Source organism: Centroberyx affinis, unplaced genomic scaffold (assembly GCF_046629955.1).
Source record: "Centroberyx affinis isolate AG114_WGS23_722 - 3 ecotype Tasmania unplaced genomic scaffold, CSIRO-AGI_Caff_v1 ptg002289l_1, whole genome shotgun sequence".
In the NCBI taxonomy this organism is placed as follows: Eukaryota; Metazoa; Chordata; class Actinopteri; order Beryciformes; family Berycidae; genus Centroberyx; species Centroberyx affinis.
This window is the reverse complement of record NW_027280565.1, coordinates 49,432-120,449: the sequence shown is the minus strand read 5'-3', so window position 1 is coordinate 120,449 and position 71,018 is coordinate 49,432. Positions and strand designations below refer to the sequence as shown.

The following is a 71,018-nucleotide window of genomic DNA, read 5'->3' as shown; positions in this document are numbered from 1 at the left end:
TATACTACACTACACTGGTACTATAGTATAGTAAAGTGTATTGTACAGTACAGTATAGTACAGAAGAGAAGGGAAGAAAAGGGTAGAGTATAGAGTTACATAGAGAAGAGTACAGCATAGTATAGTATTAGTAGTATTAGTAGTTGAGAAGAGTACAGTAGAGTATAGTATGGTACAGTATTGGCCAGTATAAAGTTGAGTATAATATGGTAATATTATACACTAAGTATAGTAAAATAAAGTATAGTATAGTATAGTATAGGGCGATATCATTGAAATCAATATCATGATAATCATAAGGATTTTTCTCGATATCAATATATATCACGATATGGTTCATGTATGCAAAATCACGTTAAATAATCAAATTAATGTTCATCTCATTGAGCCGAATGGTGATGTTAGGTGTGATGTCAAACAAAACAGAAATATTCAAATAATATTCCTACCACACCTCAGTTTTTAAGTAAAATTTGCTTGTCATCATCAATTCAGACAGCAGAAATGTGTCACGATATTAAAATATCTTCATATCATCATGATATGATTCCACTGAAAGACAATAAAAGATAATATTGAATTATCGCCCAGCCCTACTGTACACTACACTGTACTATACTATACTACACTAGTACTATAGTATAGTAAAGCGTAGTGTATTGTACAGTACAGTATAGTATAGAAGAGAAGGGAAGAAAAGGGTAGAGTATAGAGTTATATAGAGAAGAGTACAGCATAGTATAGTATTAGTAGTATTAGTAGTTGAGAAGAGTACAGTAGAGTATAGTATGGTACAGTATTGGCCAGTATAAAGTTGAGTATAATATGGTAATATTATACGCTATACTATATGGTATAGTAAAGTATAATAAAGTATAGTAAAGTACAGTATAGTATAGTACAGTATTGTATAGTAAAATACAGTATAGTACAGTATAGAAGGTTATCATAAATAATATTATAGCATTGCAGTATGCAATGCAGAACTTAACAGATACAATGCATTCATTATTCATGAATTCATAATTAATTCATAATTCATTAATTATACAGTCATTCATCCAGTCATTCATTCTCTAAATGACACAACAAACAATCCATTCATTACATAAATGAGACGACATTTCATCCCTTCATTACACTGCAGCATTTAAAGTGCTAAGCAGAGCAGTGACATGCTGACCAGTGTGAGCCAGGCGGTCAACCTGCTGGAGGCTGGTGGGTGAGGTGTGGTGGGGATGGGCTGGACTGACTCTCCTATCCAGGGACACCATCAGTCAGGCTTTCAGTGGAGAGTTTTAGTGTCCCATGATGGTCCAAATGCTTTTCCACCCTGATAACGAGAACATTTCTGGGGGAAACCCAGTGAAAACTTGTCATTTTTCAATGCTTTGGCATGAAAAATCAACCAGCTGTTGGCAGCCTCAACTCAAAAATATGAGCACTGGCCTGTTTACTGTCCTGTTGTGTTTGTGTGGGACAGCGAAGGGAACGGGACGCATTAACACCCCGTTAACTCCTGAGCTAAAACAGATCCATGGAGAACAGGAGGGTGAGAGAAATCATTCACACTCAGCAGCACTGGAGAGACGCAACACACCGAGCGAGCCGGAGAAACCCTCAGGACTGAGTCTCTCTTTCCTCCCTGCCTTCCACTTCTTCCCCTTGCTCTTCTGGGGTCACAGCAATATTTGTTCCGTCTAGTGTCTGGGTGCTGTGACCTCTGACCTTTCAACTCCTTACTGTCGGCTGCTTGCAACATTGAATGTTTTTCCATATCGACACACAGTATATATCGCCATATGGCTCACGTAGGCAAAATCATATTAAATAATCAAGTTAGAGTTTTAAATAAAATGTGCTTGTTATCATCAGTTCAGACAGCAGAATTGTGTCATGATTTCCCCAAAATCAGCACATCATCACTATATGATTCCACTGAAAGACCAAAAACCCTAATATTGAATTATCCCACAGCCGTATATGAGAGAGAGCGCACCTTAAATGACTAAAATGTAAAATGCAAGTCGGCCTGAGAACTGTTAAATCTGACTTTGCTTTCCCTTTACATTCATGGCATTAAGCCCAAACAGTAGATGCAACAGATATCAGCAGTGGAGGAAGAAGTACTGAGATGTTTTACTGCAGTAAAAGTATCAATACAACAATGTAAAGATACTCCATTACAAGTAAAAGTCCTGCATTCAAAATCTTACTTAAGTAAAAGTACATAAGTATTGGCAGCAAAATGTACTTAGAGTATCAAAGTAAACATACTCATTATGCAAACTGTCCCCATTTAGAGAGTTATATTTTTCATAAATTATTGCAATATTAATACTGATTTACTGACATACATGTACATGTAAGCAGCATTTTAAAGTTGTCAACGTGAAGCTAATCTTAACAATTTAGCTATACTTTTGGGTAGTCTAATCTATAACAATGCTATTTTATAGCTATTTTATAAAGATGATCAAATGTTTTAAATATAAAATATTGATCTGAAAAGTAACTAGTAACTGTAGCTGTGAAATAAATGTAGTGGAGTAAAAAGTACAATATTTCCCTCTAAAATGTAGTGGAGTATAAGTACAAAGTAGCATAAAATGGAAATACTCAAGTAAAGTATAAGTACCTCAAAATTGTACTTAAGTACAGTACTTGAGTAAATGTACTTAGTTACTTTCCTCCACTGGATATCGGTGTCTTCCTGAAGTGACAGTGTGCAGGGGGAGAAGGAGCCCAGGAGGGAAGAGAAACAAGGATTTTACGATATTCAACAAGACAGGAACACGACCCTGTGGAAGTGAGGAGGACAGCAGGGAGAGGGGGATGTGATTTAGTGGAGAGAGGAAGATAAGGAAGCCACCGCAGCTTCCCAACCCGCCGCTGCCCGTGTGATGAATGAGAGGCGAGCCGCGGCGCAGGCCCCGGCGCTTCATTAGACGCCACTTTGTCAACTTCCCAGCTCCGTCCTGCCGGAAACCAGGCGGGGCAGGAGCCAGCCGCAGCCTCGGGATAAAAATAGCCCCGGGCCATAAAAAGAGCAATAAATCAGCCTGAATACCAGAGGGAGGGAGGGAGGCTTCAGAGGGACGAGGCCTTCGAGAATCCCCCCGGTAAATTCTCCAAGCGGCTCAGCTGGGGGCCGGCCGGACAGGACTGATCTGGGAACAGCGCTTTCTGCAAAGTTCAGGGTTTCCAGAGACAGAGAGCACCGATATGAAAATCTCACGGTACGATTATCTTGGCCAAAATTATCTCGATATACGATATTATCTTGATAATTATTAAAAAAAGATGAATACTTTATAAACGTTTTATAAAAGTTTCAACTAACATTAGGCTAGTAAACCACCCAGAAAGTTTAGATGCGGCACAATAGTTTGATACAGAGCCATTGTTTTGCTTTGATTCGATTGGCTCACGGTCAGAAGTGTACGGTGGCCACCAGGGACAAAGTTTGAGTGTATATAACCAAGGCTTTCAAAATGTTACCGCCCATTGATTAATCCACCAAAGACATATTTTACTGGCATTTAACGCTCTGGACTTCACAGTTCAGATAAGGTTCATCTGTGTGGGAGCTGAAAGTTTGAAACAGAGTCTGATCAGTTTCACCCCGATACAATTGATCCATGGATCCTGGTGCAGAACTCTACGTGTGACGGCGGCGTTCAGAAAGCCACACGCCTCCTGGCCGGTGTTTTTCCACTCGCCCAGGGACACACCGTCCTGAAAATAGACAAGAGCTTATTTCTGAGCGGTTGCAGGTTGGACCCCTGTTTTGTTTGGGAGGGGATATCCTGTCCCCGAGCCCCCCTCCTGACTACAGCCAGGCCCGCAAGGAACTTTCCATTTCCTCCTCTGATCAGCCTCCATTGTCCACTGCAGGAGGAGAAGGGCAGCGAGGCCGAGGACCAAAACAACCCAAACCCTCTGGACTGCTCTCTGGTCTGTTAGTCTGTTAGCTAATCTCTGGTGCGGTAACAAGTTCCCAGTCCAGGTGGTGTATGGTACCGTCGGTCGTGGACTGTTTCTGTATAACGTATTTAAAGTGGATACAGACAACTTTTCATCTTTCCCCCCGTTGTCCCCCCCTAGTGTTTCCAAGTGGTTTTGTTGTTGTTTGCGCCGCTGTCTCAAAGACAACCGGATCTCTTTCTGTTAGAGTTTAGCTCTGTGCACCAGAACAAACCATCTGTCTGCTTATCAACTCCTTGATCATAACACAATATAGTAACTTTCACCACTGCTCATTTTAGAAAGGCCACTGCAAGAAAACCTGTTCTTTGATTAGATTATCAAACGGACAGTGGATCATTTGTTTGTTTCTGGCTGCAAGTGTTAGATGTTTGTTTCTTTTGTTCCAGAAACAAACATAGATGTTTGTTTCTGGCTGGTCCTGGCTTCCTTGTAGCTCCTGGTTCATTTTCTGGCTGCTAGCGGTAGCGTTAGCAACATGGCTAATGCTACTGCTACCGATAGCTACCGGGGAAAACCTATCCTATTCCTCTTTTGGTTGCGCAATGGATGACTCACTTCCTTTGTGCAGTAAATGGAGCCTTCATTCTCCCGGGAGATCGTACCCGGTGGCAGACAGAATTGCATAGTGAAAGCGAGGCTTATAGGAACCAATCTAAACGCAGATGGTGTCATTATTCTATAGACATTACACTGTGCAATCAGCATTTACTTCATAATGATAAGTTAAAGCAAAAAAGTTGTCTATAGGGTCTTTAAAATGGTTTGCATGTGCACTGAAAACACCAGGAGGATGTGTTACTGTTTCCCCAGGTTTGACTGACCGGACTTCAGCAAAACACAGAGAAATAATTTAGCCGACATCGTAAACCACCGCCTCCCAAATGATAAGTCACATAAAACTTGACAGCAAAACATTAGTTACACAAAAACAGCCGAGCGTCAGACACGAGCCGCAGGTCGGCGGACAGAGTCGCGTCCCGCCGCGATGACACCGGAGTGCGTACGGGCAAAATGACCCAACTGAGACCAAACCGACCGCCTGACAGTCGACACAATGCAGACAGAACCGCCGTCCAGGACCGGCTGAACGAAGAGAAAGAAGAACTACCGGCCGATTCCAGTGTTTCTTTTTTTTTTTACTTTCTGGAAGATGTGGGGAGTTGAATTTGAGGAGTTCTCACATGTCTAGCCACACAGAAAGCGTGAACCAAGCCTTACATTACCCACAATCCAATCTTCCAGCCAGGCGACACCCATCCTGGAGGAATCGCAGGTGTGAATCGGTCTGACGCCGCCAAACTCCCACAATCCCCGTCCAATATGGATGTTGAAAACCTCAGAGGGTAGCGGTGCGTCTATCCCCCCGCCCCCCCTCCCCCCACCCCAGCCCCCCCTCCCCCCACCCCAGCCCCCCCTCCACCCCCCCCGTCCGTTTAACCGTCATCCAACCGAACCGTCTGAAGGCGTTTCGTCTCGCTGCCAGATAGCCGCGGGGAGTTTCGCCGCTTGCCAAGAGCTTCCCGCCGCAGAACAGACGGAGGGAGGGCTTCCCGCCGTGACCTCTGACCCCCTCCGGCGTGGGGGAATTTTCTGCCACTTAGTTCTGCCCCCGGTCTGCTCGCACAGCGGAGCGGCGATGTGCGGAGGTCTGGAAAACACGCCGCCGCTCGTTCCACCGGCCCGAGTGAATCGGTCCACACCGGCGGCTCGCTGAGAGGAAACGCTTCAACTGAACTCTGAACGCTGAAGGTGTATTTGTGGAGTATTTGCACAGTGTCGTCCCATATTTCCCTTCACACTGCAGGGCCATGCGACGTCCTGCTGTGCAATAAGACGGAAAATAACCTACATTCTGCTAATATTCCTGTAAACCACCCATCACCCATTTGTTAAATTCCCTGATATTCCACGACTGATGTCAGACAGAACGGCTAAATTATCACCAGTCGAGCCCCAGAGCCTCTTTCCAGATATTTCCAAAGACAAGACAGTAACAGGGTAACTAGGAGCCTGGTGAATGGCAGCTGTAAAATACCACATCGTAGATCTAAATTTGGACAATCAGCTTTCTCCATAAAGGGCTGTCAACTCTGGAACACATTACCAACTGAAATCAAATTAATTCCAGATATAAAATCTTTTACAACAAAGGTGAAGTGCTGGCTAAAGGCAAACCAGAGCTGTACTCATTTTTAGCTAATTGTACTCTAAATAACTATTGGTGTATGTGTATTGATGTATTGCGGTATGTGTATTTTATTGCATTTACATATCTGTAGTGTATTGTGGTTTTATGATACTGAAAGCTGGATATTTTAATTACACTGTACATGTAAAAGCCCAACTAGGGACAAGAGTTGAAAATTAGCAACAGCTATAAACTCTCTGTGCAGCTCATCAGGTTCATGCTCTGTATTGGAACTATGTTAAATTGCATCGTCCCTATCAAATACAATTCAAATAAAAAAAAAAACTAAAAAAAAAAACTGTCAACTCGTTCTACTCCATCTTTAGTCTGACATTGCCTCCACTCTAACCGATTTCCGTGGGGGAGGGGGATTCGATTTTCCCTAACCGATCACTAGAGACCGACGTATCCGCCTGAATCTAACGTTTAAGTGGACGCTGATGCGTAGCCATGACGACACCAGAGACGGTTCAGAAAGTATAGAGCATCTCTGACGACACGGAGCCAAGTGAAAACAAAGTATGACGACTTGGATTCAGAACAGCCTGGATAGCAGCGTCCATCTTGTCTATAGCGTCTCCATTGTTGTTGTTACTCCTCCTTGGTTCCGGCGCTCAGCTTGACAACGGCGTTAGTCCCGCCCGTGGCTCTGATTGGCTAATCGTTAGTCCCCCCCCCCGGCGCTCATTGGACCGATCATTTTTCAACCGAGAGAAACCGCTGTTTCATGTCACGATGCCAGACCAGAATCAGTCAACTGGGTGGAGTGGGCGGAGTCAAAGGTCTGGACCCAGGCAAGGTCCGACGCTTCAGAACAGAATCTCACCAAACAGCATTTTTATCGATAGAAGAGAGCACAGCGGAGGGATACCATTTAGGAGAGATAGTTCCTGTTTGGGAGACCGGATCTACTTTTTTTTTTTTTTTGGATAATATAATTTTAATTTTAATAATTTTAGTGTAAAGCAAGAATAAAAATGCAAAATGTGGACGGACCCAGGAGGCTTTGTTGTCTTAAAGCAGGATGTTGTTGGATCTGTTCACCAACGTGTTCAGTGTCAGTTTTCAGGCTGCTGCTCTCATGTTAAAACTAAGTGGAAGTGGAATGTTGCTTTAAAGGTATAATATGTAACATTTCCGCATTAAAATATCCAAAAAACGACTAGATCTATGTTACATATTTTTTTGAGTTGTGTACTTACATTATCCCAAATGTTTCCAGCAATGTTCAAACCCAGAGAAATCCGTAATTTTATTCATTCATTGTATTCATTTTTATTCTTTATCTTTGTGAATTATATGTTCCTGTTGTTTTTATACTGAGAAGACCCAGCAGACGAGCATTTCATTGCACTGTGTTTCTGCTTGAACTCGATATTAAATAATAATAATAATAATATAATAATAATAATAATAATTACGTTCCACAAATCATCATTAATGATCACAATATCCAACAAAACAGCACAGATTTCCATTTTAGCCGTAACTGTGCCATCCTGCCTACAGCCTTCAGCCTTTATTCAAAATGATGAGTATGAAAAGTGACAGCCGGTTCCTCAGATGAGACCGTCTGAGTCACAGTCGACTCCGCTGTAAATTATACAGATCAAACACAAACATGTGACCGCTCGCCACTCCGTTTAAATATCAAAGCGCCTAAACCTGAACCTGACACTGGTGCTGGAGCTACGCCACGTGGCAGCAGTGTAACGTTTAATCATGTCATTTAATTACCGATTAGAAATAAGGGATTTAATGAAGATTTGTTTCTTTTTTCCATTACAGTGGCGCGTTAGGAAGGAAGGTTATTCTTCACAGGAGCAAATATCAGAAAATGTGCAGCTGTATGTATATCAGAACAACAAAACATTATTTTTCCATATTTTTCCAGTCTTTTTTGTGCAATTTTCAACGTATCAGGACCTGGATATTACCATATTCTTTGTCCATACTGCTCCAGGCTTCCCAGACCTGAGTAGTGTATATAATGTGTGTTACAGTGTGTGTACATGAATAAACAAACTTGAAACTAGGAACTCTGCTCTTATATAAATTCCCTGATATCCCAGTAATTCCCTGACCTGAGAGACAGTGCTAGAGCTATATCACTTGGCAGCAGTGTAACATTTAATTACGTCATTTAATTATTGATTAAAAATAGAGGATTTAATGAAGATTTGTTCTATTTTTCATTAGCGCTGCGCTTCATTTTTTAATTGGCGGGGAATATCAGGTCCATATTTCAGGATTTATCAGTCAACAAGATGAAATTTTAAAGCATATGTTCTCATGTGTGCGTGTGTCTCTAAGCCGACTTAATTTCCTGGATGATGACCGCTCGCCTCGCGCTCGGCTCGGGAGGAGGGGAGGAGGGGGGGGGTAAATCCTCTGTTTAGCCTTCCTCTGCAGTCAGCTTTAATAGGCTTATACAATACCCTCTCTCTGCTTAATGCACTTTGTCAACGCTTTCAGTGGAACCAAGCAAGACCCACAATCCTTATTAAAAACGGCGGTGAGGCTCGATCGGAAAGTTGGGATGCAGGATGCAGAGAAGCCTTCAGCTCAGGGTCAGAACGCGTCCGGCTGAAATGGACAAATCTTGGGAATTGTTGGTTTCTACTTTAACCGGATCAACTGAGTGAGTGACGGACCCGCAGCACAGAAGAGACTGATGACTTCTCTTCCAAACTGGTTGATGAAGCAGATTCACATGAAACTGACTGACTGACAGGAGGGGAAACTAACTTCCACTCAAAAAATTTACTGCAAATGTCAAAAAAAATCAGCCAGACACAGTTCGACTATCAGAGGAGAGTCGACAGTGGTGGAAGAAGTACTGAGATGTTTTACTGCAGTAAAAGTAGCAATACAACAATGTAAAGATACTCCATTACAAGTAAAAGTCCTGCATTCAAAATCTTACTTAAGTAAAAGTACATAAGTATTGGCAGCAAAATGTACTTAGAGTATCAAAGTAAACGTACTCATTATGCAAACTGTCCCCATTTAGAGAGTTATATTTTTCATAAATTATTGGAATATTAATACTGATTTATTGACATACATGTAAGCAGCATTTTAAAGTTGTCATCGTGAAGCTAATCTTAACAATTTAGCTATACTTTTGGGTAGTCTAATCTATAACAATGCTATTTTATAGTTATTTTATAAAGATGATCAAATGTTTTAAATATAAAATATTGATCTGAAAACTAACTAGTAACTATAGCTGTGAAATAAATGTAATGGAGTAAAAAGTACAATATTTCCATCTAAAATGTAGTGGAGTACAAAGTAGCATGAAATGGAAATACTCAAGTAAAGTACAAGTACCTCAAAATTGTACTTAAGTACAGTACTTGAGTAAATGTACTTAGTTACTTTTCACCACTGAGAGTCGACCACCAGATGTTACAGATGGAAACAAAGGCAACGAACCGGAAGAGGAAGCGGAGACGCTTTCCCACAAGGCAACACAACCGGTCATGTGATATTTTAGACCAATCACAAGTGGGGCTTCGTTTTTTTTTTCCACAAACGTGTCTGTACGAGCTAGGGCCGGGCAAAAATTTCTGTTTATTGTCTTTTAATAGAATCATATTTTGATGCAACAATGATATTGAGTTATTGTGATACACAATCCTGTTATCTAAATGAATAATAAACAAATACCAATTAAAATCTCCTACAAATTGAGATCTGAAAAAAAATCTGGGAATATTAGCCTATTTGAAAATGACAGATTTTTTATGACACTTTATATTACCATAGAGTTTAATGCTGTGAACATCAATTTGATTATTTAACATGTGATTTTGCATGTTAGCAGATATTATTATCTATCAATACTGAATAATTTCTTAGCTTTCTGAGCTTCAAAATAAAAGCCCCTTCTTTCTCTCCTCAGCTTTCTGATCTTTCCCTGTACTTCTCCATCATCCGTCTCAGCTCACAGGAACATTTGTTCCATCTCCTGTCAGGGTGCTGTGACCTCTGACCTTTCACCTCCTATTGGTTGCTTGTAAAGTTGCTGATCTAGGAACTGAAGCTGTGGTCTGACCTCAGTCTCTCTGGGTAAGAGTGTGAGCTAAATGCCTAAACATGTTAAGTGTGAATGTAACTAAGCTACCTGGAGACAAACACAAGATTACCATAATACATTTTTATCTGGCGAAGCTGTGTGGAAACAAGCGGCCGTTGTTTGAGCCGGTACATCCTTCCCTCCTTCCCTCCTTCCCTCCTTCCTTCCTTCCTCCCTTGTTTGAGGCATTTCAGCGCTGGATGGCAGCGAGCGTTTCGGTGCCAGACCCAGAATCCTGCTGGGTGAGGTCACCGGCAGAAACCAGCCGCTGACATCACACTCTGCCAGCTAACAGAGGGAGAGAGCAAACATCCTGACACCGCCCGGCTTCACAGATACCGACGCCGCGTTCAGGTCCGACGGGGAGAAAACGCCGGCGTGGAAGTGTACACGTGTCCTGAGGCCGCCAAGACACCAGGACTGGAGTTTTCTGGAGGCTTTGGTGGCTCCTGATCAGCTATTTCACACTTAGTGATACATTTGAGTTTGTTTATTACGGAAAACCAAACGTTGCAAAGTCAACCACAAAACTACAAACATCCAGCCAGTAGTTGTGTCCGGCAGTGGCAGTTTAAAGCTGTGATCACAAAATAGGGGATGAAAATAATTCATTTGGATCATTTTTTTGAAATGAAAACATCATTCCCTGCACTAAACTCCAGATATTTCCTTGCTGGTGACATCAGACTATAGGAAGCCAGAGAAATCCAGCTTCCATGTGGCATTTCCCACCTGAAAGCTGACATGAGCCGTATTTTTTTCAAGTTGGAAGTTCATATTTTCCATCTTTCCCCTGCGCTGTGAACGCAGCAGGAGAGCGAGTGGCCGGCCGCTGCTTCCCCACACTGCATCCGCCACCCCCCCCACACACACACACACACACTCCCCCCCCCCCCCCCCGCTCAGCGGACCGTCCCGCCACTTTAAAAGCGTTAAAAGCTGCAGCTTGACCCAGGACGACCCGAGAGACGCCATTAGAGAGACTTTCACTCTGAACAGTCTGAACTGTGATCGACCAGCAGGCCGCAACACTGAGCTGCTGCAGGTTCTGCTATGGAGGAAGAACCAGAGCTGCAGCGATTAGTCGATTAATCAATTAGTTGTCAACTATTAAATTAATCGCCAACTAGTTTGATAATCGATTAATCGGTTTGAGTCATTTTTTAAGAAAAATAAGTCAAAATTCTCTGATTCCAGCTTCTTAAATGTGAATATTTTCTGGTTTCTTTCCTCCTCTATGACAGTAAACTGAATATCTTTGGGTTGTGGACAAAACAAGACATTTGAGGACGTCATCTTGGGCTTTGGGAAACACTGATCCACATTTTTCACCATTTTCTGACATTTTATAGACCAAACAACTAATCGATTAATCGAAGATAATCGACAGATTAATCGACAATGAAAATATTCGTTAGTTGCAGCCCTAGGAAAAACCAGAGAGCAGAGCTATCTGGGTGCGAACACTTCATCATCATCATCTTCATCATTATCATCCACAGCATCATGACTAACTGTGTGTTCAGACTGTGAGCAACAGTCAGCGTCAGTCCATCCACTTCCTCCAGAGCGGAGCGACCAGGAAACTCAACAAGCTCGTTGCCGCGGCTGAACTTTTCACCGTGATCATCAGCTATCAACGGCCAATCAGATTCCTTGTCTCCTTATCAATGCCATTTGGTTTCATGAACAATACTTGAAAATGGAGAAATTGATTCCAGCCGTTCAAAACTTCCCAGTTCTCTACACACAGAAAAATAAAGGTGCAAAGAACCATTTCTGATTCCACAAAGAACCTTTCAAGAACCTTTTAATATCCCAAAGAACCTGGAATATGGTTCTTTGGGATAATAAAAAAGTTCTTAAATCTTAGTTATTGGATGGTGGGTGATGGCAAAATAAATGTTTTTTCCTTAACCTTAAAGAAATGGTTTTTCTATGGCATCACTCTGAAGAACCATTTTCGGTTCTAGTTGGCACCTTTATTTTTCTGTGTGTACAACTTTTATTTGAAAGACGACAGGAAGGAAGAAACGTCTCAGAAACAGAAGATGGATGGGAAGATCTGAAGTCATTTTGTTCTGTCTGTTTTACATTAACACTACCTAATTAGCTCTTATCAACAAAACAATGTAAAGTTATGAAAGGCGATACCAGAGCAAAAAACACATGAATTGTCTGTTCAAAACTTAGTAGCTGCAGACCGGAGCCTCTGGCCCCGCCCACAATCCACCAGACTAGAGCGACTCATCCACCAGGTCTTCCTTCATGTGAGGAAAACATGCGAATGAGATTAGAAAATACAAAAATAAAAGGCACTAACTGCATAAGAGCAAGAGAGAGAGATACTGAGAAAAAGCACTTCATCTTCATCTGACAAAAAGCATTCTTGCTTCAGAAGTGGATGATGTATATTCAGTAGCACCTTTGGGTTAATTTTTGTTAAACTTAAATCTAAATCTTGAAAAACACAAAAAAATGTTACTGCTGTTTATCTGTCTAGGGCAGCACTGATCTCTCTGAAGAAACAAATCAGATTAATCGTCATCATCTTTTCTCCTGACCTCCCCTCTCCACAGGGGGGTCAGAGGTCAGAGGTCAGATACTGAACTGTAACCCTGGAGCTGGAAGGGATTCAGCGTCTTGCTCAAAGACACTTCAGCAAGGTGGAGACAGTCTCTCTAACTGCTAGGCCACATTTAAATGAATCAGTGTATTATTATATGACTGGATTGGGCAGCTAGTTAAAGCAGTGGTTCTCAAAGGTGGGTCTGGGGGTCCTTGGGGGTCCTTGGGGGGGTTTGGGGGGGTCCACACTCGCCAGCAAAGTGAGGAACAGTTTAATTTATCTGTAATTCAGAAGAAATGATCCCATTTGGAGAATGTAAGAGTGACAGGTCATCACAGGTTTCACTGTTATCTCCCCACATACAGACAATAAACTAAAATCTTCCTATATGGGAGTAAACCTCATAAAATGGGGGGTCTGTGGACTAATGCAGTGGTTCTCAACCTGGGAGTTGTGAGACAATTTTGAGAGGTCCGAAATGATTTACGGGCTGGAAAAAACATAATTCTACTATACAAGTTCATTATTACGTCTAATTTTGCTTTTCTCTTGTGAAATACTGAATAGTTTTAAGCATCTAGACCTCCTCTGGTAATAAATCAAATGAAACGACCTCGAAAGGGAAAATCATTCTTAGGTTGAAGTGTTGTTGGGTCATGAGCTGGCAGCACTTTGTGTGAAGGGGTCACAGGCCAAAAAGCTTGAGATCTACTGGACTACTGTGTGTCTGTTTGGGGGCGCAGGACATGCAAACTATTAGAAAACCCCCAAATTAAAGAGACCGTCTTTCCACCAGAGGACCGGGGTTCAAACTTGCGACTCTGCTGAAGTGTCTTTGAGCAAAAAACACTGAATCCCTTCCAACGTTAGGGATGCTTTTCTGTAGCTGACACGCTGACCTCTTGTCCTCCTCGGGTCAGAGGTCAGGGGTCGGCTATAAAAAGAGAGAATTTCCCAGCTTGTAACCATAAAGAATCACATTATTTAGTGCTATTAGTGGTTTACAAGTTCATGTGAACAGTGAGTGTTCACCCAGCAGCTCAGCTCAGGTTCCAGTGGACGCCATGACCTCGGCCTTGGCCACGGCTGTTACCTGGCTCTCCAGACACGGATTCCCACTTTGAATCACTCTACAGCATTAACAACCCCCTCTCTGTTTCAATTCACAAGTTTTGGACTCAGTTATTGCCCGCTTTCCCCCGGTCTTCTTACCGTAAACCCGGAGCCATCCCTGCTGCTGGGACAGCGTGTCCACCAGGATCCGGTCCAGCAGCGGATCCAAGCAGCTCAGTCCCCCGTGAAGAGACTCCACGTCGCCTGCCACCGAGTCCGTCTCCATAACCTTAAAAAAAAACAACCAAAAAAAAAACAAAACCTTGTGCTCTTTAAAAGAAGCTCTCCTCAAAGTCGAGCTTGACCCGGGATAAGCGAGTTTAACTGTTTAAACGACGGTAAAAACGCGTTAAAAGTGGGTTTGCTGTCCGTCATGGGGAGTTTTGTCGCTCCTAGCTAGCCGTTAGCTGAGGCGGCAGCCAGCGGTCCGGCAGCCCGGCCGGCTCGCTCTCATTGTTCGGCTTTTCCAGGTTAGCTTAGCGGGGTTTAAACTTCCAACAACCGGCGTCCAGAAGAAGCGGCGAGCCTTTCTTCCGACCCGGGGAAATGTCCGCTGGAATGCCGCTGTTAAATCCTCTGTGAGCCGCTGGAACAGTCCGGACTCATGTCGGTCGGTGTGTGTCGCTCCTCTGGCTGCCCTACACTGGCTGTGCAGTCCACTTTCCCATGCCCGTGCCCGTGCCCGTGCCCGTAAACGCGAGCGAGCACCACCCCGGCAGCACTCAGGGCGCGCTCCTGTTTGACTAGAGAGCAGGGTGCGCGCATCAGTGGCGAGAGGAAGGGGGGTTAATAATGTAAATACTTTATTTCTTACTTTCTTCTTCATACTACTACAACCTTTAAAAACATTATTGCCTATCCTTCCATGTATTGATAACTTTTGGCTGTCAAATAAATTGCTTAAGATCCATATATTCAAATCTGATCAAACTTGTCTACCTTTTCAAGCTGAAGCAACCACACAAATTTTCTTCAGAAAATGTAACCTTTTCTAGTTAATTGTTTATTATACTGAAAATAGTAAATAGTTTTTAACGTAGGGTACAGTAAAAAAGTAGTAAAAAAAAAAAAAAAAAAAGGAAAAATAGTGCAAAAAGAGAAATTGTATTTAGAAATAATAGTAAAAAAAAAAAAAGTGAAAAAGTAAAAATAAATAAATAAAAATAAATGAATGAATAAAATAAATGTGTTCTTTTTTTTTAGCACTTCTCAAACGAGAGTTAAAGTGCTTAACAGGCAATAGAAAATAAATTAATAAAGGCAAAATAAGATTAACAAGAAGACAAGTGAATTAAAACCCAAATGAAGGACTGAAGCAGACAGACAGACAACAGCGGGAGGAAAACATATGAAAACAGAACAGAGTCTGATGTGAGTGAAGCTGCTCGGTCACTTCTGTCTGAAGCTTCACTTTGTTTCATTGAATCAGTTTATTTGAGGATTTGATGTTTCAGCTGAAACAAACAGTCTGAGGAGAGACTCTGACCGAGTTGAAGATTCATTTTGTTCTGATCACTCGGACTTGAGTATTGATGACTCAGACTTGGACTTGAATAATGATGACTCATGACTCGACTCGGACTCATGACTTGACTCAGACTTTAATTTTGCTGACTCGGACTTGGGCGCAGACTTGGATTATTAATGACTCAACTCGGACTTGAATATTAAGGACTTGGATGATTCTTCTATCTCTTTTTTCTTCCGTTCTGTTGTGTTTTCTGTGGCTAGACAGACAGATAGATAGATAGATAGATAGATAGATAGATAGATAGATAGATAGATAGATAGAATATAGTGTTAAATAAAAAGGAGGGTGAACTCTGATCACCAGGGAAGGTTTCTGTCAGGCTGGAATAGACAAGACCGACAGACCACTGTGTCATGTTTCCTCTGTGTGTGTAATCCGTATTTTACAAAGTATAAACTTTAATCCAAATGTAAAGCAACAGGTGAAAGAACAGGAGAGAACCGAGTCTCAAATCCACGTTCATCTTGTCAGTTTATAGGAGTTTCATCTGAGTCTCTTTGACGCCGTCTAGTGGAGAAAAGGCGTCAGAAGCGGCGTCAAGCTAGCCAGAATCTTACCGGAAGTGAGGATATTTTGCCTTCAAAATGAAAGCATAAAAAAAATCACGTCCCGTCTGCCTACATGGCTATTGATATGTGCTGTGAAAGGAACATTTTAGACAACAGCAATTACATTTAAATTTATTCCAAACCCCTACTTGAAGCCATTGTTTGTTTTCATCTCTGTGCTTTGTTTTTCTAAAAAAAAAAAGAAAAAATATTTCGTTCATCGATAGGGCTTTTATTTTGAAAGTTGCCACCGAAAAAGTCATATGTTATTCTAGCTAACTTCACACGGCTCTAGCGAGTAATTAAAGAAACCAGGAGATGGCAGTGATACAATAAACGACGATGTAAAAGGCCAGTAAAACAATAACACACACACACTTGAGTAGGTAACCTGAACACACACATTAAATTATATAATGGAATAAATGTTGTGTGTAAGAGCAGAGAAGATGTGTTTGTTTTGACCGTGTTGGAAGGCGCAGGGGCGGAGTTAGTTAGTGATGTGGCGACCTGTATGTCCTGATGTTCTCTTCCCTGAACCAACCTGACTCTGAATCTCATACAGATGTCTGACTCTTTTCATTATCCTCCCAATATCCTTGCCAGATTTTATTCATGTGAGATTTTATTAACCCTTTAGCCTCAGCTGCTCCAGGACCCACCTCTTCTTTCCCTCTACACTTGTGGTTCTCAAACATTTTCACGTCAAGGACCCCTAAACTGACACAAATTAGACCACAGACCCCCATCTGATAAGATCTTTGCCTTTGGATGTTTTATTACAGAAAGTGTATGAAACCCATGACCAAAATAGTCATACATTCTGTCATTGTGTTACTTATGGATGGAATTAAAGTGAAAATAAATTATTCCCCTTTTTGCTGGGGACCCCCTGGAACCCCCTCGAGGACCCCTGGGGGTCCCCAGACCCCACTTTGAGAACCACTGCTCTACACCACCATGATTTTCCAAACTGATATACTGTATCTGTATCACTTTTTTGTGAACAATTTTTTATTGATGAAAGAATACAAAACATGATTCAGCATACAACAGTACAGCACAGTGAAGAAAAGGACTGTGGAGAATAATAAAATGATATCACTAAATAACAGAGAGAAAAGAAAAAAGTATAATATTATAATACTATAGTATAACCATACACATAAATAGAAAAAATAATATCTGGAAGATATCTATTGAAATATCTTGTCCGCATGTTGACCTGCAGGCAGTGGTGGAAAGTAACTAAGTGCATTTACTCAAGTACTGTACTTAAGTACAATTTAGAGGTACTCCACTACATTTCAGAGGGAAATATTGTACTTTCTACTCCACTACATTTATTTGACATCTTTAGTTACTAGTTACTTTGCAGATTTAGATTATTAATACAAATTATAAATCAACTAATAAATTATGATATATTTTTATAGGTTAAGATACCCAGCAGTATATAAAGTAATTAAATTAGCTCCACTAAATTAGCTCCACCTTTATCAACTGCAACATTAAAGTGATGAACACATTAATGCATCAATAATTATAGTCCAATAACATGATATATGATTCTGAAATGGGCCATTCTGCATAATGACTACTTTTACTTTTGCTACTTTAAGTATATTTTGATGCTAATACTTTTGTACTTTGACTTAAGTAAGATTTTGAGTGCAGGACTTTTACTTGTAACAGAGTATTTTTACACTGTGGTATTACTGCTTTTATTTAAATCAAAGATCTGAATACTTCTTCCTCCACTGCCTATAGGACAAGGCAGAGAGAATGCCTGAATGTCTCTGGAAGTGCTATGCTTTTATTTTGAAAAACAAAAACAACAACCCGGAAGTTCATCTGCTGCCTGCAGACAGGTGACTTGACACCTTCCGGTGTGAGTTGAGTGATGAGCAGCAGTCAGATCTCTGGACTCGGATCTGTTTTGATATTTACCGCCTCGGTTCGCCCGGTTCAAAATGTCTAAACTGCAGCTGCTGAAGTCGCTCGTTAACGAGAGATTAACGGCGGCGGCGGAGGAGATCTTCGGCCTGGTGGAGAGAGCGATGGTGGAGTATGAAGAGGAGGTGATCCGCCAGTACCGACAGGCAGAGACCGACCTGCAGCCGGAGTTAAAGTTACAGTGTAAGCAATACAATCAATACTGTGTTTCTTTATATGAATAACACACTCTGTTCTTCTGTTCTTCTGTTCTCTGTCTGTTTTTCTCTTCATACCTTGGTGAGGTAATCAGTGCGTGTATGCGTGCACGTGGGCTATATATGGTTACGGGATGATTTTGACTGTTCTTATAGGTGAATGTGTGTTTCCGTGTGTCCCATATTAGGTGAGGGGTTTGTCTCTGAGCCAAGAAATCTGACCTGCGGGTTTGGCTTCATGCCGAGATTTATGTTGTTGTTTACTGCAGTGTGTAAAAGCTCTGAGCTTCACTGTGAGCCGTTTGAAACACTGAACTGAACCAGGTCTGAATAAAGGACTTCACAGAAGACTCCTGAACCTTGTGCTCATTTCCCATAAAGGTGAAACGGTATTTTCCCCTGCAGCAGACTGACGGTAAACAGCAGCTTCATGTGTGTGTGTGTGAGGGAGAGAATGTCCAGTTGTGTTAAAGCTGCTGTTAGCTGGCAGCTGAGTGTGTTTCTGCTGACATAGTCAACTTCTGCTAGCTAGCCAGCTACACTGCCCCCCCCCTCCCCAGCTGAGTCAGCAGGAGTTACTTCCTGGTTGCCATTCTTGCTAAACCAGCCTTTCTTCCTCCCTGCAGATCAGCAGCGACTCGCCGGCCCGGTTTCCCCGCAGCGGTCTGACGGCGAAGACCTGGAGCCTCCCGCCATTAAGGAGGAGCAGGAGGAGGTGTGGGCCGGCCAGGAGGCGCGGGACGCTCCGGCGCCGCCCGAGAGGGACGCCGAGGTCATCGAGTTCATCTACAGCCCGGTCTGCAAGAGCGAGAGGCCGCCGAGCGCCGACGCCCCGAAGGCGGAGCCGAGGGACGAAGACGCCCCGCCCCGCACCTCCTCCGAGCCGGACGCCCCACCCCGCACCTCCTCCGAGCCGGACGCCCCGCCGCCGCTCTGCCTCCCCGCCGACTTCCCCTCCGCCGCCGCCGACCCCGAGGACGGCGAGGGAAACGGCGCTCCTTGTTTCTGCAAAGTCTGCGGCATGACCTTCAGCTACCGCGGCTCGCTGATGAACCACGCCGAGATCCACGCCGAGGACGCCCACCGCCTCTGCGCCATGTGCGGCAAGCTGTTCCCCACCCGGGACTGTCTGCTGGAGCACCTGAGGAGCCACGTCAAGATCCACGTCTGCGAGTTCTGCGGCAAGAACTTCCGGCGGCAGGTGGACCTGTCGGTGCACCTGCGCTGCCACACGGGCGAGAAGCCGTTCGGCTGCGGGGTTTGCGGGAAAGGCTTCAGCCGGAAAGGCAACATGGAGATCCACATGAGGACGCACACGGGCGAGAAGCCGTACCGCTGCGGCGTCTGCGGGAAATGCTTCAACATCGCCTCGTCCATGATCCGCCACTCCAGGACGCACTCCGGGGAGAAGCCGTTCAGCTGCCAGTTCTGCTTCAAAGGCTTCACCAACAGCTCGGACATGAAGATCCACATGAGGACGCACACCGGAGAGAAGCCCTACACCTGCCTGGTCTGCGGGAAGGGCTTCCCGCTCAGCACGCCGCTCAAATACCACATGAAGACTCACACGGAGGAGCGGCCGTACTGCTGCGCCGAGTGCGGCAAGTGCTTCAGTGACGCCTACTCGCTCCGGAGGCACGCCAAGAGCCACGGAGAGGAGAAGTCCTCCTAACGTCTGGACCGGAGCGGAGACGGAGCGGAGCGGAGCGGCCGAGTCGGGACGTTACGCCGCCCAACCTTCTCAGCCGGGACGCTTCGATGTTGACTGTCCGTGGAGAAAGAAAACAGTAAAGTCTTCAATCTGAACTCAGAGGGAAATGAGCCGGGACCTCAGACCACTGGATGTTTCTGCTACAAAGACAAAGTTACTCTTCTGTGTCAAAATGTCGCCGTTGCTACGCTGTTCGGCCGAGCGTTTCCACTTCTGCACACTGTGATTCTGGTCATAGAAACACTAGATGTCAGTGTGGAGCTTTGTTCACACAGAAGAAACCACAGAAGAAGTCGTAGTGAAACTCATGTTGTGGATGTTGCAGTTCATCTGGTGTCTTTATAACCGGGAGATGATCTGTGGTCCAGATGAACCTCTGAACCTCCTCAGCTCGTCTCTCTTCTTCTGCTCCATGTTGTCTTCACTGTCTGCTAGGGCAATATTTGTTAAAGGTGAAATGTGTCAAAATAGCATTTTAAAGTAAATATTGTGGTGCTGCAGAGATGTCCTGGCCTACACATCATATTCTACAGACTTAAGAAAACATCTTTGTTTGGTACAGATCCCCACAAAGATCACACCGTAATCATTTTAATACGTTTTTCAATGAAAATGAGAATAATGATGTAAAAATGATCATTCCCTTTAATATCGCTAATCATATCGCAATTGCAATATCAGTCAAAATAATCGCAATGAGATATTTTTTCAAAATCGTTCAGCCCTGCCATCGGCCCACAGCGGCCCATACAGGAGGTGGAGACACCGAGCGGCCAATCACAGCTTACATTCTTGGAGAGGAGCAGGAAGCTGTGGAGACACTTTGACACAGAAGTATAAATTGGTCTTTCTTCCTTCATTGGCTCTGAATCTTTCACTTTGCCTGTGAGCAGAGTTCAGAGCTGCTGCCTCTGGTTCAGAGGTTTTCTCCCTCCTGAGTCCAGACTCCGGCTCCTCGTTGGGCTTCAGGCTCAAACAGGCGGCAGCAAACTGACTTCACCACACTTAAGTTTTGTCCAGCAGCTCTGGGATCAGATGATGAACCCGCTCTGTTCTCCAGCAGAACGTCAAGAACCTTCATCCTCCTCTTCCTCTTCTTCAACAGCAAGCAGAACCAGCGCTAACTGTCTCTGCTGCGGTTTTATCTTCACCTTCATTACCGTCTCTGTTCCTTTAGAGTTTGAGCTTCTGTCTGATCACAGCTTCAGTCTCACAGCCGCTCGCTGTTCAGAGGTGCGACCGGACTCTGACATCATTCTTCTCCTGCTGCATTGTGGGATGCAGCCGCCTCGGCCGCAGCTCCGGTGCTACGAAACCTTTTGACCCTACGAAACCGAGTTTGACCCCGGAACCTCAGAAACCTGACGAGGAAGAGTTTCATTCCTAAATACGACCTTCACCTTTTTGGAAGGTCGCACCGATTCTGACAAACTGACGACTGGAGTGAAAGTGAAACTAAACGGAACATTGTTGAGTTTATTAGCGAGCTGAAGCCCTTTACTGACAGAACAGGAACATTAGAGCCACAGTCTGCTGTGTGTCATCAGGTTTCCATCACAACCAATCAGATGAACAGGAGCAAGTTACTGTCTGCTGGAAACATAAACCCACTCAGTTGTTTTAAAGGTTCCTACAGGTCTGGGAAGTCTGTAAATATATGGAAAAAATATTTTGGTCATTTCCTGGTCTTGATAAGTTTGGAAATTGCACAAAAAATTTGGAAAAGTCATCTCTCATATTCTGATATTTTCTGCTGTGAAGTGTAATCTTCATCCTTAGAGAGATATGGCCGTAGGAGTCAGTAGGGGGAATATCAGTGTAAATCATACTGAACACCAAAATCTTCAAATCAAATCGAGAAATTGAAGTTTGGAAAAAAGTTTAGAGGATGCAGCCATGTGTGAGTTTGTGTGTATCGAACAGTGAAGATCATGTGACAGTTTGCAGAGCGTTGAATGTTTTCATTAAACCAAACTGCTGTCTGAGGAAAGTCTGCAGCTCCTCTGTCTGCTTATGATATGAAGTTCAATTATAAACTCTGTGGTTTCAGATTTGTCACATGGAAATGACAAACACACTGCTGAATCTGCAGTAAGGCAAAATATGGACAAAATTGATATCACAATAACCATGAGAAATTACTTTGATATTGGTTTTATACATGTTTTTCGATCGTTCATTAGAATTAAAGTTGTAATAAAGTGGAAAAAAATATGTCTGTCATAATATACACCTATTTAACAATAAATGCCCCCAAAAAATCAACAAAGCTTTTATTTTCTTGTATTCTTATATCAAAATCCCATTCCTTTTCCTTCCTGAAAACCAGTTCTTTAATGATGACATCACGCTGCACCAGCACTACAACCAATAAAACATCACAGATTTTTGAACAGTCCCGCCCCTCCGCCCCTCCCATCCAATCAAACTGCCTTTCTCTCCCTAACTGATCTCTCATTGGTTTACACTTTTGAATGATTCCTCCCTGCGTTACGCCCCGCCCCAACATCCTGTTTCAACAGGAAATACATCACATTAAGGATTAACATTAACTAATGAGAGTTGATAGAAACATGCACGAAAATAGAAATTTTGTATCATTTTTGGCATTTATTGTTGAATAGGTTTGGGTTATGATGGGGAGTCAGATAACAAGGTGACTTTAATTCAGCATGTGTGCTGTCATTGGAACTAGTAAAGATATTTATTTAACACGTTAAAAGTGCAATAAAATAATTTTCCTCCTCAAAGCATTGAGATTAATCATGATAATTATCACATATGTAACAGAATAATCAGGATTTATCATTTCAGCCTCAGTCGTGCAGCCCTAATTAGAATAAATGAATCTTTCATCCTCTGATTTCCTTCCTGACAGTGGAGGACGGACGGATTCAGTCTCCAACATGGCGGACAAAGACTTTTTTCTTTCCTTCAGTAAAGTCGCTCACAGGGTTCAGTTTCTTGTCTGTTGGTGTTTTCAGCTGAAACTCGTGTTAATCTTCCCAGTGATCTTCCATTGCTTGGCATTTGAAACCCTCATGTGTTTGGGTGGTGTGCGTTTTCACTTTAAGGTTACAGGCTGCAGATGGAAAATGAGCTTTCACTTCCCATTTTAAATGAAAAATAATTAAATTTTTACAGACTAACGTGTCCATTCCCGTGTTTTAGCTCCAGGTGGTGGGTAGTGAGTGTTTTTAATGTCAGGGTTAAGGAGAGAGTCTGGTTCTAACTTTATTTTTATTATTATTATTCAGTGGGTTTTATTTTCCATCTTATGTTATGCATTCCTCATTTTTATCTTATTTTTACTACTATTATCAAGTGGGTTTTATTCTCCATCTTATTTTACATTAATTATGACATTCTATCCCTGTTTTTATGCTCATTATATGTCTTTTTTCATGTGAAGATGCGTTCTATGTATTCTATTCTCATCTTTATCTTATTTTCACTATTATTATCAGGTTTTATGTGAAGCACTTGGGGCATGTAATTTCTTTGTTGTAAAGCACTTTGAGCTGCATTTCTTGTATGAAAGGTGCTATACAAATAAAGTTTATTATCATTATTATTATTGATTGTGTTGTAATGCGACCTGCTGCTCCACAATAAACATTTGATCTGTAGCCTCAGTGTTTGTCTCTCTGCTCTGAATGAGCTGAAGCTGTTGGCCTGCAGCCTTTATTTCTCTCTTTTGCTTTTTTGTGATTCTTGTAATTTTTACTATTATATTCTCTTTGTTTTACTATTGTATTCTGATTTTTATTCTGAGAAGCACCTTATAAACTCTGTTTAAGAAAGACGCGACATAAGTAGTTTATAATGATGATGATTATTTATTTTGACAAATGACGTGCCCCGGAGTAAGTGTTTCACCCATGGCGACTGCTTTGCTTTTATTTTTGAAGTATTAACCGGAAGTCCTATTCGTTATTCTGGTTCGCATCCTTCCGGTCTATTACAGTTAGCTTGTAACGCTGCAGCAGTGTTAGAGAGAGGCGGAACATTAAGTCAGGTAGGCTGTGAATAATAAAGTTGTCGGTAATTTAATTCATGAACTAAACTAAGCGTCTGGCAGTAATGCGTCATTCTATTCACTGTAGAGCCAGTAATGTAAAATTAGCCAGGGAAGCTAACGTTACGTTAGCTTGCTAATGCCAGCAGCGAGAGAGGCTCACTCATACTTTTATGAATGGGAAATAGAAGCGGGGAGCACGCGCAACTCAAAAAGCACTAAATGACTCTCATATCTGTCTCAATACTGTGACAGAGCTGTGAGTGCGTGCGGCTCGTCGGCCTGCTAACATCACCGGCTTGTCTGCTAATAACATTACTGGCTAACAGCTAACGTTAGCTATCACGTCTGTTTATGTCGGAGTCCTTAACGTTACTTTCCTCATGTTCGTTCCTTGCTAGCCACATTCCTTTATACAACACAGAATCTGACAGAGGGAAAACTAGGGAACGTTAATGAATTGGTTAGTTAGTTAGTTAATTAATTAGTTAGCTTGCTAGGCACGCAGCCGGTGTCAAGTGCTAGCACGAGGAACGGTAAGGTAAATACTTCCATTATCGGACACGTCCCAGTCTGCTACGTTCCTTCTTTCCTAGTCAGTCCACAGTATTCAAACAGGTTTAGCAAATACATATGCCATCTTTTGTAATGATACACAAATATATTGGAGTATAAATTCAGTTTGATCCGCCAAAGCTAGCGGTTAGTTATTGTAGGTCAGGTCCCCAGAGCCTTGTGTCAGTGTAGCCCCAAAGGGACGCTAGATGGCTATTCCATTACTGTGCCATCTAGCGTCCCTTTGGGCTAGTATCAGTGTTGTGTCTGATAACGGACCTGTTTATGTTTAGCAGTCTGTAAGCTAACTGACAGGAGTTTCTACTGACTGTTAAACAGACTAAAGGGTCTACAGAGGAGACCCCCCCCCCTCCACTCCACCATGGCGGACATCAAGAACTTCCTGTACGCCTGGTGTGGAAAGAAGAAGCTGACTCCCAACTACGACATCCGAGCTGCAGGCAACAAGAACAGGCAGAAGTTTCTGTGCGAGGTGAGTTGTGTCTGTTTTAAGGTAAAAGCCTCGTCTTGTATTCTGTTGTATGTTCCCTTTAACCTGTTAACAATAGTCTGTCATGAAATGTGAGCTTGTATTAGTTCTTTTTGCATCCTCACTTGCAGTCTTAAAATTATTACTTCACCCCTTTTATTTGCTTTCTGCACTGTTTCATTATGGAAAAGTTTCTTCTCTAAACTGCTTCTCCTCTTCACTCTGTTTCTGAATCCTCTGCAGGTCCGGGTCGAAGGCTTCAACTACACTGGAATGGGAAACTCGACCAACAAGAAGGACGCTCAGTCCAACGCTGCGAGGGACTTTGTTAACTACCTGGTCCGAGTCGGAGAGATGAACGCGGCGGAGGTGCCCGCCCTCGGGGTCAGAGAGCCTTTTTCTGTCTTTCTATACATGAACGGATAGATGAACGAATGAAACCATCAGTCTGTGCTCTAGCTGTCAACAAAGACTAAATACTCCAGTTTATCCAGGGAGGTTTGCACCAGTTCTGCCAGGACGCCCTTTGCTTTTACCTCGACTTCTCTGCTACTAGATCCACATGAAACTCTGAGGTTTTCATGTCAGGCCTCAAGAAACTAAACAGTAGAACATTTGAAAGGGTTTGCAGACTTTTGATATCCGCTGTATAGAAACTTCAGGCCAATTCTGCGGCCCAGATGTACCCAGCTGCTCCAGGGATTTGACCTGGCTCCGTAGTCAGTAAATGATCATGTAGGTTGGCAGGCAGTTCATAAACACAGGATGAGTCTGACCTGAGTGTTTCCTGGTTGCAGGCGAGCGTCCCGGACAGCAGCCAGCCTGACGGAGGAGGAGGAGGAGGAGGAGGAGGAGGAGGAGGAGGAGGAGGATGTGACGGAGGTTTCGGGAACCTTCCTGCCAGCGGCCCTCTGCCTCCTCACCTGGTAGTGAAAACAGAGCAAGGTGACATCACATTCATCATTACAGTAATCATACAATTTAACTGTATAACACTTTAAAGGAAGGTGACAGCAGGTGGGTTAACAGACATAAACAGGCTTAACCACAATATTTGTTCCATAACAGACTGGATTGTGTATCAGTTTTTCAAGGAACGGCATGGGGGGGAAACCAGGCGTAGCCAGGTCCCTGAAATGTACTCAGTTTCCCAGCATGCCTTGCGTGACACTGAGCACTAGAAATCCCCCTAGACCAGTGGTACGAACGAATTGCTGCATGAGAAGTGTGTTGCTTTCCTTTAATAATCAAATGAAAGCAGACATCATACTTATAGGAATATCACCTGAAATCAGTAAAGAATATCACTAAAACCTCTAACAGCCTCTAATGATCTGTGTGTGTCTGTGTTGGTGTCAGACAGCGGCTCCGGACCGGTTCCAGGTGTGACGGGTTTGGGATACTCAGGAGGAGGAAACGCTGCGTGGGGAGGAGGAGGAGGAGGAGGAGGAAGAGGAGGAGGAGGAGGCGGTGGGGGTGGTGAGTGGGACCGAGGAGCCAACCTGAAGGAGTACTACGCCAAGAGAGACGAACAGGAAGCCCAGGCGGTACGACACTTCCCGTTTGTCTTCAGATATTTAAACCCAGACCCACGCTGTGATCCAGAGTCTGGTCTGTGAGCACATCGACAGCCATGTGACACCAAATCAAACATATTTTAGAGGCTAAAGATGAAATTTAGCTTCCAGATTTGGCCGCTGCTCTGTTAGCTGATCGGTAGCGATACTAGTCCATGATTGGCTGCTGATTGGAGAAGTCTACAACTAGCTTTTCCACGGCAGCAGACCAGGAAGCGAGGCGACTGGTCGACATCGGCAAATATTTTTCTCCTCATAGAAAATGAATTGTGGTGATTTAGTTTCTCTAGTTGCTTCTGGTGTGAATCACAGCCACAAATTACTGCCAGCAGTAATTAACCATCAGTAGATTGTTTTTCATTAATGTATTTTTACTTAAACATAATAATAACATAATGTCAACATGAGGACATTTTAATACCCCAAATTTGCACCATTTTTATTTATGTCCTTTTTCCTTAGCTGTGCCTCCCAGTTTCCCCACAGCGATCAATATAACCTCATTATCTGATCTAAAGCCTGGGAGAAAACTGTCTGAAGCCCGAGTTTGTTGAGGAAGATCGAGTTTTTTTTTTAGACAGAAACTATATGATAAATGAATTGATGAGCTGCCGGACACGGAAATAAATCAAATCCATATCAAACCATGTTAATAATCAGCTGTTTGACTGTAAGAGGTCATGCACTATTTGCTTTTGTTTTTATTTAACTGTCGTCTTTCGCTGCCTCACCAAAGATCTTTTCCTAATCTGGATTTTTTTTTCGTCCCTTCAGACTCTGGAGTCGGAGGAGGTGGACCTGAACGCCGGTCTCCACGGCAACTGGACCCTGGAGAACGCCAAGGCCCGTCTGAACCAGTTCTTCCAGAAGGAGAAAACCAGCGCTGAGTATAAATACAGCCAAGTGGGACCGGACCACAACAGGTCTGGATCCTGCAGCCTCAGCACCTTCACTTTTCATGCTGAAGGCCTTAGGGAGTCATGAAGCCGGTTCCTCTTAGCTCTGTTGGCTCTTCTAGTGCAAAACAGTGGAGAACTGAACTGTCAACATCAAGTGCAGGTCTTGCTGATTTTTTAAATTCTAAGACCAACTTTACAAAGTGTTTCACAGTCGAGAAAGGGGTTCTATATAGTACCAGAAGATGGTTCTTTAGCCTTGTACCACAGCAGAACCCTTTATGGTGCTGTGAAGAACCTTTTAACAATGTATGAAATGTCCCAAATGAACAGGAACCAGATTAGCCAGTGTATATTTGAACAAATCTTTGGGTTTTTGTTTAGCTAAAAGAACAGCTGAGGAACCCTCTTTTTACAGCATGTTGTATCTAGTTAAATGTAATCAGAAGACTTGGATGCAGGTTTGGTTCCACACTGACTTGCACTAGAACTAAAAGAGTCTTATCTGCAGGTCGGGGCGGGTTGGTAGTTGAACTCCTGCGTGGGTTGGTGTGCTCCTGTGTGTTTTTCTGCTGGACTGCTGTGAACCCAGAGACTCCAGGGTGTGTCCGCCACACCGCAGAGATCTCACACCACTTCTGCTTCATCATTCTGGGAGCTGCGCTTCACATCTCCCACACATGATGTCCGACCCAACACCTGAAATCAGCTGAGGGACAGAGAGCAGGGAGAGGAGCCACCCAGACACCAGCCAAACCCTGGCTTTAAAAAAACATCCTGGGAAATATAATGGTAAATATTGGCTGTGATAAGCCAATATCCTCGTAAATAGTTACCAGGATATTTACCATTATATTTACCAGGATTTATTTATTTTTTCCATTGTTGGCTTACAAGCTTCAGCCAATATTTACCAGGATATTTACCAGGATTTATTTTTTTCCATTGATATACATTGTGCTGTGTTTTTAACACATGGCAAACAGTAGATTCCCAACATTATCATGATTTTAAAAAGTAAAAACAGCATTTCTCAATATAAATATAATGGTAAATATCCTGGTTAATATTGGATATGGCTTACTATCCCCAGCCAGAAGGATTTATTGTAGACAGCCTGCTGTAAATGCCAGTTTTTGGCTGGTGAAACGGTCGGTGGGTGAAGTTAGTTTCCCGCTCTGATAGGGAACGCTGAGGCGACGCCAGAACTCACAACCCGACCACTGGAAGACATGGGACAGCGTTTAGGTGAACTAAAGCTGTCCCATGGGTGCTCGGACAGCTCTGTGGGGTTTTGGTTGTGATTTCTGGTGTCGCTGTTCCACCGCAGGCCAGAGGCAGGCAGCGGACCGGGACACTAAACGCTCCATTGGTGTTTTTTCCCCAAGTCTGGCAGAAAAACACACAGGCTTCCCACTGAGAGCACGGCAGGTGAGTCCATCACATCCTCGGTCTGTCACATCCGGCTGTTTAAAAGGTCCTGCTGTGTAACGCTGTCATGTTGCTGTTTCTGTCCTCAGGAGCTTCATAGCGGAGATGCAGCTGTTTGTGAGACAGCTGGGCAGAAGTAAGACTCTGAGAAATCTTTTTAAACGCATGTGTATTATTATTATTATTTTAAATATCCGGTAATATTTCGTGGCTTTGTTTTCATATTTTTGCTGTCGGGTGAAAACCTTGTATCTCCAAAAGAAAAACAGCCTTGATCTTAGCTTAACCACTGTGCATTTCTGAGTTTATTCAGTGGGTTTTGGAAGGGGGGAGGAAGTGGTAAATTTTTCTTAATCCATAGCACCATGTAATCCTGTGAGTTAAAACATGAAAATAAACAAAATTGGAGTTACAAGGTTTTCACTGGACAACAGCGATATCTCCTCTGGCTCAGAATAAGAATAAAATAAGATTCATTTGCAAATAAATATAGTTTACCGAGTTCAAATGCCACAAACTTGCCTGATTAGGACATTAGTCATTCCTTAATGAGGGGAGCCAATCAGGACTAAGTCCAGTTGTGATGCGTTTCCTGGAGTGTAGAAATGTCTTTGTACGATTTGACTGAGCAGTGGAGAGCAATTTGGTTTCTTTAGTGATGTTAGAGTAACTTGCAGGACTGCTGTTAATGGAATAAAATCATACTACATTTAGAATCTCTGCTGTTGCTGGAAAAACTAGATGTCAAAAGTGCAGTAAAATAATTTTGTTCCTAAAATCATCAAAGCAAAAATCAGGATTATCGTTTTAGCCCTGATTGTTCAGCCTTAACTTAAAGACAAAATGAAATTTGTGAAAGCAGCTGACGTTCCCCTTTAAACTTCATATTTTTTTAGTTGTTTATCTGAATTTTAATAAGTGAGGTCAGCAGTAGAATCAGCTTCAGTTCCTACAAGCAGCCAGTAGTGAGGAGGTCAGGGGTCAGAGGTCACAGCGGCTGTCGTCCTGCAGGGATCACGGCCCGTGAGCACGGCTCCAACAAGAAGCTGGCGGCCCAGTCGTGCGCTCTGTCTCTGGTGCGGCAGCTGTACCACCTGGGCGTCATCGAGGCGTACACCGGCATCACCAAGAAGAAGGAGGGCGAGACGGTACGCTCAGTTTAGACGCACTGTTCCCCCCTCGCACCTTCAAGGATCACTTCATCCATTTTGTTCCTATATATAATGAGTCTCTTCCATCCCTGTAAGGGCAAGGCAAGTTTATTTATATAGCACATTTCAGCAACAAGGCAATTCAAAGTGCTTTACATAAAACATTAAAAGCATCGAGACAAAATAAAAAGGATAAAATTCAAATAAAAGACCAAGAAAAATAAAGTTCATTAAAGAGCTAAGAGAATAAAACCCCCAAAAAGTAGGCTAAAATAGAATAAGACAGGTGTAAAATACAAGAATAAAGGTTACAGTGCAGTGTGAGAGATGAATAGTTATTTGATGTCATAAAAGGCAGCGGCAAACAGAAAAGTCTTCAGCCTGGATTTAAAAGAACTGAGAGTCGCAGCAGACCTGCAGTTTTCTGGGAGTTTGTTCCAGATCTGTGGAGCGTAGAAACTGAACGCTGCTTCTCCATGTAGTACTTGGACCCACAGACAATACTGGCTCCAGAGTCAGCTCTCCTCTTGCTGCCAACAATGAGTCCAAATACGTGTATTTATATATAAATCCGGTCGGTTGGTCGCCATATCGTTTTCACAGATATTTTGACAAACCCTGTGTGGACTCATTGTTAGCAGCAAGAGGCCCAGCAACAGAGTCAATATTGATTCTGGGTCCAAGTACTACAGGTATGGAAGAGACTCATTATATAAAAGAACAAAATCACCAAACTTATCCTTTAACAGCATCTTCTTTGGTTCAGGACGTTTGGAAGCCTCTTCTGTCCTTCAGGACCTTCACTGATCCATGAAGAGTTTTACTGAGCTTCACTCTGCTTCACATTCTCACAGTTCCACACATTCACACTGGGAGCTTCCCAGTACAACCACAGTCTGTACTGGTGAACACTGAGCAGCTTCACTGCAGCAGCTGGAGGCTCAGTAAATTCTTTGAGATCTCATTTTGTGAGAGATTTTAATTAGTACTTTCTTTTTACTATTAACTTAGACAACGGGATTGTGTATCACAATAAAGCTAGAATTATTTCACCATGATACGAGCAACTTCCAGTGATGTTAGGACAGGAAAGGCTTCTAAACCCAGTGGAGTGAAGATGGTTTTCAGCTTCATTATAAGTGACCCAGCTGGATGAGGTTGTGTCTCACTGTGCTGCTGTGTGGTTTCTGTCCAGCTGGAGCCGTTTGAAGTCGGTGTTTCTCCGGAGCTTCAGCAGCAGCTGAGCAGTCTGGTCCAGGAGCTCAGAGTCCAAATCCCTCCAGCAGTAAGTCCGTCCACTCAGACAGGAGACATGAAAACTAGACCAAGTCACTTTCTACAGCACTGCAACACCTGGAAGACTGGAGGAGTTTGGGAAATGGGTTTCATTATTGGACAAAGCAAAAATATTCGTTGTAGTGTTGAGTAATGTTGAGCTGTAGAGTGATCTGGAATTTTCAAATTTTCCCTAATTTGAGAGATTTTAATTTTAATTGTATTTACTTTTTCTCATCAATTCAGACAACAGAATTGCATATCACAATAACTTGATATTATTTAATCATGATATGATTCTATTGAACAATAAACGATAATATAGAATTTTTGCTCAGGCCTTGCAGCAAGTAACAGGATAAAGCAAAGAAAAACAGGATAGAAATATAGTAGAGAAAATAGGGGATACTAAACATAACAACAGCTCCACCACTAGAACATATCAAGTTAAAACATGAATGGAAAAAAGCGACAGTATAAACTCAGCTATGGGACGTGGGCTGGTCGATGTGGTTTGGTGATGCGTTCAGGTCCAACACGGCTCCTCTCCTCTCTGTCCAGCCTGCAGACGGCGGCTCCTCGGTGTCTCTGGTTCAGGGGAAGATGGCGTCGTTCGAGCCGTCCCAGCGGCAGAGCGGGGCGGGGGTCGTGCCCTGGTCGCCCCCCCAGGTCAACTGGAACCCCTGGACCAGCAGCAACATCGACGAAGGACCGCTGGCCTTTGTGAGTGTTTCTGCTTCTGTCAGCGTTTCTGCAGGCATGAGGAACCTGGGAATACTGTGGGGTTGGAATATTTTTAGTTCCAGGCCTGGGAAAGTTGAAAGAAATGATACAGGGCCAAAAAAAACAAAAACAAAATCATACAAAAAAAGTAATTAGCATTTTTTTTTCAACATCATACTTGGCTGGTGGTAGATCTATGATGGAGAAATAACCCAAATAAAAATGTTTTCTAATTCCATTAGTTCCAGGTGACAGCTGAAGTGAGACTAAATATACTAAGCAGAATAAAATGGGCTATTTAACATTTCAATATTGAGGAATAGTAATAGTAGTAACCCTGATTGTCGTAATTTTGGCAGACAAATCAACTTTTCCTACTGATATCCAGAGTTCACAGTAATCATGGAATTCCTGGAATATTGTGGAATTTAGAGACAGACAGGGGAAGTCCGGGAATATCAGGGTCACTTTCCAGGAATACAGCAGAATGTATTTTCCCACTTGTTTCACACATTTGTTATATATGATTAGATAGGTTTTCAGACTAAAAAATACAACATTAATAAAGCAGGAAGGAAGAACAGTTTTAGGTCATGGAACAGCTCTGTCTCAGTTATTGGAAAAATCTTAGAATCCTACATCAGTCTTACATCAGTCCCCCCCCCCCCCCCCCCCCAGTGTACTCCAGAGCAGATCAGCTCCGACCTTCACCATGAACTGACCTACCAGCTGGAACACGACGAAACGCTGCAGAAGGCAAGTCTCTTAAAACTTACCATTTTCATGCTTTTCAACCAAGGGAATTAGAAAAAACACAAGAAATGCAGTTATGTGGTGAAGAAAAAACTAAAATCCAGACTGTTGGGAATTGAAAGGCTGTTACACTAAAAGAAGACAAAGTCAACATAATAATGAATGAATGTCCAGTTTTAACGCTCCTAACATTTTAGATATTCATTCTCTCCTGTGTTGTTCAACACAAGATAATCTTGTGAAGGAATTTGCCTTTACTGAAGATCCCATATCATTCAGTTTCTCCTCTGTCTCAGGAGCAGAATAAAGTTCTTCATGATGTTCTGCAGATAAATGTAGTTTAGTTCAAAGTTGAATTGAATGAGTTAAACTGAATGAATGTGAAGACTAAGTCGTCACAATACTGGACCCTGATTGGCCGACGACTTTGAAACTGACTGGAAAAAAGGATGTATTTCCTTTTAAATTGAACAACTCAAAGAAAGTCAAATTTTAACAATGTCTTCATTAACATCTTGGATCATAAATGTATAGAAATAGAGGAAAATTTGAATTCCTATAATAATGGACCTTTAAGTGAAGTGAGGCGGTTGAGCAGTGAAGCAGACTGACCCTGCTCTCTCAGATCCTGTCGGAGCGCGACCAGCTGCCGGTCAAACAGTTCGAGGAGGACATCATGGCGGCGGTGGACAGCAGCCCGGTGGTCATCATCAGAGGAGCGACGGGCTGCGGCAAAACCACGCAGGTGCCTCAGTACATCCTGGACCGCTTCATCAAGAGCGGTCGGGCCGCCGACTGCAACATCGTGGTTACCCAGGTAACGCCCAGCATCCACATTTACTTCTAAACACTTACTCAGAACAGTAGGGGTTCACTCACTTTAAAACTGTAGGCCTACACATTACACAATAATGATGTGTAATAGGTTTGTTATTTTCTACAGTTAATAATTGTACAATTTGGTGCCTCTTGCTCCATGTAGAGGTTTTTTTTTTTGATCAGGGTCTTTTTATTGTAATTTTTCACATTATATCACAGGTCCAAACAGGTCCAACAGAAAAAGAAAAGAAAACTTAATCGAATCCCCCACCCCCCAAATACCAGACAAACACATATAAACACTATACATAGCCAGACATCCACAGAAGGAAAATAAATAACACAAATAGAATGAAATGACAGAAAAATTGGTTACATTATCATGCTGTCAGCCTCCATATCCTCAACAAAGGTTAAGAAAGGCTGCCAAATAGTATGGAATGTCCCAGTAGACCCACTGACAGTATATCTAATCTTCTCCAATTTAAGATGGTACATGACTTCCCTGATCCAATGACTATATGTCGGTGGGAATAGGGTCTTTCCATTTAAACAATATCAGTCACCTGGCCAGGAGAGAGCAGAAGGCCAACATGCTAATCTCCCACCTACTAAGAGGGGTGTCCGCCGGGGGCACCCATGTAGAGGTTTTGACTGCTGTGCTCTCTCCAGCCCAGGAGGATCAGCGCCGTGTCGGTGGCCGAGCGCGTGGCGTACGAGAGAGCAGAGGATCTTGGGAAGAGCTGCGGCTACAGCGTTCGCTTCGAGTCCATCCTCCCTCGACCGCACGCCAGCGTCCTCTTCTGCACCGTCGGTAGGCAACAAGCTCACACTCTTATCCAGAAGAGCGGTGGTAAGGGTTCAGCGAGACCTTCGTGTTAGGAAACAGTCTTTTCTGCCTGTAGCTTCTCTTCTCCTTCAACTGAACTTCTTGGTTCATGTCTTCTTCAACTGTTGAATAAACCTGTAAAGCACTTTGTCACCTTTTTTGAAAAGTCCTGTAAGGTTCAGTAGGACCAGGAAGAGATGTAGTAGGAGCCGGAGGAAGAGCAGTGAGAGTAAGAGTAGTATATTTGGATTTTATATTTGTACATAGTTATTGTTTGAAGGTTGTCAAAGTGAAGTCTTTAAATGATTCAATTTTGTTCCTTATAGATTCCTTCACTGTCTGTCGTAAGTCTTGTTAGTCATAAGCTGTACAATACAGACAGAAAGATCACATTGCATTTATTTCTCCCCTGAACATTGCACACACACACCTCTTTCAACGTTATTTCGGTTTTAGTGAAAAAACAAAATAGTGTGTTGAGAGAAGGTGAGATGCTGAAGCTAAGGATTGGCTCAGTTTAAAAAATACAAAAGTAAAGATTTTCTCTTTTGATTTTCTGTTTTGAGTTGAGTCTCGTCCAGATTAGGAAGCTGGAACTCTTTTCACTCTGAGGAAACTTGCAGCCACTGGAGATCTGGGGGTTGCAGCAGTCAGTATGGTGACTGCTGAGACTGATCAGTGTTGTGTGTTTAGTAGACTGACCAGTGTTGTGTTTCAGGTGTGCTGCTGCGGAAGCTGGAGGCTGGAATCAGAGGCATCAGTCACGTCATCGTTGATGAAATCCATGAGAGAGACATCAATGTGAGTTAATTTATGAACTAACATCTATTGAGTCTTTTGGGCCGACACATGTAACGAGGATCAAATCAGACTGAAGATGAGATAAAGTGGACTCACTGAATCCTCTGCAGGTCAAAGGTCAAATGTCCTGGGTCTCTACTCTGCCTCACAAATAAATTGGGTTGTATTTGTTTGCTTGGTTGGTTATACATTTTTACTCTTTGGAGTCCTTTTTGAAATCTAGATGGCTGGTAAAATGGACAGTAGAGTTGTTTTCCTGCGGCGTCTGACTGTCCCGCCCTCTGTTCTCTTTGTTGTTGTTGTTGTTGTGCTGCAGACGGACTTCCTGATGGTGGTGCTCAGAGACGTGGTGCAGACGTACCCCGAGGTCCGCGTCATCCTCATGTCGGCCACCATCGACACCACCATGTTCAGAGAGTACTTCTTCAACTGTCCCATCATCGAGGTCTTCGGACGCACCTTCCCCGTCCAAGGTAGCTCTGACCTCACTGACTGTGTTAAGATGGCCGACAGTGTTTCCTCTGCTAACGCCACTTTAACACCAACGCCTCTGATGGAGAACATGGGGCATTAAAGGTCCCATCTGACTAAGTCGTCACAATACTGGACCCTGATTGGCCGACAGCAGCGGCTCCTCTAGAGTCGAGGCTTTCCAGTTCAAATGCTGCAAACTGGACCCTGATTGGACGGATTTCAGTCATTCTTTAATGAGGGAGCCAATCAGGACCAAGTCAAGTTGTGATGCGTTTCCTGGAGTTAGTCTGAAGCCACCACTCAAAATCACATTTTAACAATGTCTTCATTAAAAACCTTTGATCAGTTATGGATAGGAATAGAGGGAACTTTGAATTGCTGTATTAGGGGAACTTTAAAACAACAGTGGAATTCAGCAAAATTTACCCCTAAAACTGAGGAGGTGCAGCCCTAATATTAAGAATTGGGTTTTTTATTAAGATAAAGTGTCCAAAAACATTTTATCCCTGCAACGTGAACTAGAAGCAGAACTAAACTGACTCTTAAACACAAAAAAATAAATAAAACACAAAAATTCAGAGAAAACGCTGGCTTTCAGCTTCTTGCAGTCCAGCCTGTTTGTCTTGTTGAAATGTTTTGCCTGTTGTGAGTTGTTATACTGAACTGAAGTGGTTGTTCCTCCCCTCCTTCCCTGCAGAGTATTTCCTGGAAGACTGCATCCAGATGACCAACTTCATCCCTCCTCCTGCCGACCGCAAGAAGAAAGAGAAAGACGAGGAGGGAGGAGACGATGATGTAAGCAGCCCTTCCCATACAGCTTTATCAATCAAATGACAAAGTGCTGAAAAATAAAAGTATTATCTTTCCAAAGTATTATCTTTCTCCTCACATAAGTATGCAGGACTGTTAAACTATTTTGATCAATTATTCAGGTGGCAGACATGATAATTAACTGGCCATAATGTAGCAATTGAGATGATTCCAAATTGCTTTCATTTCCACAACACACTATCCATTTTGGGGGAAATATATAATTACCTGAAATTCACAGCATAGTTATCTTGCGAGCGAAAGACTTCTGATGACTCCTAACTTCAACAGTAATCCATAATATGCTTCACCTTCACCCATCTTTGCCTCCTGCTGTCCCTCCTGTCTGCAGACCAACTGTAATGTGATCTGCAGCTCTGAATACACGGCGGAGACCAAGCGCTCCATGGCTCAGATCAACGAGAAGGAGACGTCCTTCGAGCTGGTGGAGGCGCTTCTTAAATACGTCGAGACGCTGCAGGTGGTCGGAGCCGTTCTGGTCTTCCTGCCCGGCTGGAACCTCATCTACTCCATGCAGAGGCACCTGGAGATGAACCCGCACTTCGGTACGCCGCGCGCAAATACAGTGCGCCACGAAAAATCCTGACCTTTATCGCATGTCATCCCCCCATCTCTCTCTTTCTGAAACTCTGTCTAAAACTAAAACTGCTGGAGGTCGGTTCAGTTTGGGTTTCTTGGGAGAATTGGAATAAAATGCATTCTAAACTTCCAGTGTTCCCACAGTCCTGGAAAATGTTCTGCCTCACCAAAACGTTTTGGAAATGTCAAGGAAATTGGTGCATAATCTTTGTTTCAACAGGTTTTTGTGTTTAATGTCAAGCTCTGCTGCTGGAAGATCCTCTGTAATAACCCAAATAACCCATTTCCTGTTAACTTTGTCCCATGGGAGAACTGCAGCCAGTCAAAACAAGACCTGGGTCGTTCAGATCAGCTGTTTAAAATATGTAACATCTGAACATGGACACTGACAAATACTGTGAAATTACACTGTATGTCATGGAATAGTCATGTATTTAATTTAGGAATAATGTTTAGGAGGCCTGAAATTCTGATCAACTACTATGTACTAAGTACTTCCACATTAGATTAGATGAAACTTTATTGATCCATGTGAGGAAATTGGGTGGTCAGCTGCAAATATTAACAGGATGCAGCAAAGATATAATAGAATATTATATTTAGACACAGCGCCACCCGATAATTACAACACTGGAACATATTGAGTAGAAATATATAAAAATGAAAAGTATGATATCTGGTATGAAAAGGAATGAAAAAGTATTTTAGAAATCAAGATAAATGCAATAAATAACAGATGAGGAAAAATATAAGAATATGAGTGAAACCAGGTGAAGTCGGTGTGTAATGTGAGGTGACTGGATGTCTGGTTGTTTCCAGGAAGTAACCGGTACCGGATCCTTCCCCTGCACTCCCAGATCCCCCGGGAGGAGCAGCGCAGGGTGTTTGAACCCGTTCCAGACAGCATCAGGAAGGTCAGTGAATCTTCTGGAAGGAACCAGACAATTCAAATTATACAACACTGAAGAGCTACAGTCAGGAAAAATACAAGTAACTGTTCAAGTCAGTTCTTCAGGAGTGAAGAAAAGATTATTCTAAGTGGTTTTGAATTTGTGCAATGTAGTTTTAACAGATTTCACAGGCCCACAGGTCATGAAACTCAGTGTAACTCCATTTATTTTAGATAAAATATTGTGACCTCATGTCTGTTGCTCAATATTTAGTACAGGAGATTACATCTCTTACATTGGAACTATTTTATTAGTTAAAGAAAAATGAATATTGAATTTTACTTGTATGCCAGGAATCATTTCAGAAGAGTAGTTGTCCCATTTTTCAAATTGTGCATATCACTGCTGTCATGTGAAAACCTCGCAACTCCAGTTTTGGTGATGTTCATGTTTTCACTTCAGTTGAAGGATTTCACGCTCATCTGTGGGCTGAGAAAACTCTGATCTCTTGGTTTTATGAAACCAAAAGCCCTTGGTTGAAACCGACCCCTTGGTTAACATCAAAGATGCTTTGTCATCAGGTTGAACACGAGGCTTTTTGTTCCCGATAAGTCGACTTTTTGGAGACCTGAGGTTTCCACCTGACAGCGAGCATGTGTCCGGTTGGAAGGGAGCGGTTGAAACGCTGTCGTAGCAGCATGTTGTATTGAACTGTGGGCTCCGGCCCTGTGTGAAGGTGTTGTTGTGAAGCAGCGGTCTGATCCTGCAGGTGATCCTGTCCACCAACATCGCAGAAACCAGCATCACCATCAACGACGTCGTCTACGTCATCGACTCCTGCAAGTGAGTAAACTCTCTGCTCAACTCTCAGCTCTCGTCGCCTTTTCCATTTCAACATCCCCAGTGACAGAGCAACATGTCAGCTCAGCCATGTCGCTCCGTTCTGCACAACTAATATCACAGTATGTGAAATGACAGAGAGATCGATGGACATTAATGTATAGGACTGATCTGTGTATCAGGACTGAACAGTTTTTTGTTTTTTTTTCAGTTCCGGAACACCTGAATAGTAGGGTTGAACTGATACGGGTTTTAAGGCAGATATGTATATTTTTAGACTGAAGTTGCTGATAGTATTTATTTTTTTTCCAATATACAGTGACTTTTAATTTGACCGTTTTCATGCCCAAAAAGGAAAAGCCTCTGAACCAGCATGTAGATCATCATGGGACACTAAAACTCTCCACTGAAACTCAGACTGATGTTGGTGTCCTAACTGTGTTTGGTGTCCCGGCAGGCAGAAGGTGAAGCTGTTCACCTCCCACAACAACATGACCAACTACGCCACAGTTTGGGCCTCCAAGACCAACCTGGAGCAGAGGAAGGGCCGGGCCGGCCGGGTTCGACCCGGGTTCTGCTTCCACCTCTGCAGTCGTGCCAGGTTCGACAGGTACGAGACCTCCTGAAACCCCTTGAAACCCCCCGAGACGTCCTGAAGCCTCCTGAGACCCTCCCAAAAGTTTCCCTGAAGCTGTGTGTTAACTGGTGTGTGTGTGTGTGTGTGTGTGTGTCGTTGCAGACTGGAGACTCACATGACCCCTGAGATCTTCAGGACGCCGCTGCACGAAGTCGCTCTGAGCATCAAACTGCTGCGGCTCGGAGCCATCGGACACTTCCTGTCCAAGGCCATCGAGCCGCCGCCGCTGGACGCCGTCATCGAGGCAGAACACACTCTGAAAGGTGCAACAAACACACACACACACACACACACACACACACACACACACACACACAAACTAGATGGATTATTACAAAAAGCCAAGAGTTCATGATCCAGGGTTCCCACTGTGGCCCTGGTGTAAAATTCCATGACTTTCCATAACTAAGGCAGAGTTCTTCCATGACCTAACACTGGTCTTCCTTCATGGTTTGTTCATGTTGTTTTTCAGTGTAAAAACCAGATAATGTGTGAAACAAATTGGAAAAAACATTCTGCTGGGTTTATGGAAAGTGACCCCTGTGGAAAATTCCCAGAAATTCCCTGATTTCCACAAAGAATTTATCAAATTCCCTGAATTTCCCTTTTTTGGAATATACTATTCTCCAAATTCCATGACATTCCAGGAATTCCATGACCAGTGGAAAATCTGATGATACATCTGTGATCTTTGTCTCCTCTCTAGAGGCTGAAGGCCCTCCTGTTCATTTCAATTTCCCAGAGATAGTTAAATTTAGATTACTAATAGGTTGCTCCTGTATATCTCTATGGAGTAACATGGTAACCCCCCCCCCCCCCCCCCCGACTCCCTCCCCCCCTCCAGAGCTGGACGCCCTGGACTCGAACGACGAGCTCACCCCTCTGGGACGGATCCTGGCCCGGCTGCCCATCGAGCCTCGACTCGGCAAGATGATGATCATGGGCTGCATCTTCCAGTCAGTGGACCGCTCCTTCATACCAATCTGTTACTGTTAACAATACATTTTATTATAATACATACAGTACATACATACAATACTATTTATTAGTCACACTTTCACTAATCACCATAATTACTTGCTTACACATTTACTGTTACCATATCTGAATGTATTATACTCTGTTAGTGCCTACATTACTATACATCAATCTATGATACTTTCATTCATGATACTGGATGATTCTTAATTAGCGTTATTTCACAGTAATTTATTATAACTAAACTCAGTCAAATTTCAGTTGTTTTTTTACTATTTTCTCTATGTATCATGGCAAACATTTCTTTTACTCCCTGTGAATATAGATGACATGAATATAACTGTAGCAGAGAGCAGCATCTCTATTCTAGTTTACATCAGCAACCATGAAATAAATCAGAGTGAATCAGAGTGACCCCGTTACCTGAGAGTTTACTGTGTATGAATTTGGTGAAATTCGTCCTGTGTGTCGCCCTCTAGTGTCGGAGACGCAGTGTGCACCATCTCAGCCGCGTCCTGTTTCCCCGAGCCGTTCATCAGCGAGGGAAAACGCCTCGGCTTCGTCCACCGAAACTTCGCCGGCAGCCGCTTCTCCGACCACGTGGCTCTGCTGTCCGTCTTCCAGGCCTGGGACGACGTCAGGTCGGCCCGGCTTTTTCATCAGCTTTTATTTTTACATAGTTTAGGAGTTTAGTTTATGTGAGTTTTAGTTTAGTTTTAGTTCGTTTTCAGTGTGGCTTTGGTAGTTTCTTTTTTCAAATGTTTAGTTTTCATTCAGTTTTTATTTGTTTTCAGTTGTAGTTTTAGTATTTTTGGTTGCAGTGGTATTTGTAAAGGTGTTATGATGGAAGTTCAGAACAGGTATACTGTATGTTTGCAACAGGTATCGTGTTATACAAACAATAAATCCTAAATTCTTTTAAAAATGCATGGATCTTTTGAGAACAGTACCTGCTCTGTATCTGCAGGATGAACGGTGAGGAGGCAGAAAGTCGGTTCTGCGAACACAAACGTCTCAACATGTCGACGCTGAGGATGACCTGGGAGGCCAAGGTCCAGCTGAAGGACATCCTGGTCAACTCCGGCTTCCCTGAAGGTACTGAGGCACATTTCAACACACTGAGTGGGGCAGCAGGGATTCAGACTCAGGACACTGACAGGAAACATTATTCTGATCCTGAGAGATCCTGAGACAGAGGAGAGTTGATGGAAAAAAGATGATTCTACTTCAGCCAATAAAGTATCTACAAAAAAAAACTCTGTTGGTACAAACTGGCTCTGAGGCGGCTGCAGTCTGAAGCGTCCCTTCCTCATCGCTGACCTCTGACCTCTCCCTGCAGAGTGCCTGATGACTCAGATGTTCAACACGGTGGGACCGGACAACAACCTGGACGTGGTGGTTTCCCTGCTGACCTTCGGCTCGTACCCCAACGTCTGCTACCACAAGGAGAAGAGGAAGATCCTGACCACCGAGGGCCGCAACGCCCTCATCCACAAATCCTCTGTCAACTGCCCCTTCAGCAGCCACGACATGACCTACCCCTCGCCCTTCTTCGTCTTCGGAGAGAAGGTAGACGCCTCAGTTATGACTCAAACGAGGTCTTAGATCTGTAGATTGTGGATAGGTCTTTCTTTCTAACCATCAGTCTTTCTTAACTTGCAATCAGTCAATCAGTCCACCTCTGGGGGGAAATTGTGGTCAGCAGGATAATAATGCTCTGTTCCGTTTGAAGGCCGAAGTCAGAAATTCCCAGCTGGTAGGTTGTAATTTTAGCCTTGGAGCGATCCAGCTCAGAAAAACCAGATGAGAAACCTGGATGCCCGCGAGATTTAATTTGCGCAACATAAAATCCTGTTACCCTTGCAACAGCTAATGTTCAGTCAATGTTCAATTCTATTTGGCAATGTTAGCTAGCTACTTGGCATAGCATATTAGCAACTGTACGTGCAACTTTACATTCAGATTTATATGTTTAACTGTTTACCACAATTGTTTTGATGCCACCATGACATGGCAGATAACTGCATCTCAGAAACCTTGCGGTCTCTTACTAGGAATTTGGACTGGAAGCGTCGTACATTGCTGAAGTCTGAATTTCTGACTTTCCAACATCTCTGGAACACAGCATTAGACAGCTTAGTAAAGACAAAAAGATTCAACCGAACACTGAATATAAATCCAGTGTACTATCTGTTCTGTAATCCTTGGTAGGAAACAAAACAGATGAGTCCAGTTGTTTCAGTCTGTTAACGCTGCATGTTGTCGCTCCTGATCCTGATCAGATCCGGACCAGAGCGATCTCAGCTAAAGGCATGACACTGGTCAGCCCTCTGCAGCTCCTGCTGTTCGCCTGCAAGAAGATTTCCTCCAACGGAGAGATAGTGGAGCTGGACGACTGGTGAGGCTTTAACCTGCAGCTTCTCTTCAGCTTTCACGACACAACTGAGGATTTCTATTAGCTTGGATTTCACAGAACTTGTTTAATTTGTGGAGAGTGTAGCATGGTTTCTGAGTTTGGGCCTTACTGGACCCAGCAGTACCATTCTCCTCTTTTATTAGAACTGTTTGGTTCCCAGTGAGTGTGTTTTTCCATTTGTATTTTACAGCACTTTGTAACTTTGTTAGACTTGCTATATAGATTTATTACACACCTTTGTTAAATACTCAATTGTGATTGGCCAATGTTTCACATTTAGTCATCACTGCAGTCAAGACATTAGGTCTGTTTTGTTGATTTCTAAGTAGTGCCACCTTGTGGCGTAGAGAGTTGGCAGTCCTTATACTTTTATTTTAGTCATGTTTTCACATTAGAAAACACTAAGACAAAGATTTAGGGAGTGCAGCACAGAAGAGACTTAATTGAACCTGCTGATGATTATTAATTTAATTCTCCAGGATCAAGCTGAAGATTTCCCATGGGGTGGCGGGCGGCATCGCGGCTCTGCGGGCCGGCATGGAGGCTCTGGTGGTGGAAGTGACCAAAGACCCAGAATACATCAAGCAGCTGGATCCCACCAGCGACCGTCTGCTTAACGTCATCAGACAGATCTCCAAACCCTCAGCAGCCGGACTCAACCTCATGGCCAACAACCAACGGTACGCAAAAACATTACACTGCACTACTCTGTATGTTTCCTGAACTTGTGTTTTCAGGGTTTCTCCAGGTCCTGAGAAAGCTTAGCCTGGATCCAGACTCCTGAATCACATCCCACCCACTCTTCAGATTTTCACTGGCGTTTCAGCAGAATAATATTTTTTAAATCATTCCTTAACTAACATACTGTCTTTGCAAAGACGATATTTTTGTCAAAAACAACCAACATTCTTGGTGAAGTTAGTAAATACACCCAGCATCAGTGTAACTGAAGTAACGTCAGAGTGGCCAGAAGCATCAGTCACTAGTGATTGGTTCAGATACGTAGGTCACTAGTGATTGGTTCAGATATGTAGGTCAGTGATTGGTTCAGGGAAAACCAACCCCCCCACACAGAAAACAGCTAACATGGAGACAATCTCAATCTGAATATCAGGCTAGAGAAAGCCTTAAAATGTCTTAAATTATATTATCTAAATTCCAGGTTTTAAATACAGTTAAATAAAGCGTCTTAAGTTCAGTTTAAGTCTTAAATGTTGAGGTTTCTTGAGGAAGGCTGAGCTTGGCTGTTGGCTGGTGCTTGTACCTTCTCTTCTGTTCTGTTTTTGTGACAGTTCAGGTACCAGAAGCTGTAATTTATACTAATTGAATTGTAAAATCACGCCAAGAATCTAGATAAACTTCCATACTGTACCTTACCTTTTTTTTTTTTTTTTTAACCCTAGAGTGAGGAATGTTTTTATTACCACTGTGTTTGTGGTCAGTATAGTTTGGGAGTTGGGAAAGACTTAGTGGGAACTTAGTGCATGGGCACTAAGTCACCTAAGAATGTTAGTGCAATATATTAGTTTCATTGCTTGAAATCACATTAGCTGTAACAAGCTATAGGATTGATTTGGCCAGTGTAACAAATGAAATGCAATCGCAAAAACAGAACGGAAGGGAAGGTGTGCCTGTTTTGAAAATGCTAATTTCCTGACTCAACACCACAAGCCACAGCAAAGGCGCCAATTCATCAATTTTCCTTGATGTGTTTTTTACTTGATGCCTTCTAGTGTTGAGATCATCAGTTTGAGTCGTGGTTCATATCTCTCCTTTGTTCCAACCAATTTCCCCACAGGGATCGACAAACTTTCACCTACTCTAATCACTGTAAGGTGTGTTTATTGATTAGAAAGAGTCACTAACAACACGGTCTTCTCTCTGACAGGTTCGGTGACGGCCCTCGTCCTCCAAAGATGGCTCGCTTCGACGGAGGAGGAGGAGGAGGAGGAGGAGGGGGCTACCGAGGAGGAGGCGGCTACGGAGGAGGAGGAGGAGGCTATAGAGGAGGTGGAGGAGGCTACAGAGGAGGAGGAGGGTACAGGGGGAGTGGGGGTTATGGAGGAGGAGGTGGAGGGTACAGAGGAGGAGGAGGCTACAGAGGAGGAGGAGGAGGAGGGTATAGAGGTGGTGGGGGGTACAGAGGAGGAGGAGGAGGAGGAGGCTACGGGGGTGGAGGAGGTTATCGAGGAGGGGGCGGCGGAGGAGGAGGAGGAGGAGGAGGAGGAGGAGGAGGAGGAGGGTACAGAGGAGGTTATTAACACCCAGACAGTCGGAGGACATGTTGTTTTTGGAGTAGTCTTGTTTTCAGCGCTCTTACCCGGATCTGGAAATGTATGGAAAGTGAATTTGACAATTTCCAGTTCCAGTTTAGGAATTGTACAAATTCTAGAAGAATCATGTAACGTTGTTGTTCAGTCCCTATTCACATGACTGTACATTTTATGTAGGTATAGACTAGACTGACTTTGCTTATTATGAATTTTTTTGTTGTTGTGAGGAATGTTGTAATGTTCAGCTGTATAGATGATACAGTCGGACTGTCCAGCCACTATCGGCAGACGGCTTACCGGACGATGACCCAAATCTTCAAAACAAGTCAACAAATGAAGCTCTGGAGAAAAAGTCTAGATATCTGAAATGGAAAATGTGTATAAACTCTGGGAGCAGGGCCGCTAACACTGTGTGTCGTCAGTAAAGAATCTGAAATCAACTACTCAGTGCTGTAATCCTGTAGAACATATGATGGGGGAAAGCAAAAAACACTGAACAGATTCTTACTCAGTTACTGGGTTCAACATTTATTGTGGCCAGCAAGACAGTACAGACAGACTAAGGGTCAGAGGTCAGGTTTTAGGCAAACTCCTGCTTCTGTATTTGGAGGATGTGACATTACAGAATGTAGACCACATGTTTTCAAATATAATCTCACTTGTGTCACTTAGTTGAGGTTTATTTGCTCGTGTTATAATCGGCTCTCACCAGTTATAGTGTCGCCCTGCAGAAACCTTCCACCTCCACTGTGTCATGGTGCTGCTGACAGTATAAGTCTGTATAGATATGCATGTTATGGCATTGATGTTCATGTTGATATGGTCACATTGGCTTAAGAATTTACATTGGAGTATCCGTTGTCATCAATAAATATTTCATATTTCCAGCTGATCTCTAAAGATTTTTTTTGTATAAACACACGTAAGCGATAAATTATGATGGAACTAACTAAATAATTGTAAATTTGATGGTTTTAAGTTCAAAAGTTAAAAGATTCAAAAGTTCAAATTGTTCTGACAGGAAATATTGAACTAAATAACTCTAACTTAACATATTGGTCCATATTGGTCCATAAAAAGCATAAAAACGACTGAACAAGTGCAACATACCGATCAAACGTATCGATGGTCACAGCAGAACAGAGCTGCAGTCCTGTGGCTTCATGTGCTGCTCCCTGCACCGTGCAGCAGGCCGCCGTCTCCCAGCCGGTTGTCGTGCAGCAGGCCGCCGTCTCCCAGCCGGTTGCCGTGCAGCAGGCCGCCGTCTCCCAGCCGGTTGTCGTGCAGCAGGCCGCCGTCTCCCAGCCGGTTGTCGTGCAGCAGGCCGCCGTCTCCCAGCCGGTTATTGTGCAGCGTGTTGCCGCTCAGCTCCAGACTCAGCTGCTGCAGATCCCAGACCAGCTCCTCGTCCTCGCTCCGGTCGCCGCCCGCCGTCGTGGTGGGACGCTCCTCTTTCCCCTCTGCGACGGGCAGACTGATGTCGGGGACCACGACGCTCACCCCGTAGCCCTTGTTGTCATGGATACGGTTCCCTGACATCCTGAGGCGGGGCTTAGGGAGGACCTGACCAGAGACGGAGTTCATGACGCTGACCGGGAAGGAAACCGGCCGCCATTTTTCACTAATTAACCAGCTAACTAGATGTTCAGAATAGAATAAGACTCCAGATGATGGTTGATGGAGAGGAGGCTGACATTCACAAAGTACTGGAGGAAAGAGAGATCCAGGACAATCCAAATAGGTTAAGAAGCCTAATCTATTTGGTTATTCATTATGAAAAGTTATGATGCGTTTAGGCTTCTTTACCCTGATGAAGGCCAGGGGACCGAAATGTGTCAGCTACAGTTTTTAGCTTTTCATAAATACAATAAAGGCTTTGGAGAGCCTTGGATCTCTTAAGAGCCTTTTTTCCACAGAGCACCAAACTCCACTGGACTTTGAAGTTAAGTCTGTTGTCTGTATTAAGTTTCTAACACTGCTTGTTTTTATGGCCGGCGTTCTCCTGCATTAGCTGAACAGCAGACTGTTAATATGACCGCTGACAGAACAGATGCTTACCTTCAGACTGACGGCTCCCTGGGAGCCTTTGGCCTCCTGGCTGCTGCAGTGATGGATTTCATTCCCATAAAGCTCTGCAGCGCTGCCTGGAAACAGCTCCACCCCGGGACCCTGCAGACAAGATGGCCGCCAAGGAGATTTAACAGCACCGACCAGGGACAGTCGCTACGAGAACCTTTCCCTCTGACAGATACTATCTCTAATGATACTGATCTCTCATGAAACTTGACCAGTCAGTGTTTTTGAATGGAAAAGGTTGTTGACTATGACTTAGAATAAAATCCACTGCAATCAAACACTGTAAAAATGTAACTTGGTCTGTAGCAGCCCACAGGTAATTACAATAGAAGGAAGATTGTTTTTGTAGTAAAACAGAATTTCTGCAATTAATTCATGTACTCTTTCCTGAGGAGGTCTGGCAGAGTCACTACCATTTAAATCACTTCTTAAAACTCATTTTTATACACTTTTAGCACTCTTCTTATCCTTTTATCTTGTGGTGCCTTATCATTTTTATTTGTTTGAATGTATTGTATGATTTTGATGTTTGATTTTATTTGACCGTATTAGTATTACTCTGTATACGGAAGCCGAGAACGGCCGTGCTTGTAATTTTTCTTTTAATGCCGTTCTCTCGTGATCTCGAGATAACAAAGCTCGTTTTCTCGAGATAACGAGATAATTTATCACAAGAAAACGACTTTTGTTTTCTCGAGATCACGGGATAATATGGAGAACTCGAAAGAGTGTCTGGTTCATTTGATCACACCTGATTTCAGCCTTCAAGATCACTGTCATGACTGTCGGGGAGGATTCAGAACTAAACAGGAAGCATAAATGTGTAGTTTTGTTTGCTGCAGTTACGATTTTCAGCTTAAAAATCAGTTGCTACAGTTGTCAAGACGCCCTCTGCATGCTGGCATGGCTCCTGATCTCTGATAAACATTATAAGTAATAGGAGGAAACAACATTTTGTTGTTTGTTCTCGTGATAACGGGTTGATTATCTCGTTATCTCGAGACAACAAGCTCGTTTTCTCGAGATAACGAGATAATTAACTCGTGATCTCGAGATAACGGCATTAAAAAAAACAATTGTAAGCACGGCCGTTCTCGGCTTCCGTACTCTGTAAGATACTGAGGCCTTTGTCTTTCTCTGAACTCAACACTAGAGGGCGGCGTGACTTCCTTGAATCCTTACAACAGAAGAGGAGAAGCAGGAATCTGAGTTTGAACTGGACAGAATCTGTAAAACTGATTCCTGCTTATTGTTTCCACTCTCCTCAAGCACAGAATGAACAGAAACAACCGAACCGAACCAACTGGGACCTTAAAACCTTTTGGATCAAACTCATCGACTCTGCAGATCTTCAGCCGACAATCGATGGAGGAGAAAACTCTTCTCTTTCTCCAAGCACTCTGGATCAAAATGGCAGCTAAAAGCCTAGGATGTGTGACATGTGACAGGTGATGCGTGGGATTCGAACCCCGACTTTTTGAGTACGTTACGAACCCCGCCTGCTGAGCCACCAGGACGGCCATGTGAAGCCTTTTTAACCCATAACACCTGACTGACATGCAAGAGCCAATCACTAACATCTATATGGAATAGATAAGCTCATTCATACTAGTGCCGCGACTAACAATAATTTTCATTATTGATTAATCTAGCAATTATTTTTTTGATTAAACAATTAATCATTTAGTCTACAGAATGTCAAAAATAATGACAAATGTCCATCACAAGTTACCAGAGCCCAAAGTGATTCTTCAAATTCAACAGCCGATAAAACCCAAAGTATTAATTTTATAATGATATGAAACAGAGAAAAGCAGCAAATCTTGCTTGTGAAGTCTTGTGAAGCTGTAACCAGCAAATGTTTGGTATTTTTACTTGATAAATTACTAAAACGATTAATTGATTATCAAATTATAATCGATTCATTTTCTGTCAATCGACTAATCGTTTCAGCACTAATTCATATTGTGATTTGTTTTCTTTGAAGCTTGCTAACTAATAAGAGTTTTACATAAAAGTCTTCCCTAGTGCAGCTTTGGGCTTAGTTTGTGTAACTGTGTGTGTGTGTGGCAGCAGACTCGCTAAGTGACTAAAATGTGACATTAGATGTGAGCTGAACCTTGGCTCCAGAGATCTGACAGTCCTTCATGACGAGCGTCGCCCCGGTCAGGACCAAAACTCCGATGCCGTCACATTTGAGGACGCAGCCGTCCAGCGTCGTCCGTCCGGCCTCCGCCACCACGATGCCGTCGGTCGTCTCCCTCTGGACCAGCGTCAGGTTGGACAGCGACGCCCGGGACGCCCGGGACGCCACGAAGCCGTGGTGGGAGGGGTCCGACAGCAAAACCACCGCCTCACGCCCGCCTACTCCTGTGGACCGGGAGGAGGAGGAGGAGGAGAAACTGATGATGGTCTGGATTCATTCAAGATTAGATGAAACTATAAGAAACGGTGATTCCGGTTACCACGGATGGTGATGTCATCGGTGATGGCGGCGAGGCCAAGGGCTTGGTATTCTCCAGGAAGCAGCAGCACAGAGTCTCCAGGGAAACAGGCGTCCAGGGCGTCCGGCAGACTGTCGTGGTGTTGGATCAGAGGGTCTGAAGGCAAGCACCACTGGTACAGGACACAGCATCGTGTTTAGGAATACTGTTTTAGAACGAGCAGGCATCTGAAGAGAACTGCAATCTACACTAGAACCAGAGCCGGGACCAAATCTGAACTTAGTCCCATAGAGCTAGTTTTATTCACTGAGCAGCCGGTCTCATCACCCACCGTGTCTGCTGTCCCCGTCTGGGCCACAATGTGAGTCACTTGCCTCCCTGAGGTCCTCGGTGCTCTCCTGCGTTTGTAGACCCTTGGGTAGGACGGGCCCAGGACCCTGAAGGACATTTTCTCATTAGCATCAGATCATCGTTAGCGCTGACGCCTCAAATCTCAACACATTCAGAATTTGTGACTTCAATTTAACAATCTGAGAAATATCACCTCTCTATGGCTGCAGGTCTTTATGACACCAGTTTTTAAACAACACATTTTTTAAGTAAATTCTCAGCTTAGACTGATATACAGGCTGATGGATTAGGGTTAGGGTTTAGTATGAATTAATATTTATTATTATCCTTATCCTGGGTTTCAGTGGAGAGTTTTAGTGTCCCATGATGGTGTAAATGTTTCAGAGGCTTTTCCACCCTGTCATTTATAACATTCCAGAGGAACGATTTTTTTTTACATGAAAAAAGTCCAATCTAAATGTTGAATATCAGCACAAAATAATGGCTATTGGCAGCTGCAATCCAAAAATAGAACCCTGCTAGAATAGAATCGAACCCTGCTCACTTCATGGTCCATGTTGACTGGAGTGTATTTTTCCTAACCTGCCTTGCATCATGAGGACCATGACAGAATTTAATGTAATTTAATGTGACGTTCTCTGTGATTTTATGGATACTTGGTGCGTTTTAACATTGTTAAACAGATCAAATATTCAGGCTGTGATCAGACCCCGGGTCAGCCGGAATAAGAACAGTCTACCTGAGTTTCGGGTCTTCCCAGAACTTGAGGAGGTCACAGAGCATCTTGACCTTGTAGAACTTCCTCCAGTACTCCCTCTCAGTGGGCGGAGCCTCCATGCACAGGCCGGCCTGGTAGCGCATAAACTCCCCACGCTTGCTGTTGTATTCCTTCAGAGTCTCCCTGTAGTGCCGGCTGATGGGAGCTGGGATGATGCCGTCCTGGATGTTGTAGAACCTGCAGAGACAGAGAGCCGTCTGGGAAATCACCACCAAGTCACCACGCTTCTCTGCATCATCTGCAGTCCAGCTCTATCCTAAACATCTATGTGACTTAGGGTTGGGCGATGTCTACCAAATTGGCATATGACGATGTCCACAGTGACATCGCGATGGGCGATGACGATGATGATGGGGGGGGATTATAGACGAACAAGAAAAGATGTTCTTCCATATGTCTGTAATGAAACGGACAAGGCTCTCATGTGAGCTGCTTTGGTACTAAAATTTATATATATACTTTCTTTTATACTTTTTACATGTATGTAGCCTATATTGGATATTATTTACTATTTCTATTTTTTGCACATTTGAGCCCACAGCCCATCCTCACCTACTCACCCGGTCTTTCCTTACTTTTCCTCCCTATAGCCTATGTTTAAGGAACCTCATTAAGCAGATCATCTGATTATAAAAAAATATTTTAAATAGTTCGCTCTGTAGGTAAGTTTTAATCCTCAGTTTTGAGATACAAATAAAGACTCACCCCCTGATTTACTAAGGCAGGCAGAAACCAGGTAGATTTAAAAATAAATTGTATGTCAGCGCCTAAATTAAGTCATGCTTTCACTGGGCGGTAAATAGTGTGATTAAATAAGCTGTTTTTCCTTTGTGCAAGGAGCTATTATAATAATTAGAATAAACCCATCCTTTATTTTTGCGCTCTCTGGCTGACACTCCTTAAAAAACATATTCATCAGTTCTAAGGATAATAAAACTAAGGATAAATGTTTTGATAAAGTACTCTTATTGGCTTTGAGATCCTGTATCCTCCATCCTTTTCTACACCGTTTGGAAACACTTCATCATCACTGAAGACTAGGCTTTTATACTTTTAAACTTGCGGGACAGCATTGCGATATTCAATTTTGGATGTCGCCCGAGCCTACTGAAGACATTTGTAATGCTCTTTGTGCAAACAATAAAATGGTCAGGTCATGTTTCCCTGTTTGTGTCACACAGAGTTAACTGTTGAGAGTGAAGTTTAAAGTTGTGAAGTGAAGGATGAGGAGTTCCTTACATCTGGAGACGTCGGTCAATCACTCCGGCGTAATCTTCACACGGCTCCACATCGTCCCAGCCTCTCCACAGATACTCATAGAAAAACCTGTGGAGGTGAATGGAGAGCCAGGTTAAAGCCGGGCTGCTGGGTAATGTAGGCTGTGGCTGGGAAATCTGACTGCAAAGCAACTGTGAAACTGAACACAATAGACAGACAAAGTGCAACAGTGCTACACATACAGTATAATATACAGTCAAGATCACAGAATTAAGTAAATATGTATTTAAGCAAGGGTGAAAGTAACTAATTACATTAACTGATGTTACTGTAATTGAGTAGCTTTTTTGTGTACTTGTACTTTTTGTACACTATTTTTTAAAGTCAGTAATTTTACTTAAGTACGTTTTTACTGAAGTATTGTACTTCAATAAATTTAAAATCCCATCCATTACAGAGGAAAAGATCACAGCTAACGACGTTCTCTTTTCTAAAAAATAACTTAGTAACTTTTACTCTGAGGACATTTTAAATGAGCCTTTTTACTTTTACTGCAGTAGATTTTTTCAACAGTACTTACAAACAGTACTACCTCTATTTAAGTAAAATATCAGCAAAGTAACAGCACTACTACTTGAGTAGGACATTTTATTACTTAAAGTCTCTGGCTCTCTGCTCTACCTGCCACTTGGGTAGAAATTCTTCAAGGGTTATTTTCTAATGTAAAAATCAATTTAGCTGGTAAGAAAGTGACTTCAGCAGTGAATCCACCGGCCTCCATGGTCAGTGGACCCTAACCCTAACAGATCAACTTCCTGCCCTGAGCACAAACCGAACTCTCTCCGTCTCATATTCTAACTGAACAGCTGTAACGGACCTGGCCTGCTCCAGAGCCTCTGCGATGCGCTGGACATCGGCTCCCTGGCCCTGGACGGGGTACAGGTCGAGGACGCGCACGGTGCCGTGGTTCTCCAGCAGAACCTCCTCCACCAGGCCTCTGAACTGGTCCGACATGTCGCAGGAGAACGGCTCAGCCAGAGACACCGGCAGTCTGAGAGAAACACACTTCACCTCACAGGGAGAGGAGCAGACCTGGAGGTCAGAGAGGGAAGCAATGATGTACATTAATACTACTACTAATACTACTACTGTAACTGCTACTACTACTACTACTACAACTGCTACTACTATTACTACTACTACTGTAACTGCTACTACTACTACTACTACTATAACTGCTACTACTACTACTGCTACTGTAACTGCTACCACTACTACTACTACTACTGTAACTGCTACTACTACTACTACTGTAATTGCTACTACTACTACTGCTACTACTACTGTAACTGCTACTACTACTGCTACTACTACTGTAACTGCTGCTACTACTACTACTACTTCTACTACTACGACTGCTACTACTACTTCTACTGTTACTGCTACTGTAACTGCTACTACTACTACTAGTACAACTACAACTTCTACTACTACTAAAACTACAACTACCACCACTACTACAACAACTACTACTGTTACTGCTACTACTACTACTACTGCTACTAACAATAATAATAGATTTGGGTCTTTATAGGTATTTCTCATCGATCTCTGTATATTATAATAATAATATAAAGCACAGGTTATTAAGACACTAACTAGCACACTGATTTAAATTAAATTATGAAAGATGGCTGAACAGAGGGCACAGAGGTCAAGGAAGGAGCAGTGAATCCAAGTGAGTCCATGCATGCAAACGTTTTTAACAACTCACATCTGCATGTCTAAACACTTATTCTGTTCCTGTGTGGCCTTCTGTAGACTCGCACCCTACATATGCTGTAAATTCACATATGAATTCATAGTTTGTAATACATTACAGATTTTTGTATATTTTAAATTGTTTTCAAACTGCATATATTTCCATATTGTACAAGTTTTTCAATAATTTCTTTGTCTCCGTTTGTTGTACTGCTGTTACTTGCACACCCTGCACATATGCTGTAAATTCCTATATTGAATACTATACTGAATACGTTCTAGTGTTGTAACTGTTGTTTGTTATGTTTAATGCCCCCATTCGCTCTCTTCTTATTTATATCCCAGTCTTTTCCTGTCCTGTATCCTATTGCTATTTTGTGGTGCAACAAACCAATTCCCCCACAAGGCCTGCCAGTATCTGATCTCATCTACAGTTCAGTACTCAGGCTCAGTGGCAGGGATTACATGAATATGCTGGTTTATGGATAATATCTCTGCGCTGTTTACCTCGACCAGCACAGCAACAGGCGGCAGGACTGTGCTGTGGCTGCCGTCCAGAAGCAGCTCCAGAGCCATTTTCCACACGGCCGTCCAGGAGGGTGTGCGGTCCAGTTCTTCCTTTATGTACAGGTTTAAGGCTTCATCCACTTCTTCTGCCTGCAGAGTCAGTACACAACTTTAAACATTGGGTAGCTTTACTAGTTAGCTTGATAGCCACTATATCTTTTTTGCAACAATAAAACGACCGTTTTGTGCCTACCAAATTAAGCAAGGGTGGAAGTAACTCATTATATTTACTCATGTTACTGTAATTGAGTTGCTTTTTTGTGTGCTTGAACTTTTTTGAGTAGCTTTTAAAGTCAGTAATTTTACTTTTACTTAAGTACTTAGACTACACTAGTTTAAATCCCATCCATCACAGAACAGATTGTGGGTCTCTCCATCAGCAACAGAAACTGGATCAACGTAAACTGACAAACTGTGGATCCATTCACAGTGAGAAGAGGAATCTGACTTTGTTTCTGCACTTTATTTTCTCATTTCTAATGTTTCCAGTGAAAATAATCTAGTTTGAACTCTGACCTCTCTCCTGTTAGAATCACATGGAAAAGATCACAGCTAACAACGTTCTCTTTTCTAAAAAGTAACGTTAGGCCTAACTTAGTAACTTAAGTAGCATATCAGTAAAGTAACAATACTTCTACTTGAGCAGGACTTTCTAGTACTCTTTCCGAAATTGAAATTAAGCAAGTCCTATACCCAGCTAACGTTAGCTTGGGGTTAACGTTAGCTACTGGTTAGGGTGTAAATTGTAGTCAAATCAACTTTTTGAGGTTTTGTGTACAGCATTTCAAGGAGCCTTCAAAGGGCCTTATATATGAACAGTGGAAGAAAACACATACAGACGTAACCGAAGTAAGTTAGTGGGTTATGTCACCTAACCTAGCTTAAGTAACTATTAACATTAAACCGACTCACCGAGCCCCTGCCAATCACCTGGTCGCAGAACAGAGACGCCTGGTCGTTATAAGAGTAGGTTTTGTTGGAGGTGAAAACTGGAGGCAACACTTTGGCAGATTTTCCACTATCGCCGATGTCTTCACCATCGGGTTTTAAAGTGGCAAACAGCTTTGTTCTCAGGCTGTGTATTTTCTTCCTAACTATTTGGGGACTGGCATCTGGTGAAGACTCCATGTCATCTTCCCCCTCCTCCTCCTCTTCGTCTTCTTCCCCCTCCTCTTCCTCACTCAGCTCCTCTGCCTTAGGGCTGTTGGTGGGAACCTTGATGCTGCAGTAGTCGGTGTCTTCCTCTGTCTTCACCGGATCTTCCTCTGTCTCCACCGGGTCTTCCTTTGTCTTCGCCGGGTCTTCCTCTGTCTCCACCTCCTCCTCCTCCTCCATAATATCATCACTTGGAGCACAAGTCGCCATGATCAAAGATTTGGTTCGTACACAGATAATACAGATATTTAAGATCGGTATTAGCAGGTAGCTAGCTAGCTAGTTAACTGCCAAGCAACCATCCAGCAACCAAACTATCAACAAACCAAACCGTCCAACAAACCAAACTGTCCGACAAATGTCCAACAAACCAAACCGTCCAACAACCAAACTATCAACAAACCAAACCGTCCAACAAACCAAACCGTCCAACAACCAAACTATCAACAAACCAAACCGTACAACAAACGTCCAACAAACCAAACCATCCAACAAACCGACGTTGCTCATGAAGTAGCCGTTTGAAATAACGATGAGCGGGAAAACTGAAGAGCTCGCGCTGTGTCATGCTGCCTTCAATGTCGCCTCGTAAGCTCCATTTCCCGTGTGTGGGCGTGTTACATACGATTTGTCACATTTAGTTTAGTTTATTTGTGCAAGAAAGTAGCCTGAAATATAAAATGTCACTACACAGAATTAAACAAGATTGACCAGTAGGTGCTTGAAACCCCATAGGGCTTGTGAGATGACCATCTATATCAAATACAACTGAGTCACTGAAAAGGAAATTAATTTACAAATAATTCACTTACAAATAAAAATGGAAATGAAAATGACTTACAAATGAAAATGAAAACATTAGTAAAATGGGAAAAAGAGTACAGAAGTAATAATAGTTTACACAAAGCAATAACTTTTTTCTGTACTTTTTTTCATCAAAAAAATAACAACCAACTACAAAATAACTATAAAAAGAGAAGTAAATGACAGAATTAAAATAATCAAGTGTGTTTTGGTGGGAAATCAGAATATGAATCCTTTAAGTACTTTTTAGAGGCTGCACAATCATAGAAAGACTAGATAGTCATATCATAACTTCTCACTGACATCTGGATATAACAGTGAGATATATTTATCCTCCACTTGGGTTTCTTCATCTCACCTGAACAATTATTTACTTGTTTTCTTCTTTCTGTATGCAGAACAATTTTAATTTGTTTTAATCTCATTACTTGTCAAATTATTTCTTAATATTGTTACCTTACCTTTCTACTGTTTTCCTCTTTGTTACATTGTGGTGTCATCTAGTTTGGTAAGCAGTTCAGTAGTGTTTTTTTCATCTGGAGATTAATTTCTGGTGTTTTTCCCTTGGAGTTTTTTCATCTCAGCTGGACAGTATCTTATTTGAATATTTTTTACATGAAGAGATTGTAATGATGTTGGACTTTATCAAAATATAAAAAATATATGTGTGTGGGGGGGGGACACGTGTGCCCCTCTGTTGAAGTGCTCTGTCCAGGGTGAAATGCCTAATTATCTTGTAATAATGAAAAGGCATGGCAAGGCAAACTTTATTTACATAGCACATTTCATACACAAGGCAAATACAATGTGCTTCACATAAAACAGAAAAAATACATAAAATGACTTTAAAAACGAAAGAAAGAAAGATATTGAGCAGTCACTCTCAGACTGGTGACACCTCTGCTCAGCCAGTAGATCTCCTCTGAGAGAGACTCCCTCAGTGTTTCCTCTCAAAAGGAGATCAGTTTAGATGAGATCTTGAAGGATTCTTCGAAGGAGCCTAGAGTCTTTCCAGTGGTCTTACCCCCACCCCCCCACCCCTATAGGCAGGCCCCACAGCCCTTATAGCAGTGGTTCTCAACGTGGGGCCCGGGGACCACCAGGGGTCCTGGAGGGGGTTCCAAGGGGTCCCCAGCAAATTGATGAATTGTTAAACTTCAGCTTTATTTAATTTAACACAAAGTTAGCAGTTAACACAAAGTTAACACAATTAGAGAGGTAGAAGAATGACTATTTTGATCAATGTGTAAATTAGGGGTCCTTGATATAAAAATGGTTGAGAATCACTGCCCTATAGGACTTGTAAATGTTCCTGTAGAACAATACACAGATCATCTAAACCAGTGGTTCTCAATGTGGGGTCCGGGGACCAACAGTGGTCCTTGAGGGGGTTCCAGGGGGTCCCCAGCAAATTGATGAATTGTTAAACTTCACCATCATTTAATTTACAAGAAGTTAACACAATTAGAGAATGTAGCAGAATTCTGGTCGTAGTTTCTCTGTTATCTCTGCCTACAATATGTCATGGAGTTCTGGACAAAATCATATCTAACAGGTCCGAGAGATAAAATCTCAACAAATGGGTGTCCGTGGCCTTAATTTGTACTAAATTAAGGGTCCTTGATATGAAAAAGGTTGAGAATCACTGATCTAAACAATTACAATTATAAACTTCAAGCAATCCGTCAATTCTCAATACAGGTTTGAGGATCCCGGATAACAGAGTTCCTCTCGACTCCTGTTGGGAAACATAAATAAAATAAATAAATAAAGTGAAAAGTGAAAGTCTGTTGAGATGATTGTTACTGTGGAGTTATTCATTTATAGATTTTCTACACACTTCCTAGTCATCTGGGATTGTAAAACACTCCACCTGATGGCCAGCAGGGGGCGCAGTCTGTCTTCCCACAGCCACAGGGACAGACCTTCAGACACAACTTGTGTATAAGATTCTGATTCAGAAAACTTTATTATCCATCATACGACAGACAATTGTCTCTGGGCCCATGCCAAAGAAAACTGTCTGTCATATGCTGTACAATAAAGTTTTGTGAATCCGAATCTTACACACAAGTTGTATTGATCTGATGTGAACAGACAGCAGCAGCAGGCTGGGTTCAAAGCCCTCGCCCTGCTGAAGTGCTTCTGAGCAACACAGCACGTTTTCCAGTGTTAATAAGAGTTGATGTGGAGAGTTGTTGGTCCTACAAGCTGATCTGCTGCTTCAGTGGTTTCCAGTAGTTTTTTGTAAGTCATTATCAGAGGTGGGCACACGAGTCACATGACTTGGACTCTAGTCCCAGTTTTAACAGCTTGAGACTTGACTTGATGCATGAAGAGAAGACTTGAGACTGGACTTGACTTGGGTTCTGGTGACTTGGGACTTGACTCTGACTTGTACTCTGATGACTTGAAAAGGTTTCTAAAGTCTTGACTTGAGATCTTGTGTTTGTGTAAATGACTTAGATTGAAAGTGATGAGATTTGTTCCAGCAGACGACTGAATTTAAATTCTGTTTTCTGAATTTGTATGGAATGATTGAATTTATTGAAGTTGAAACTGATTATAGAAATCAAACTCATGATGCTCTTACCAAGTTTTTATCCTATTAAAACCATATTGCATTGAAAAGTCCTAGATATTTAGTTTTCTTTAAGATATTAAATTGATACTGGACTCTTGGTTTGTTCTGACTTGACTTGCTGTTCTACATTTAGACTTGGGACTTGACTTGAGACTTGTGCCTCAAGATTTGAGACTGACTTGGGACTCGAGCAAAGCTGACTCTGGTCATTATGCTATCAATAACAAGACATGAAGAGCCAAGTCATTTCCTACTCATTTCATACTTATGATTTTGAGGAAACTTTATGTTTTTTTGGGCATTTTTGCCTTTATTGGATAGTTCAAAGTAAGGAGAGAGAGACAGGAAAGATCAGGAGAGAGAGGGGGATGACCTGTGACAAAGGTCCTGGGCCGGATTTGAACCCAGGGTTTTGCATTTACATGGTCCACACCTCAGACCACTGATATTTCAGCATGTCGCTCCTGTCCAGCTCATCTCTCTCCTCTGTCTTACTTCCCCTTTAAACATCAGAGCTGGTGGACACTGCAGAGGACAAACTGACAGAAAACAGTCAACAATTATTAACCTTTTTCAACTTCACCATTTTCCTACTTAATTCTTTAAAGCAACATTCCACCTAGCTTCAACATGGAGGTTATTCAGCACATGGACGCCATGAAAACCAGAATATAAACTATACTGACCAAGACCAGATGCAGCTGGACCAGTTTGTAGAGTTTGAACGAGCCACAAAAATCTCCTGAAAACTGACATTGAACATGTTGGTGAACAGATTCAACAACAGATCCTGCTGGAAGACAATAAAGCAGCAACTGGTCCGTCCTCATTTTGCATTTCTATTCTTGCTTCATACTAAAATTAGTAAAATAAAAGTAGATCTGGTCTCCCCAACAGGAAGTATCTCTCCTAAACGGTATCCCTCCGCTGTGTTCTCTTCTATCAATAAAAATGCTGTTTGGTGAGATTCTGTTCTGAAGCGTCGGACCAACAGTCAGCTGGAAATCACAGCAGCAGGATCTGATGCTGAATCTGTTCACCGACGTGTTCAATGTCAGTTTCCATTCAAATGAATGGGAAGAAAAAATCTGAACGCTACAAACTGGTCGAGCTGCATCTGATCTTGGTGAGGAGATTATATTGTGCTTTTCAGATAAATAAGTTCATGATGAAACTAAGTGTTATACTGCTTTAAGTATCTGTAAAGTGGATCATTTTCATTCATTTACGAGCAAGATGTATGAGCGATCACAGTAAATACAAAACAGGAGTGATGCTGGAGTGTTGGTTCACATTGTTGGTCATTCTGGATCAACTCTTCTTTCACATCTATCTGTGTATCTGTCTGCTCTTAAGATATGTTTCATTCACTAATGTGGGGAGTTTATGTTTATCTGATGCTTCACACTCAGAGATCCAGTTTAACCTTTGACCTGTGGCGGCCCGGGTCGCTAACTCAAATCAGATTTCCCCCAATAAAGCCGTTTCAGTGGACCGGTTTTGTGTGAAAGTGGTTTGATAATAAAAGTGTGAAGATCCAATCAGACTGTAACTGTGTGGTAATGAACTCTGACAGAGTATCTCAGTCTGACCTCAGTCTGTATTCTCCTTTATCAGCTAATCTTGTCTGCCATTGTTTGAGCTGAGGTCCAAAGTACCAGGTGAAGATTTGTTCCAACTCTCTACTCAAATCCATTGCCTTTCATGGTGCCATTCAGTGTAGGGGAGACCGGGGAAGGTTGTCACACTTTTGGTTTCAGCATCTCCAGAGAGCTGAAGTGGAAATGTAGGCTGAAGTCTTCCTGTGGTTTAATTAGCAGCTAAGTGGCTAACGTGATTTTCCATTGACTGCAACCTAATCTGTCTTCTGTAACCAGTGGTGGAAAGTAACTAAGTACATTTACTCAAGTACTGTACTTAAGTACAATTTTGAGATACTTGTACTTTACTTGAGTATTTCCATTTGATGCTACTTCATACTTCCACTCCACTACATTTCAGAGGGAAATATTGTACTTTCTACTCCACTACATTTATTTGACATCTTTAGTTACTTTTCAGATGGAGATTTGACACAATGGATAATATAACAAGCTTTTAAAATACAACACATTGTTAAAGATGAAACCAGTGGTTTCCAACCTTTTTGGCTTTTGACGTCTTACAGAAAGCAGTGTGTAGTCGGGTCACATTTCAGATGTCTATGAGTTGTTAACAGCTCCACCAAATAGTGATTTTCCCCTCTAAACCTCACATGGTTTCATTTCAATAAATGTTCAAATGATCCAATATTTCAGCAAAAATCAAAGATTAGAGAAAAAGTCCAAAAACTGAAAACAGATTTGTGTATCAGAACTTTGTTTTTTCTTCTTTCCTCTCCCATTAATCGTCTCACGACCCCTCAGATTTATCCGGTGACCCTTTGGAGGGGCCCGACCCCTAGGTTGGGAACCACTGGACTAAACTAGCTAACTGTATATAAAGTGGTTCAAACTAGCTCCACCTCCAGCAGCTACAACAGTAACATGCTGCTTACACACTGATGCTTCAGTATTAATAATCTAATGATGTCATATATAATAAAATATCAGTCAGAGGGACCAAACCACTACTTTTACTTTAATACTTTAACTACATTTTGCTGCTAATACTTATGTACTTTTACTTAAGTGGATTTTTACTTGTAATGGAGTATTTTTACATTGCTGTATTGGTACTTTTACTGAAGTAAAGGATCAGAGTACTTCTTCCATCACTGTCTGTAACTAAACAAAGCAACAAATGGTGCTGAGCTTCACCTCTGGACTCACTGCATATATTATATATATTTAGGAAGGGTATGTTACAGTGTTTTCATATCTCTCAGGACTTGTTTTTGTATTCATTCATGATGAGTTTTAGTTGACTTTAAACACAAAGTAGGCTACTAAGTAGAAGTGCAAGAAGTTTAAGTGCAAGAATAAAAATCAAAAGTTTGGTCTGAGACGCTTTTATTAAGTTGAGCTGTGTCTAATCTAAAAAAATAAATAAATAAATCACTGTAATATTCCTTTAGGGGTTTATAGTGTCTGGCAGTCAGGACTGAGTTTGCAGTGACCTTACTGCATTTATAGTATTTTATATCCTTCTAAAATTGTTATAGGATTGCCAAAGTTATTTAAGTAAAGGTATGCTGCAGTGTTTTCATATTTCTCACGACTTGTTTTGGACCCATGATAAGTTTTGTTTGTCTCTTTCCTAAACACAAGGCAGGAAGGTTAAAGTTCCAGAATAAACTCCAGATTTGACTGAGGTTTCCTCCCAGCTCACACGGAAGTCGCAGGGTCTCCGTGCCGCTCGGTCTGACCTGCGCAGTAGCGGACTGGGTGTAGTCGGAGCTCTTCTTTTCCTGCTGGAGTTTCTCCATGGCGGTGGACACAAAGAGCTGAGGCCCGACGAGTTTGTGGAGCAGAACCAGGAGAACCGGGAGGAGAACCGGGAGGAGAACCTCTGGACGCGGCGTGGAGAGAAAAACAGGCGCGGCGCTTCGGGAGAAACTTTCCGCATGGTTTCACTTCATGGTTTTACTTGATGGTTTTACTTGTTTTCTCAGGATCTCGGTAACCGGATAGTTACCGCAAAGTTTGGAGAAGTTGAGGGAGTGTTTGTTGGAGCCGTGTAGCTGCAGCAGAAGATTACTTTTGGTTGAAAAGGAAGGAAGGAAGGAAGGACTGAAAATGCGTTGTTTTATCCGAGCTCTGGTTGCATGGACTTGTCTGGCGGTGTGTGTCCGCGGTGCCATGGATGAATGTACGGATGACCTGAACAGACCTCAGCGCTGCATGCCTGAGTTCGTCAACGCTGCTTTCAACGTTACGGTGGTGGCGACCAACACCTGCGGCTCTCCGCCCGAGGAGTACTGCGTCCAGACCGGGGCCACCGGGGTCACCAAGTCCTGCCACATCTGCGACGCCCGGGACCCCCGGCAGCACCACAGCGCTGTCTACCTGACCGACTACAACAACCAGCAGGACACCACCTGGTGGCAGAGCCAGACCATGCTAGCGGGCATCCAGTACCCCAACTCCATCAACCTCACCCTGCACCTCGGTAAGGACCGCTGGCCCCCGGCCGAGCCCCGATAACACCCCGTTCTCTCGCTCTCACTACGGGAGAGAACCGCCACGCCGAACTCCATTCAAAAAGGTGGTAGTTTAATGTTTCCTCGATAATCGGCAGAGGTACAAACCTGGTAGAACATGATTTAAGACATTTTAGAAACTATAAGGAGCCACTCTTCTATTCGGCATACATCGAATACACAAATCCGCACTTATATCGGTAAATTTTGAACTTTCAATCGGTTCGCCTCTCAGTCCCTCAATCTTCATCCACCAAAATACACAGTGGATTGCGTGTAGCCAGCAGTGTAAACCAACTATAAAAGTTAAAATGTTACTGAAATAAAATGCTGCTTGGTGTATTGGGTGTGTGCCGAATTGAAGAGTGTCGCCTTACGATTCAGGAAATATCTTAAGTCATGTTTCAACGGGTGTGTGCGTTTGCCGAATACCAAGCAAACATTAAATTGCCATAGTTTTGAATGGAGTTTTGGCGTGACGCTCTCTCTGGTATGGAGATGTTAGGCAACCAACTCTAACCCACTGTCCCAGGCTTTCGTAACCCCTGATTTGAAAGTGGGGTCCCTAGAATGACCCCAAATCAAACCCAAAGAGAATGAGTAGAGAATGTAGTCTTGTTTTATCACTTTATACTTTAGCTTGAAAGCTCTTGAATCAGATTTCACTGAGCAACCTGGAGAATGAAATGTTTTTGCACTCTGTCATAAAGTCAACACTATAACATGAAAGACATACTTTTCATTGTTGGGTTGGGTGGGTGGTGTGTGTGTGTGTGTGTGTGTGTGTGTGTGGGGAATTGGGGGGGGGGGGGGGGGGCAGCAATTTTCTGACCTCAGTATGGGGTCGCCCCCTGCTAAAAAACCCTGGGAACTGTCCCGGCAGAGCGCCTGCTGGGTTTTGGTTCTGACACAGATCCTGCCAGACTGCTGCCAGCAAGTTTAACGCTTCAGGCTGTGATTTCCAGTGTTTGCTTGTTTACCTCCGCCTACCTCCAACTGCACAGACAGACAAACTTTGTGTTCCCTCGTCAAACAGCTGGAGGTGTTAAGTTAGCAGCCTGGCGTCCTGCTGGGCCCTAAACGCATCGCCCTGCATGTGGATTCAGTTGTCGAGGTTTCCTGTGGGCCGGAGAGAGGATTTCTCTGAGGACAGTCTGTGTTAGAGTCTGTACCTCTGTCTCCCTCGGGGGAAATTTAGGATCATGTTGGCTTTGTGTTTAAGCTTTAGCATTAGTTTTAGCAGTGACTCTTACATTGGTCAGGTGCTGCGTTCCCAACAGCAGCTGGGAGTTAAAGACCGGCAGCGGCTCTTAAAGTCAGTCCACATAAAACCTGCATGCAGGCTCCGCTACTGTAGGTTTCTTTGTGTTTTCTTTGTGCACAGGCTGAAGCTTTTAAAAATACTTGTCTATTTCTGAACCTGTCTAACTCTATCCACCCAGCACTACTGTTTTTAATAGTGCTTCACATTCCTGAGTGGTTTAGTCATGCTGCTCATTGGAGCTAAGCAACCTATCTCTGTAGCCTTAGGTAGCAAACTTTGGTTAGGACTGCAGCTGGGAGAAGAGAAAATGGAAATGGAAACACAGGATATAAACACTGTTCTCTTTTTCTCTCTAGACAACTTCTTCATTGTTGTTGAGGTGTTTGGTGCAAAGACTTTGTCCCGCTTCGGTCACTTGTGTTTTTTCTCAGCGTGTCTGACTCAGGTCTGCCTCGGGCCGGGGGAATGTGGCAGGCTTTACACCGGCCCACTAAACTGAACGCTTAACATCTCAGCACACGTTCAACAAGGAAAGATTAGCTTTGCCTGGAATTCCTGTTCTTTCTAATTTAATCGGTGATTGTTAAAGCTGCTCTCTCTCGGCGAGGTTTTCTGTTAAAAACACCCGTCTTCTCAGTCTGAACTGGGGCTGAACGCTTTTGAAAAAATATCTAATTGCGATTATTTTGACTGATATTGCAATTGCGATATGATTTGTGATATTAGAGGGAATGATAAGTTTTACATCGTTATTCTCATTTTCATTGAAAAACGTATTAAAATGGTCATGGTGTGATTTTTGCGGGGATCTGTACCAAACAAAGATGTTTTCTTAAGTCTGTAGAATATGATGTGTAGGCCAGGACATCTCTGCAGCACCACAATATTTACTTTAAAATGCTATTTTGACACATTTCACCTTTAACAAATATTGCGCCTCCTGCGATTTGAAAATTGTAGAAGGCCATATTGTGATTTCGATAAAATTTCGATTAATTGTTCAGCCCTAGTCTGAACCAGGAAGTGTGTCTGCATCATCCCCACTGACTGAGCTGCTGCAGATCCTCCCTGTTTGTCCAAATTAAACTCTGCTGTCAGTTTCGCTCTCTGGTGGGAAACCTCCTCACATCCAGACTGAAGAGGGAAATCCAGGAGAGAAAGCTGGACCTTTTCCTCTCTGGTTCCTTTGGTTTCCTTTGCACAGACCGCTTTACTGACCTCACCACACAGGACTTCTGGGTAGTGAAGTCCTGAGCATCAAACGGTAAACAGTGAGTGTGACTCACGGGTCTTTTTGGTGTAAACAGACTCTTTCCCGTTCAGCGTGATGTTAGCAGGCAGAACTTGGACTCATGGGAATTGTCTTATTACATGTTTCAGTGAGTTTGTGTTTTCAGTACAGAATGTTTCCTGGCTCTTCAGGAAGCGGTCTGGCCTCTCGTCGGGCCTGCAGGGAGTTTAGAGGCTCTTCATGTTTCCTTCAATCCGAGTATTCATTTAGTTTTTTTTGGCCATATTTTCGTTTGAAGAGTTTGATTCCAAAATGAGATCTCCTCCATCTGGGAAATGAGTCGCACACTGATAACCAAAATATTGTTGATGCAATGTAAATTTAGTCCTTGGTGGACGAAATGAAAACACTTTCCCAGATGGATCCTTGTTGTTTTAGAGAGATTGAAGGGTTTTATTTCTCAGAATGGATATGCAGCGTTTTGGAGAAGCGTTCCTGGTGTTTGGTGTTGGAATGTCTTATCTTCCATATCTACGCATCACAGATTAAGGGCGTGATGCCAGCAGTTTTAATCCCAAGGACAATTGCCGCTCCGCTGTATTTGCAGAGTTAAGGTTTGGGCTTTTTTTGTCGGTGTGCGTCGAGGACTTTGATGACTTTCATCTCTGTATGCCACTGACTGTCTGGCTGTGGCAGGAAGGAGGCAAGTCCCGACTCGCTCTGACTGAAGAGCGACATGAAAGACCTGCAGAGACGGGGAGAGGTAAACCTGCAGATGGACAGATGTGCTTCCCCGCGTTTATCTGTATTTAGCCGTACACACTGCGGTGGCGGGTGAAGCTCGGGCTGAAATTCCCCGCGAGTCAGAAAAGACGAGGACAGTCCGTTCAAAACTCTGTGGATCCATTTTGGACGGGAAACAAAACCTACTTGGAAGTTAAGGCTGAAAGATACTGACAAACAGACTGAACTTTAAAATTGTTTCATCTAGTTTATTTTGTGAAAATAAGCTAGATGTGAGTGTAGGGCTGGACGATAACGGTTGAAATCAATATCACAATAATCATAAGGATTTTCTTCGATATCGATATATATGATGATATGGCTCACATAAGAGAAATCACGTTAAATAAGCAAATTAATGCTCATCATATTGAACCGAATGGTAATGTTTGGTGTGAGGTCAAACTAAACCGAAATGTTCACATAATATTCCTACCATACTTCATTTTGTCTGAGTTTCTAAATAAAATTTGCTCGTTCTCATCAGTTCAGACAGCAGAATTGTGCGTCTCTATATCCCAAAATCACCAGATCATCACAATATAATCCCACTGAAAGACAATAAACGATAATATTGAATTCTCCTCCAGCCCTATGTGAGTGAGCAGATTCACTGAGTTTGAGTCTGATGAAAGGGTTTTGATTCTAAAACTCCTTGTTCACAAATCCAGTTTGGACCAAACTCTCTCTGAAGAAACTAACTGCAGACTCTTGAGATTTGGAAATTGCAGAAGTTCATATTGTGATTTCGATGAATTGTTCAGCTCTGCTTGAAGTTCATCATTCAGTCGCTCTGAAATATACAGAATCCGGTCTGAGCGGCCATTTTGTCAGCCAAGGACTTCACTTACCAACAGTCCTTTTAAAAACCATCTTTTGTGTTGTTTCCTTGCTGCCGATCATTTTTAAGAGAAGGCGTTCCTGGTTTTGAGCGGTAGACACGTAGAGATATAATAGAATAGAGAGATAGTGTTATATCTCTGTGGGTAGAATCTGTTTCTGGAACCAAACTCTTGAAATTCTTGTCATTCGCTCTCAGCTGAAGAGGAATGAATATTCATGAGGGTCAGAGGGGAAAATCTCCTCAGTCTGTTCTGAAGTGTCAGCAGGTGAAGAACGCTCTGCAGACCCCGAGGCCTCCGTTCTGTCTGCTTCTATCTGCTTCTATCTGCTTCTGTCTGTTTCTATCTGTTCCTGTCTACTTCTGTCTGCTGTATATCTGCTTCTATCTGCTTCTATCTGCTTCTATCTGCTTCTATCTGCTTCTATCTGCTTCTATCTGCTTCCATCTGTTCCTATCTGCTTCTGTCTGCTTCTATCTGTTTCTGTCTGCTTCTGTCTGCTTCTATCTGCTTCTATCTGCTTCTATCTGCTTCTATCTGCTTCTGTCTGCTTCTATCTGTTTCTATCCGCTTCTATCTGCTTCTATCTGTTCCTGTCTGCTTCTATCCGCTTTATCTGCTTCTATCCACTTCTATCTGTTTTTATCCGCTTCTATATGCTTCTATCCACTTCTCTCTGCTTCTATACGCTTCTGTCCGCATGTATTCACATCTATCTGCTACTATCTGCTTCTACCTGGTTCTATCCTTTTCTATCTGTTTCTATCCGCTTCTATCCGTTTCTGTCCGCTTCTATCTGCTTCTATCCGCTTCTATCCACTTCTGTCTGCTTCTATACGCTTCTGTCCGCTTGTATTCACATCTATCTGCTTCTATCTGGTTCTATCCATTTCTATCTGTTTCTATCTGCTTCTGTCCGCTTCTATACACTTCTATCTGCCTCTGTCTGCCTCTATCTGCCTCTGTCTGCTCTGTAAAGGCGTTCAGATTGGAAGCCAAGCTGTTTGAAGTCCTCCTATCTGTCAGTCTGTCTGCGGGGAGTCGGCCATAAACACGGTGAAGCGTTCAGTCCCACTGCGCTGAGACCAAGACCTGCAGCCTGAACACATCCGCCTGCCGGACTCATCACAGCGGGGATGTTGTTTATTAACCCTGAGGATCCGACTGGACTGGATCCACCACACACCAGTATTTTATACCAAGATTATCTCCTTCCACTATTCAATATCTGACCATTTTCCATGCCAAAAACTTCCCAGTATTCAGTGTCCAGTCCTCCCTGACTTTTCTTCTCATCAGGGTGGGAAAGCCTCTGAAACAGCAGTCAGACCATCATGAGACACTAAAACTCTCATGAGTGGCATCACAACTACACAACATGTGTGTATCAGGACTGAAGAAAGTTCCAATTCCCAAACTTTTCAAGAACTGAGATGTAGGATTCACTGATAAGGGGCTTTGAAGACCACACACACACACTCAGGAAACTCGATATATATAGTAGGGAAACTCCATGTATCTTATGACTTTAAATGAGGAATTTATTCACAAAAAATAACTGAACGATTAATGAACAAAACACAAAGAAAACAAAATGTGTTTTTCTGTAGCTGTGGTCCGGCAGCGGACGATGTGACTGACTGTCCGATATTTAATATTTAATAAAAGTCCGGATACATCCGTGTAATCCTAATGTTTAGCAGCACCGGTCCTCACTTGAACCCGATAGAAACCCAAACACAACAGAAACGGCTCCCGGCTCTCTCCTGGTTCAGATTAGGATGGACGGTTTTTTTCTTTCGGAGTGGAACCCATCTGGCCGGCAGCAGCAGATCTGTCAGCCGTCTGCTCTGCGCTCCACACACTCGCCAGCGCAGCCAAGACGCGTTCACGGACTTCACGCCCCATTCCTCTTCTGTTCCGCGGATGTGCGACACGTCCCGCCGGCCAAATCAGGAAGAGGCTCGTCTGTCCCGGCAGTGTGGGAAAGACCAGCGGGACGGTTTCTCTGGCCCCGGGCCGCCTGTCATGTTCCTCGCAGGCTTTCCCAAACGCCGTAAAAGACTTGAGTCATTTTTTTTTTTTTTTCTTTCTCTGGACTGGCCAGCTGTTGCAAATTATACCAATCTGAGAGTGGAGGAGGAGGAGGAGGAGGAGGAGGAGGAGGGGGGGGGGGGAGAGGAGGAGGAGGAGGAGAGTCATCTGGTTAAGAGCTATTGTTTTGCTGCTGAAGGAATGAGCTCAGCGTGGGAAACTTGGATGTTTAACAGTGTGATCGCTGCACAGCTGGACGGGTCGGGCTGGAAATCTGTAATGTGTTTATTGCAGTCGATGAAAGAGGCAGGAAATGTCGACTTGACGTTCAGCTTCTATTGAGTTCTACTGTCAAATCTATACTTCAACTAATGGCTTCCTCTCCTCCGGGGTCAAATGTACATCAGCTGCTTTTTGTAATTGTTGGAATTCCTGTTATCTTTATGATTTTTTCGCCCTGTGTTTTGTCCAATAACTCGTCCATACGTTGATAACTTTTTGTCCATTTTGGCATATAGATAGTTCAGGTCAGCAGCTACTGGGATGCAAAAAATGGCACAGATTGGCCCATAGGGGGCGCTGTAATAAGCTCCCAAAGTCTGAGGCTCAGCCCCGCCATCCCGTTAGTCGTAGAGATGTGGAACTTGGTACAGATATGCATCTGATCATGATGAACAGTTTTGCCTCTAGGACCCATAAGGTCCGCCTACATTTTTTTCCACCATTTTGGAGTTTTTGAAAAACCTTCAAAAATCTTCTTCTTATGAACTGGAAGTCAGAATGACACCAAACTTGGTCTGCAGGCTTCTTACACTGACCTTTACTTTGTTTGAAAGTAGCTAAGGAATCTGGCAAAAAATGAGTAATTGACCAAAGGTTTTTTTTTTTAGTTCATCAGGTGTTTTTCTATCTCTCCAATCAAATCTAACCCGTTGTTCTTGTTAGCAAAGGTCCCCACTTTGCTCTTGGAGCTCGAGCAGGAATCCTTTTCAAGTTTTGAAGGATCTGATGTTGTTTTGCTCTGATGTCCGTCCTCCACCTTCAGAGGCCCGCAGACTTCAAAGAGCCACACAGGTACTGAAGCGAGAAAGCGATCCTCCTCCGCCTGCTCAGATTGTCAGACGGACACAGCTGTTCTCACGTGAACGTGCGGGGAGCGTTCACGTGACGCCGTTTACATTTCTGTCTGTTTCCTTTAAACAAGGCGGAGGTCAGAGAGCGAGGAGAGAAGAGTCTGGAAACAGGTTGGAGGTCAGCTTCTCCTCTGCTGTCTCTGTCTGTGTAACCTCGGGTCTTAAAGCCTCTTTGGTCACGTGAGCCTCTGGCGTCACGGGACGCATGTCAAGGTGACACGTCTGCCCCCCCGCCCGCATGTCAAGGTGACACGCCTGCCCCCCCGCCGTGCTCTCTGAGCCTGATAAGACAGAAACACTCAGATCCTGCCTGGTGCCGCTGCAGCAGGACGAGGAGTGAAGAGAAGACGATGCATTCAGTTCAACATCCGCTGATTTTGATAGGGAATAATAATAATAATAACAAACTTTATTTATATAGCACTTTTAAGAACAAGGTTACAAAGTGCTTTGCAAAATAAAATAAAATAAAAAAAGTTCAAAAATATAAAAAAGAAGAGTAAAAAGTAGGACTAAAAGGTATGAAGCCTTGACTGTAGGGCTGGGCGATATGGTTGAAATCAATATCACGATAATCATAAGGATTTTTCTCGATATCAATATATATCACAATAAGGTTCATGTATGCAAAATCACGTTAAATAATCAAATGAATGTTCATCTCATTGAACCGAATGGTAATGTTAGGTGTGATGTCAAACAAAACAGAAATATTCAAATAATATTCCTACCAAACCTCATTTTATTTGA

General features: G+C 43.0%; 4 protein-coding genes across 4 annotated transcripts in view; 3 read left to right on the top strand and 1 right to left on the bottom strand.

The window, feature by feature from the left end:
- Positions 1-17,974: 17,974 nt before the first annotated feature.
- Positions 17,975-20,319, top strand: LOC139655504 (gastrula zinc finger protein XlCGF57.1-like). Its single transcript, XM_071532939.1, has 2 exons — positions 17,975-18,162; positions 18,803-20,319. The coding sequence occupies exons 1-2, from the start codon at positions 17,997-17,999 to the stop codon at positions 19,846-19,848; spliced, it is 1,212 nt and encodes a 403-aa protein (XP_071389040.1). The 5' UTR covers positions 17,975-17,996; the 3' UTR covers positions 19,849-20,319.
- A 4,523-nt stretch (positions 20,320-24,842) lies between these two features.
- Positions 24,843-46,010, top strand: dhx9 (DEAH (Asp-Glu-Ala-His) box helicase 9). Its single transcript, XM_071532934.1, has 27 exons — positions 24,843-24,953; positions 25,194-25,334; positions 25,748-25,907; positions 26,316-26,497; positions 27,302-27,450; positions 28,944-28,990; positions 29,866-30,002; positions 31,201-31,290; positions 31,842-32,003; positions 32,682-32,759; positions 33,382-33,573; positions 34,248-34,389; positions 35,123-35,205; positions 35,522-35,678; positions 36,377-36,474; positions 36,842-37,055; positions 37,909-38,003; positions 38,749-38,822; positions 39,277-39,429; positions 39,559-39,719; positions 40,301-40,412; positions 40,914-41,075; positions 41,402-41,529; positions 41,774-42,003; positions 42,717-42,832; positions 43,330-43,530; positions 44,739-46,010. The coding sequence occupies exons 1-27, from the start codon at positions 24,843-24,845 to the stop codon at positions 45,109-45,111; spliced, it is 3,948 nt and encodes a 1,315-aa protein (XP_071389035.1). The 3' UTR covers positions 45,112-46,010.
- A 274-nt stretch (positions 46,011-46,284) lies between these two features.
- Positions 46,285-55,683, bottom strand: LOC139655502 (testicular spindle-associated protein SHCBP1L-like). Its single transcript, XM_071532937.1, has 10 exons — positions 55,231-55,683; positions 54,259-54,408; positions 52,868-53,082; positions 52,012-52,098; positions 50,734-50,949; positions 49,971-50,080; positions 49,665-49,799; positions 49,319-49,569; positions 47,182-47,292; positions 46,285-46,686 (listed from the first exon to the last, which is right to left on the bottom strand). The coding sequence occupies exons 1-10, from the start codon at positions 55,681-55,683 to the stop codon at positions 46,285-46,287; spliced, it is 2,130 nt and encodes a 709-aa protein (XP_071389038.1).
- A 6,641-nt stretch (positions 55,684-62,324) lies between these two features.
- Positions 62,325-71,018, top strand: part of LOC139655501 (laminin subunit gamma-1-like) — a gene marked incomplete at its 3' end in the record, with an annotated part of 56,236 nt that continues 47,542 nt past the window's right edge. The window contains exon 1 of the mRNA XM_071532935.1: positions 62,325-62,950. Coding sequence (XP_071389036.1) covers positions 62,578-62,950 — 373 coding nt within the window. The remainder of the gene's footprint in view (positions 62,951-71,018) is intronic.

What these genes read in the sequence shown, in the direction of transcription:
- LOC139655504 (XM_071532939.1), top strand. Translation starts at nt 17,997, where the DNA reads ATGTCTAAACTGCAGCTGCTGAAGTCGCTCGTTAACGAGAGATTAACG. An exon ending in GCCGGAGTTAAAGTTACAGT is followed by an intron (nt 18,163 to 18,802) that starts GTAAGCAATACA and finishes TCCTCCCTGCAG; the next exon opens with ATCAGCAGCGACTCGCCGGC.
- dhx9 (XM_071532934.1), top strand. Translation starts at nt 24,843, where the DNA reads ATGGCGGACATCAAGAACTTCCTGTACGCCTGGTGTGGAAAGAAGAAG. An exon ending in CGTCCTCTTCTGCACCGTCG is followed by an intron (nt 34,390 to 35,122) that starts GTAGGCAACAAG and finishes GTTGTGTTTCAG; the next exon opens with GTGTGCTGCTGCGGAAGCTG. An exon ending in CAACTCCGGCTTCCCTGAAG is followed by an intron (nt 41,530 to 41,773) that starts GTACTGAGGCAC and finishes CTCTCCCTGCAG; the next exon opens with AGTGCCTGATGACTCAGATG.
- LOC139655502 (XM_071532937.1), bottom strand. Translation starts at nt 55,683, where the DNA reads ATGGCGACTTGTGCTCCAAGTGATGATATTATGGAGGAGGAGGAGGAG. An exon ending in ATTGACCGACGTCTCCAGAT is followed by an intron (nt 50,950 to 52,011) that starts GTAAGGAACTCC and finishes CTGTCTCTGCAG; the next exon opens with GTTCTACAACATCCAGGACG. An exon ending in TGGGAAGACCCGAAACTCAG is followed by an intron (nt 50,081 to 50,733) that starts GTAGACTGTTCT and finishes AATGTCCTTCAG; the next exon opens with GGTCCTGGGCCCGTCCTACC.